This window comes from Phyllobates terribilis, unplaced genomic scaffold, assembly GCF_046119375.1.
Source record: "Phyllobates terribilis strain yellow unplaced genomic scaffold, ASM4611937v1 Scaffold_7__3_contigs__length_470593459, whole genome shotgun sequence".
NCBI classification, from domain to species: domain Eukaryota; kingdom Metazoa; phylum Chordata; class Amphibia; order Anura; family Dendrobatidae; genus Phyllobates; species Phyllobates terribilis.
In genome coordinates, this window is record NW_027362767.1 from 123,335,557 (window position 1) to 123,407,645 (window position 72,089).

At 45.3% G+C, this 72,089-nt stretch overlaps 1 long non-coding RNA gene across 1 annotated transcript; it reads left to right on the forward strand.

Annotated features, from left to right (window-relative positions):
- The first annotated feature begins 12,236 nt into the window (after positions 1–12,236).
- On the forward strand, positions 12,237–43,183 carry LOC141152927 (uncharacterized). The gene is made up of 3 exons (XR_012247201.1): positions 12,237–12,427; positions 42,529–42,575; positions 43,083–43,183. It is a non-coding gene; the product is annotated as an uncharacterized lncRNA (long non-coding RNA).
- The last annotated feature ends 28,906 nt before the right edge of the window (positions 43,184–72,089 follow it).

The following is a 72,089-nucleotide window of genomic DNA, read 5'->3' on the forward strand; positions in this document are numbered from 1 at the left end:
ATGTAATGACCGGAGGTCCGAGAGAGATCAAGTGAGTCACAAATTGAGACAGAGACAGAAATAAACAATACTTTCTTTACTAAAACAGGGATTAGACTAAAATTCAGTATTGAATGAATCAGTCTCAGGTTCTGCCTGGGACACTATCCCTACTAAATACACACAATCAGCAAAAGCTGAAATCAATGTGCCAATCTCAAGGTTTCCAGCATGTGTGAATTATTCTAGAGATCTGGAACAATTTTACCTAAACAATGTGTCAGTCTAGTGAGGGCAGTCTATGGGGACCCCCTGAGACGGCACACTGCATACAATCCTACCACTATGAACAATAATAATGCATGAAACTATATCAATTGCTCTTATACCATTATTATCAGGATATCCAGATATCTTAAAGTTATGGTACCATTAACCTCAGATGCAGTCTATCACTGGCCTGTGAATCACAGTGGCTGCAGCTAGTCCTGGAAAACTTTGGCGCCAAAACCAAAACAAAGTTCACAAAACAGCAAAAATTCCTTGTCTTGTCGGCCGATGCCGAGCCCACACGCCGGGGACTTTAGTCCTGTAGCCTCAGATTAAGGTCTGGGAAGATCTCTTCACAAAGTCTTGTCAATATCCTCTGAGTGGAAATGGCACCAGAAACCTTCTTTCCTCCCAAAGTCTCTCACTGTTATCCAGTACACCAACCGCATGCTCAGTCACAGAAATGGATTCCTCAGTCCCTTCATCACTCGACATGTGACTCCTCCAGCACAAAGTCTATAATCCACTCAGCATGGACTTCCACAAAACTCCACAGAGCCACACAGCTTCTCCAGCTCAGCACTTGTCCTTAAATAGAGATAGGGGTAAACAAAGTCCACACAGAAGAGTGTAAAGACAGCGTCTTCTTGCAGCTCCTTTTCACAGACTTCCTGTCTAGACTCACACATCAGACGCTCTTAGAATACACACAGTTTCTAGCACTGCCCCTCCTCTGAGCCCAGCCAGGCAAAAGTCACAGGGTCCTAGTGCGCTCCTGCTGTTATCACATTTCACACTCTTACATGCCACCCCACTAGAGGTTGGCGTCCTCGACACCCCTCCCCACTCAGAGTCGTCTTGTGCATAGCGTTGTGGAGGTATACCCGCCGTAGCTCGAGTAGTTCTCCTGAGACCCACCCCAACAGGCTCGGCTCCCGAGGGAGCAGAAGTCTCTTCAACGGGAGCCAATGAGGCTGCTCCCTCCTGAGGTGTGGCGCCCGGTGCCACATCATACGGATCAGGTAACTGACCTGATTCCCCGTTCTCCGAAGGACATACCACATTCTCAATACTCTCTCCACATGGGGACAGATCGGTCGCAGGGGGCAAGTAAGCAGGGGCGGAGACAGACCCACCATCAAATTCGAGAGTATTAGGAATGCCCACCCCTCGGGATACGGCCTGTGGTTCCGGGGAAACGGGGACGGCATCTTTAAACCAGCACCGTTGTAGCATGTTACGATGAAGATTACGGGATAGTCCCCCTGTCCCCACCGGTTCAACCTCGTAGACTAGAATCTCAGGGCTCAGTCGTTTTTTTACCAGGTACGGAGTCGCCTCCCACCGTTCACTCAGATTCCGAACCGTCGTTTGATTCTCACCAACACTCTATCCCCCGGGGAGAAATTCTCGGTTTGCACGGGGCGCGTGTCCCTATGGGGCACCTGACTGAGTCGATCACCCACCACCTGACACACCACCCTCAATCGCCGCCGGTGTTCCCGAACCCATTCTGATGCGGTCCGAGGGGGATTGGAGGAGGGATCTGGCATGCTCAAATCCTCAATGTCCTGCCCTGGCCTCCCGAACATCAACATGTGTGGTGAGTAGCCAGTAGTGCTGTGCACTCTATTATTGTAGGCCCACATCAATTCAGGAAGATACTCAGGCCAGCGTACCTGTTGTTTACCCTCCAACGTCCTCAACATCTGCAACAGAGTCCGATTAAAGCACTCACAAGCTCCATTACCTTGGGGATGGTAAGGTGTCGCTCTCGACTGTGCGACACCATACAGCTGGTACAGCTCCTTCATCAATGCCCCCTGAAAACATGCCCCTTGATCCGAGTGTATTCTTTGCGGACACCCAAACACCTGAATGAAATATCAACACACGGCTTCAGCCGCCGACTCCGCCGTCTGATCTCTTGTCGGCACTGCTACAGCATACTTGGTGAAGTGGTCTGTCATTACCAAGCAATAGGAATACCCAGACGTTGAGTATCCTATCAGGACATAGTCAATCATGAGCAGCTCTAAAGGAGCGGAAGTCTTAATAGATTGCGTGGGCGCCCGCTGCTCAGGGCTCTTACTGAGACCACAGACCCGACACTGCCGACACGCCTCGGTCACCATCTCCCCCAATTCAGGACAATAGAGGACTCGCTGTGGCCACTGGAGTGTCTTTTCACTCCCAAAGTGGGCCCCCTTCTCATGCGCCTCGCGAGCGACTACTGGACCCATTCCCATAGGAATTACTAGCTGGTACCGGTGCTGCAGCTCAGATGGCAGGTGCACCTTACGGTACAAGAGGGCCTGTTCCACGCACAACTTATCCCACTGTTGCAGTAGTTTCACTCCTTCCACGGACAGCTGAGCCTTTTTTAACTCTGCACGCGGCCAGAACCCTTTTTGTACCCAACTGCGCACTAGTGCAATGTCAGAGCAATCGTTCTGGTCCTTTGCCCAATCCGAGGGTGTTTTCCCCAGAACACACGGCATCCCTGACGCCACCCCACTTGAATGTACCACACTTCGGAAGATAGGTACCTGCCCCAAGTCAGGGGTTTCAGTGTCCTCCAGCTGGTCATCAACATTTTCCCCCAAGGACCCAAGGGCCACCCTTGAGAGTGCATCCGCATTTCCGTTTTCCCGCCCAGATCGAAACTTAATTTGATAGTTAAACTTAGCAAGGCGAGCGACCCACCACTGCTCCAACGCTCCCAGCTTTGCGTTTTCAAGATGAGCCAGAGGGTTATTATCAGTCATGACCAGCACCTCAGCTCCCGTTAAATACTCGGCAAAGCGTTCCGTCATCGCCCACACCAGGGCCAGTAGCTCTAGGCGAAATGAACTGTAGTTAGCTGGGTTGCCTTCAGTGTCTCTCAAAGACCTGCTGCCATAGGCGATTACTCGCTCCTGACCATCCTGCACTTGTGCTAGTACCGCCCCCAGCCCATGCAGACTGCCATCGGTATATAACAGGAAAGTGGAATCGAACCGAGCATATGCTAACAACGGAGCACTCGTTAGGGCGGCCTTCACCTCCTCAAATGCCTTTCCTTGATGGGGTCCCCATGGGATAGGGCGATTTTGGGGGCCTTGTGCCGTCCCTCTTAAGAGCTCATTCAAGGGACTCACTACTTGTGAAAACTTAAGTACAAATCGCCGATAGTACCCCGCTAAACCTAAGAAGGCCCGAACCTCTCGCAGGGTACGGGGGGGTGGCCACTCCTGCACAACCATGACCTTACTAGTCGCGGGCAGAACCCCGTCCGGAGTCACCACGTGACCTAGATACTCAATCTGACTCTGTAACAGTTGGCACTTCTTTGGTTTTAATTTTAGGCCATAACAACTGAGCCGCCGGAGAACTTGACGTAACTTCTCAAGATGGTCTTCAAATGAGGCCCCGAACACCACAATGTCATCTAGGTATATCAGGACTGATTCAAAATTCAGATCACCTAAGCAATGTTCCATCAGGCGCTGAAAAGTACCCGGGACGTTAATGAGCCCGAAGGGCATACGGTTGAATTTAAAGAGCCCCATTGGTAGGACAAACGCCGTCTTGGCTCGATCTTTTTCGGCCATTTGTACCTGCCAATAGTCACTTGCTAAATCCAACGTCGAGAAATATTTGGCCCGACCCAATGCCGACAGAGACTCTTCTATGCGAGGTAATGGATATGCTTCCCTCACCGTGTGAGCATTCAATTTGCGATAGTCCACACAAAACCGAAGGGTCCCATCCTTCTTCCGCACCAAGACCACAGGGGCCGCCCAGGGGCTCTGGCTTTCTCGGATCACTTGGTTGTCAAGCATACTGGCCACCATGCGCTTCACCTCTTGATAGAGTGTTGGGGGGATTTGACGATAACGTTCCCTAATAGGAGGAGTATCCCCTGTGGGAATCTCATGCTCAATCGTCCGGGAACAACGGAAATCCTCCGCATGTCGCGAAAAGGTCTCTTGATGTTCCCACAAGACCTTCTCCAGCTGCTCCAATTGCACGGGGGTCAGTTTCTCCCGATCCACTCCCATCTGGTCCATGATCACACGACCACTCCATTCTTCGGTAGGAGATTCGGTCTGGCCTACTTCAACCGCGAATGTCCAGGAAGACTGTTCATCTGAACGAAGCTCAAACACTGTCTTATCAGGCACCTTCCCTGCTGGCACGAACAGTTCAGCCAGAATGGTCCCAGCTGGAATTGTAACAGCCTCATCTAAAACGTTGATACATCTGACTGGCACCCGTCCATTCTTCACAATCGCCGGAGACCGGGCCACATGCGCCTTGGCGAACGAGGACTTCTCTGGGGCTGGCTCGATGAGTACTTCAAGCCCATTTTGTCTCTGCGCAGCCCCCACCGGTAACATTAAGAGTTCTTCATGCCGGGGCGCTAGCGAGATCGTGGTCCGTGATGGCACTCGGACCAGGCCCACCCGACCCCCTGGGACCGCACTCTTCATGAGATCGCAACTCAGCACTAGACGGTGTAACATTCTCTGGGTGGGTCGATGGTGGGTAACACTTGCCCAGTATCGGGGTCCCTCCCTGGCATACATCTGATGATTTAAATCTCACAGAACGTTCATTCCGAGCGTCACCTCCATCCTTCTTCTGGGAGGGTGGTCCACCAGCACTATCCCTTTCTGACCCAGCTCTTGACCAAACATTTTCTGTTGCATCCACACAATCCCCTTCACCGTCAGTTGGCCATTGTTAGCGGCTGTAAGCCTTATCACTCGGCCGTCCTCGAGAACCACGAGTTGACTGAAGTGCCTTTCGTACACCTCTAAGGGCATTATGATACATTCGGAGCCTGTGTCGACCAAGCATCTCATCTTCCGCCCTTCAAACTCTGCTTCCAGCACTGGACTGCATGCGAACAAATCTTGTTCTTCCCGTCGAGGGCTTTGGGGGGGGGGGTGGGCTGCTGCTGCTCGCCCTCTCATGGCAGCGGCTGGGAGTTTAACGCCGACGAAGGAGGCTCCGGGGCTGCAGACATCCGGCAGTACCGGGAGATGTGTCCCCGACGCCCACACCTCCAGTGGACGAGAACTTGGATCATTCGAGGGGAGTGACCTGGCAGACTGTGGAACCACCATTCCAGAGGGCGGGGCGGGTGGCCCTTCCGTAGGAGTAGGGACCGGCCCAGCTCTGAGTTTAGACACCTCCAGCTTTAACTCCTTCAGTTTCGGCACGCAGAGCCTGTACAACGTTTATCAGTCCACCCACTCCTGAAACTGGCGCCAGACCTCCCTCTAGCTGTGCACTGTCCACTGCCCCCTCGGTCACCAGAGTAGACTCCTCCTCCCTTTCCACCGCGGCCCGATAAATCTGCAAGAAAGATAATTCCGGGGTAGCACGGGACATCTCCATCAGTTTGTCTCAAAGGAGTCTATTGGCTAACCCCGTTATGAATTGATCCTGGAGCAAGCGGTCTACCTCTCGGAATGCCCCCATGGCCCCTGGGTCTAGTCGCTGCACCTCATTCAACGTTTCCTGTAAAGTGTTCGAGTACTGCATCAAAGTCTCACATTCCCTTTGGGGCCGATTGAAAAACAAGGAACGAAGCTGGGCCACACGAGCCCAGCCTCCTAAACTCCCCTCTAACAGCTCCAAGATTTTCTCTAACGTGCTCCTCTCTGACTCTGGACGTACCATCACCATACGCCTAGCGTCGCCCTCTAGTGCCTTTAATGCCAACTCTGCCCGTAATGCGGGGGCCAGATTACACATCCACAGCACACTCCGAACCCTCTCAGCCCAATCCTGCAACGGCATGTTACGCCCGTCGTATTTCGGCATGTGCTGGAGTAAAGCTCCTACCACCACATATCCTCCCACAGTCGTCGCAGCTGCCAGGGGTTCCGCTACCAGCGGGGGGGCTGCTGGTTCGGCAGAGTCATTTCTTCCCTCGCCTCCGTCCATGACAAGCACTGGATCCTGCCGACTACGCCAAAAATGTAATGACCGGAGGTCCGAGAGAGATCAAGTGAGTCACAAATTGAGACAGAGACAGAAATAAACAACACTTTCTTTACTAAAACAGGGATTAGACTAAAATTCAGTATTGAATGAATCAGTCTCAGGTTCTGCCTGGGACACTATCCCTACCAAATACACACAATCATCAAAAGCTGAAATCAATGTGCCAATCTCAAGGTTTCCAGCTTATGTGAATTATTCTAAAGATCTGGAACAATTTCACCTAAACAATGTGTCAGTCTAGTGAGGGCGGTATATGGGGACCCCCTGAGATGGCACACTGCATACAATCCTACCACTATGAACAATAATAATGCATGAAACTATATCAATTGCTCTTATACTCTTATTATCAGGATATCCAGATATCTTAAAGTTATGGTACCGTTAACCTCAGATGCAGTCTATCACAGGCCTGTGAATCAGGGTGGCTGCAGCTAGTCCCGGAAAACTTTGGCGCCAAAACAAAAACAAAGTTCACAAAACAGTAAAAATTCCTTGTCTTGTCGGCCGATGCCGAGCCCACACGCAGGGGACTTTAGTCCTGTAGCCTCAGATTAAGGTCTGGGAAGATCTCTTCACAAAGTCTTGTCAATATCCTCTCAGTGGAAATGGCACCAGAAACCTTCTTTCCTCCCGAAGTCTCTCACTGTTATCCAGTACACCAACCGCATGCTCAGTCACAGAAATGGATTCCTCAGTCCCTTCATCACTCGACACGTGATTCCTTCAGCACAAAGTCTATAATCCACTAAGCATGGACTTCCACAAAACTCCACGGAGCCACACAGCTTCCCCAGCTCAGCACTTGTCCTTAAACAGAGATAGGGGTAAACAAACTCCACACAGAAGAGTGTAACGACAGCGTCTTCTTGCAGCTCCTTTTCACAGACTTCCTGTCTAGACTCACACATCAGACACTCTTAGAATACACACAGTTTCTAGCACTGCCCCTCCTCTGAGCCAAGCTAGGCAAAAGTCACAGGGTCCTAGTGCTCTCCTGCTGTTATCACATTTCACACTCTCACAATTACATCAAATTTGGATCAGCCTGTGGTGTGTTTTTCACTTTAATTTTGGGGGTGACTCCAAATCCAGGCCTCCATTGGTTAATAAATTTGATTTCCATTGATGATTATTGTGTGATTTTGTTGTCAGCACATTCAACTTTGTACAGAACAAAGTATTGTAGCAAAATGACCAGTGCACTATCCCTGTATGGCCCTAAATCATGAGCCTTACTGATGCACAGAGATAGACATCCTAATTAGCAATGCAAGTGATGGCACTAGAGATGAGCGGTGTTCGACTCGAACTGTTCGCCAATTCGAGCTGTTTTGGGCGGTGTTCGAGCCGTTCGGCGACCACGAACTATTTGAAAAAAATTTGTCTGTTCGAGGTTATGTTCGATAACTGTTCGTGCCCCAAAATCATAACTGGATTTTTTCTCAGTAATGCTGAAAATTAATGTTAATACGCAGTTTGAGTGTACAGCGGGGCGGGGGGAGGGGCAGGGGATTGATCTCTGCAGGAATAATGAAGATCTCCATTTTTTTTTCTCTTTCCCACATTTACAGTGGGGAGGTGCAGTCTGTCAGCCTATCAGCAGCGCACACACGGAGCGAAGTGCTTTTTTTCACACAAGCAAGGGCATGTGACATTGGCAGTGTATGTCACATGTCCTTGCCCTATAAGACCCAGCCATTTTCCCCGTCGCCACCATTTTCTCACTGCTGCAGCTGCGTGTTAGACGGCACCGCTGTTGCTGTGTGCGCTATATACCTTGTTAATTTCAAGCCAATTTTTGCACAAATCTACAGATATCTTGGGAGTAGGGAAGAGTTGTGATTGCAGTCCTTTTAAGGACTAGGTTACAGCATTTCCTACAACTTTTATCAGGCAGGTCTGTGCTCTTAAATAGATAGGTTGGGAGTAAAGACTAATTGTAATTGCAGTCCTTTTCAGGACTAATTTACATCAGTTCCTATCAGTTTTTGCCAGGCAGGTCTGTGCCAGTGCTGTGCAAGTTTTTTTCACAGCATTTGGCTAAATCTAGCAAAGCTAATCCTTTTTGGCCTATTGCAGTGTGTGTTAGTCAGTGGAGTAGCCTATCTGTGTTGCAAGCTACACCACCTGTGTATAGAATACCAATTTTTTTACTGCACCTAGTGAAGTAAAACCTTTTGGGCATAGCATCATTCTATTAGTCCATCTATGCTAACCTCCACCAGGTTGCAAATTCAATACAATTTTTTTCTGCATCTAGCTCTGAAAAAATATTTGGGCTTCTAGCAGTGTGTGGGACTTGTTCTATTAGTCCATCTATACTGACCTCCATCAGGTTGCAAATTCAATTTCATTTTTTTCTGCATCTAGCTCTGAAAAAATATTTGGGCTTCTAATAAGAGATTGCCCAATGTGAAAGATAAACTGGTACGGGCTGATGTGGGGAGCGATGCAATAATTCCTAGACAGACTTTTCTCTCAACAAAAAATAAAGGAACATATCCTTGTTTGAACTGTGCCCAATGTGGTAATGTAATTAAAGGGGAATATTTTAGCCATCCTAGGACGGGTAAAAGATTTAGTATTAAGGGCTTCTTCACATGTAAGTCTACAAATGTGGTTTATCAGATAAAATGTCCGTGTGGCTTTTCATATATTGGAGAAACAATGCAGTCAGTGGGAAAACTAGTTAATAAACATAAATCCACTATCAGGTGTGGAGATACTTCGCTTCCCCTTCCATTACATTTTAAGGAAAAAGGGCATTCAGTAGCCCAATTGAAATATCAAGTGTTAGATCAAATAGATACACCTAGAAGGGGAGGTAGTATTAAAAAAATCCTTTTACGCAGAGAAGCCTTTTGGATCTATACTTTGGGAACTTTACATCCAAATGGCCTGAATCGAGAATACGATGTTAGTGGTATTATGTGATCAGGATAATAAGTAATATATGCATCCTATTTTCTTTTTAGACATCACAGATGCGATGAATTTCTGAAACATCAGCATGAGAACAAATAGGTTGCATATTATACTTGTCATTTTTTGCTGTGATAAAAACTGGAGAACGGAGATGGGAGGAGATGCAAGATAGACGGCTTCCCTATGTATTTGCAGTAATTCCGGGAGTCAAGGATGGACAATTAATTACATTGTCACCTTCAACGAGATAAATAAGATTTAGGTTAGGGGATAGAGGATGACAGAGGATGAATTTAAGAGCCTCTCTTATCTCAGATAACGATCTGTGGGAGGTGAGAATCACCTGGAATGCAGACTTTTTCTATTCCCGTATGTTTGCGATGATTCCTTTATTAGTAGTTTAATGTGTAACTATACCTCTTTGAATGGGATAGATTGAAATAATGGGATTAAAGTGATAAAGGAACAATATGGTGAATTTTTTCTTATGATGTGAATTGCGATTTATGGGAATGCGGCAATATACTGATCTATCTATTAGGCATTTATTAGTATAATATTGAGGAGAAAGCGAACAAAGGATAGATTTAGTCACTTGATGCAGGTTATTTACAAGGAATCAGTTGCATATATAAATATAATGAGCAGTATTTTTCAAACAATATTTAAAAAATCTTAAAACATTAAAAATCTTTTCTAAAAAAATTATAAAATGTTGAACATATTTAATAAAAAGAATATTGAGAAATGTAGATTAGAACATTTATGTAAATATTAAAATGTGGTATATTCATGGGTGGGAATAATTAAATGGAATCTATAATCTGCGATTTATATATTTTTGGTTAGGGATTATTTAGGTATATAAGTTCACTTGTTATTGATGTTTTGCAATTTAAGTTTTTATTATTGTTTAATTTTTGTATGTTTTTGTATAGTTTTGTTGCATATTATTTTGTCGGTCTTCTTTTTTATGTTAATGAGAATTGTGTCATTTCCGTGAATTTATTTATAAATATCTTGACTGAATGTATTTAACCACAATTGAAAAAAGCCTTGGACAGGCTGAAACGTCTTTTTTGTGAGTTGTGGAATAAACCAACTAATTATCAACACGTGAGTGCCGGGATTTTCTTTTCCTATAGACATTGTTTTCCATGTGCACCACCCTAGCTACATGGAGTGCCAACTATTTTCTTTTGATACTAATTGTAATTGCAGTCCTTTTCAGGACTAAGTTACATCAGTTCCTATCAGTTTTTTCCAGGCAGGTCTGTGCCAGTGCTGTGCAAGTTTTTTTCACAGCATTAGGCTAAATCTAGCAAAGCAAATCCTTTTTGGCCTATTGCAGAGTGTGTTAGTCAGTGGAGTAGCCTATCTGTGTTGCAAGCTACACCACCTGTGTATAGAATACCAATTTTTTTACTGCACCTAGTGAAGTAAAACCTTTTGGGCATAGCATCATTCTATTAGTCCATCTATACTGACCTCCATCAGGCTGCAAATTGAATATAATTTTTTTCTGCATCTAGCTCTGAAAAAATATTTGGGCTTCTAGCAGTGTGTGGGACTTGGTCTATTAGTCCATCTATACTGACCTCCATCAGGTTGCAAATTCAATATAATTTTTTTCTGCATCTAGCTCTGAAAAAATATTTGTTATTCAACGTATAACTCAGAATGGCAGACCATGAGATCTGTTCTGGAAAAACATTGGCCAGTTCTACAGACTGAACCATCTTTTTCCGGAGTGTTGTCTAAAAATCCACAGATGACCTCCAGGAGGAGTAAAAATTTGAGAGATATCCTGGTAAAGAGTCACTATACTCTGGCAAAGGTAAAGAGTCACTATACTCTGGCAAAATGCAGTCTGTTTAACTTAGGACCACCGAGTAATGGCTGTTACCCATGCGGCACCTGCGTGGCCTGTTGCAACATCGTAAGAACAAAGACTTTCTCAACATCTGATGGCAGTAGGGAATTTTTTATTAGACAGAGGATAACCTGCAATACGTCACAAGTGATATACTACGCCACCTGTAACTGCAACAAAATTTACATAGGCTTAACAATACGCCAACTTAAAATCAGAACCCGTGAACACGTGCTTGATATAATAGCCTCCAAGACAGAGGATTACATTGAAGAATTAAAAACTATCCCACGACACTTCAAACTGGAACATGGGAGTAACCCCAAAGGTTTAAAAGTAAGAGGTATAGAACATGTCCAGTTGGGTATTAGAGGGGGCGATATTTGAAAAATCCTGGCACAACGGGAATGTAAATGGATCTACGTTCTGGGAACTAGAGCCCCCATGGGTTTGAATGAAGCTTTCAGCTTCTCCCCTTTTCTATAATAGTTTCCCCTAGGGCCCATGTTCCACTAAAACGCTCCGCATCAACAGCACCCTTTGGTCAATTGAAACTTATGAAAATTGCCTTGGTTTTTAACAAAACCATTTTATTTCAAAAAAATATTTTTTAACCTGTTTGTCTTTTCTGAGCACATTCTCTCTTTTTATGTATATTCGGGTTCTAATCAAATTGCCCTTATTATTTTTAGGCCGAATGTCGATTCATTCTGATGATTCCACATGTTGAATATGAAAGACAGAACACTAAAGAAACTGAAATCCCATATAAAGTCTGCATGTCTTCTATCTGAAGGAACTATGTGAGTGCAGACTGGCAGACATTGTTTTGCAGAAGCCCAGTAGGTAATGTAACAATGAAGTTTACTAAAAATGTGGTTAATTTATAAGGTTTTGGGTTCTGCATGATTTATGTCATGCCGGTCTGCACATTGACATTTGAAAATGTAATAAGCAGATTGAGGAATGTTCTGTAGAGATTATCTGTGTGTTCTCCTTTAAGATCTGATTTTCTGGCACTCGGCCCCAAAACAGACTCTATAGGGTTAACCTTTGTTTACAGCGCTCTCTCTCTCCTGTTCCTGATTAGGTGCGCGTGCCTTGCACCCCCCTCCCTCTCCACAGTCCATCGCTGTCAGTATCCATGCTTGATGCAGGTGATATAATCCTGATGTCCAGATATGCCTGATTGAGGAGCGAGGGACGGTGGGGGGAGGGTAGGAGGGGCTGAATGCATGCGCCGCCTTCTGATCGGCATTGGACAGATTGAAGCACGTGATCTCTTAGCCCGACATAAAAGAGTGAGTGGCTGAGCCTGTAGCCACGCCCCCTTGAGGAAGCTAGTGCGAAATGCGCATTGGGGCCAGGGGTCACGTGGTAAGTGGGTCCTAACAGCTTTCCTGACTGGTAATAGCATGTAATACATGATTCAACACCGCAAAATGAGATATTCTTGCTTGATTCAGTGAGGTGACACTAGCTGGGGTTTGAGATTTCAGCACAGGGTAACAGTGTACTGGGTACATGAGCACTGATAGTTTGCAGCCTGCATTCATGATTGCACTCGAGGCATAGACTGAGATATGTATATAATGGTGTGCTGTTAAACTGTGACTTGTGTTTTCTCTGCCTGCTGTTTGCTACCTCCCGTGGAGAGGGGAAGATAAAGCCCTTCTGATTACTAAAAAGACTGGTGTTAAACTGTTTACTGCAATGTGATTTAACTGATGTTAATGCCACTCAGGATATACACTTGTAAACCTGCAAACCACCTCAATTGATCAGTTCATCATTTACTACGGTTCACTGTCTGTTAAATAACTGTTGTTTTTAATTGTTTGTCAGTAGTGTTGAGCGAGCACTAAAATGCTCGGGTGCTCGAAGCTCGGGCCGAGCTCGCCGTGATACTCAGGTGCTCGACCCGAGCAACGAGCCCAATGTTAGTCTATGGGAGACTCGAGCATTTTTGCGGTGGCACCCCCGGCAGTCTTTTAAAAGCCTAACAAGTGCCCAAAACGATAGTGACAGTGCTCAAATGACATGGGGACAGCATGGGGATCGCCCCAGGAATCATTTCTGACCCCCAGGTCACTGCTGTCAACAACGTGGTCAGAGGTATTAAGCCACTTTTACAGGCTCACAATAAAGCGTTCAAAAGCGAAAGTGAAACTTTTTTCCTGTGAAATATGTTAAGGAACATCCTTTCCAGGGTAAAGACTTGTGTATAAGTTAAAATAAATGACCAAAAACAAAAATACTCCTCCACACCTTCGGCTATGTTCACAAGTAGCATTTTTTATGCGTTTTTGCACTTTTGTATTGCTTTCAACTATGACAAATGCATTCACCGTGAAATGTCATTTTAACATTTTACAACCTTATCTGGCCATGTGCTGTGTGACACATGCATAAAGTGCGGAAAAGACAAGGGAACAGCATGGGGAAGACCCCTAGAAGCATCTCTGACTCCCAGGTCACTGTCTAAAAGTGTGCCCATCATAAGTGATCCTTACCGCATCAGAAGATGCAGACTTGTAACTATCCCCATGCAAGTTCTAGTCCCAGGGCAGTGTTCAATTGTACCTCCCCCATTCCTTGCAATACAAGCTCAAGTATGCAGCCTGCCACCCACCCACCCCCAGGCTGCAATACCATACTGCTTGCTTGCTTGAACTTGAAATTGGGCCTTTTAGGCATGTGGAGGCGGAATCTGGCCACCACGTCATGGCTGTGTTGGCGGCCTGGAATCCATACTCAGTCCCCAGCCGCCCGGCGGCCGGGTGTCCATACTCGGTCCCCAGCTGCCCCGCGGCTGGGTGTCCACACACGGTCCCTAGCCGCCTGGGGGCAGCCGGGTGTCCATAAACGGTCCCCAGCCGCCCCTATTTCTCCTTGGAACATCCCCCCACACACTTTTCTTAGCCCGGCCAGCTTTAGGCAGCATTGGATGAGCCCACCAGAGAACCAGACTCCTCCGGTGGTCCCTGACTTCTCCATCGGTGGAGTTGAGAGTGCCAAGGTGAGGAGCATGATGATGATAACAGAAGTTAGCATCTGCTATGTTTTCTTTTAATGCAAGTGTAAGTGTGCAGCCTGCCACCCACCCACCCCAGACTGCAATTCCATACTGCTAGCTTGCACTTGCAATGGGGCCTTTTAGTTTGGAGGAGGCCGAAGCTAGCCACTACCTCATGGCTGCTTCGGCAGCGAGGTATCCATACTCAGTCCCCAGCCGCCCATATTTGTCCTGGTGTGCCTTATACATAAGATTAAGCGCGTATACCAAAACATTACCTGTGCCCTCCCCAGTGCATTTAGTGGGAAGGAGAGCCTATTCCGCTGTAGTGTGTGCATGCCAAACCCCTGTTCATGGTACATGCGAAGATGCCTCCCACCTTGCACCTGTCATTGCAGACTTGCAACTATCCCCATTCAAGTCTTGTCCCAGGGCAGTGTTCAATTGTACCTCTCCCATTCCTTGCAATGCAAGCGCAAGTATGCAGCTTGCCACCCACCCACCCCCAGGCTGCAATACCATACTGCTTGCTTGCTTGCACTTTAAATTGGGCCTTTTAGGCATGTGGAGGCGGAATCTGGCCACCACGCCATGGCTGTGTCGGCGGCCTGGTATCCATACTCAGTCGCCAGCCGCCTGGTGGCCGGGTGTCCCCGCTTGTTCTCAGCCTCCAGGGGGTGGCCGGGTGTCCATACTCGGTCCCCAGCCACCCCTATTTGTCCCGGCAACCTTTCCCACACTTTTCTTAGCCTGGCCTGCTTTAGGGCAGCATTGGCCGAGCCCACCGGACTATCAGACTCCTCCGGTGGGCCCTGGCTTCTCCATCAGGGGAGTTGAGAGTGCCAAGGTTAGGAGCATGATGAGGATGATAGAAGTTAGCATCTGCTTTGTTTTGTTGTAATGCAAGCGCATGTATGTAGTAGCGGCTAGGCCTGAGGTGGTCAGCGTTTTGGCGCATATCCTACCTCCTCCGAGGATTGCTGGATGTTTTCCTGCTACTATCCAAGTTCTATGACTCCCGTTAAAACAAAGCTTCAGGTGATAAATGATGGATGAGGTAGTGGCAAAGGAGAAAGAGCAGGAGGAACAGGGACCATTCACATCAATATCAGGCCAGTCAACCAGATATGTCTTGTAGGATATGTTTCTGTAACAAAAGGAGCGGTTCGGCTACACAGTTATAGGGCATACAGTGAGTGCAATGCCTACCAAAAATTTCGAGCCACTCCAATGCCCCTTGGAAATGACATGGAGGTCAGAGGGCGTTAAATAAACCTTTTTTTCCATTTATAGCAACTGGGTCTCCCGTGCACTGTTGGCCTAAGCAGTGAATGGAAGGCTTTCCAAAAATTCTGAGGAACTGCAATGCCCCTTACAAGAGCCATGTGTGGCACCCCAGGGGTCTGGTCACCACAGTAATAGAGATATTACGTCGGAGAGCAAGTGGGAGGTTTCCTGGTCAGGATCCCTTAAGCATGCAACATCCTCCTGCCCCAATCCTGGGAGGGGAGAATTCTGCCCTTATAAACTGGATCTGGGGCAGGGTTGAGTGAGTCAGAGAACAGTCAGAGTCAGAGTGAGAGCAAGGGAAAGTAACAGCAAGGAGCTCTGTAGGAGCTAGGAGCTAAAGACCAGGGGCTGGAAGCTGAGCAGAGCTCGCCCTGGCAGAAGACAATAGGAACCGGACACAGGAGTCCGAAGCTGTGAGGACTTATATATCCAGCAGCAGAAACCAGCCGGCAGGGGATTTCAGGTCCTCTGGCCATAGAAGCCCGGAGGCTCAGTCACAAGCAAGGGACCAGCACCGCCGTCGTGGAGCGGAGGCTAACAGAAGGCCCCAAGTCACCAGCCATACGGGTGAGCACTACACGGTACACTCAGGGACGTGGGCTACTTCTACCCGCTTACAGCAAGGTAGCCAGGAAGAGTGCAGACAGACGGGGAGGCCTACAACTCCACCTGGCCAGGGGAACTCCTGCTTGCTCACAGACTGACCAGGCCTCTTATGCTAGCCAGTACTCCCGGGAGGGTCTACCTTATAATCATCAGTAAAGACCCTGAACGGCACTGCAAAGACTCTGAGTCATTCCAGCTGCGCTCGAGCACCATCACCCCCATCATCCACACTCACTGCCCTGAGGCTATACTCCTCCCGAGGGGAGTTATCCCATTCTATGCTGCGCACACAACACCAGCCTCAGCGGTCTGCCTCGCAGCGGTGGTACTTCCTGACCGCAATACACGGGTGGCGCAGTCGGACAATTAACCTCAAAACCTAAGAAAGACTGCCACTGGTTTGACCAGCCTGAGCCACGGGACCGGGTCACCGCCACGGAGACTACAGACCCCAGAGACCCGGCACCGGGTATCCCACACATGTGTACACACGGCCCAGGGGGCGCGTCACATGCAGTACAGCATATTACAAACATAAGTCCCATTATTGGGGAGTGGGTGTCCCATAGTATTTGCTTATGCTTTCCCAGCAAAAGCTGCCAAATATTAGGACGGAGCAACTTGCAATGCCCCTTACAAGAGCCATGCAGTACAGCATATTACAAACATAAGTCCCATTATTGGGGAGTGGGTGTCCCATAGTAGTTGCTTATGCTTTCCCAGCAAAAGGTGCCAAAAATTAGGATGGAGCAACTGGCAATGCCCCTTACAAGAGCCATGCAGTACAGCATATTACAAACATAAGTCCCATTATTGGGGAGTGGGTGTCCCATAGTATTTGATTATGCTTTCCCAGCAAAAGCTGCCAAAAATTAGGACGGAGCATCTTGCAATGCCCCTTACAAGAGCCATGCAGTACAGCATATTACAAACATAAGTCCCATTATTGGGGAGTGGGTGTCCCATAGTATTTGCTTATGCTTTCCAAGCAAAAGCTGCCAAAAATTAGGACGGAGCAACTTGCAATGCCCCTTACAAGAGCCATGCAGTACAGCATATTACAAACATAAGTCCCATTATTGGGGAGTGGGTGCCCCATATTATTTGCTTATGCTTTCCCAGCAAAAGCTGCCAAAAATTAGGACGGAGCAACTTGCAATGCCCCTTACAAGATCCATGCAGTACAGCATATTACAAACCTAAGTCCCATTATTGGGGAGTGGGTGTCCCATAGTATTTGCTTATGCTTTCCCAGCAAAAGCTGCCAAAAATTAGGATGGAGCAACTTGCAATGCCCCTTACAAGAGCCATGCAGTACAGCATATTACAAACATAAGTCCCATTATTGGGGAGTGGGTGTCCCATAGTATTTGCTTATGCTTTCCAAGCAAAAGCTGCCAAAAATTATGACGGAGCAACTTGCAATGCCCCTTACAAGAGCCATGCAGTACAGCATATTACAAGCATAAGTCCCATTATTGGGGAGTGGGTGCCCCATATTATTTGCTTATGCTTTCCCAGCAAAAGCTGCCAAAAATTAGGATGGAGCAACTTGCAATGCCCCTTACAAGAGCCATGCAGTACAGCATATTACAAACCTAAGTCCCATTATTGGGGAGTGGGTGTCCCATAGTATTTGCTTATGCTTTCCCAGCAAAAGCTGCCAAAAATTAGGACTTAGCAACTTGCAATGCCCCTTACAAGAGCCATGCAGTACAGCATATTACAAACATAAGTCCCATTATTGGGGAGTGGGTGTCCCATAGTATTTGCTTATGCTTTCCCAGCAAAAGCTGCCAAAAATTAGGACGGAGCAACTTGCAATGCCCCTTACAAGAGCCATGCAGTACAGCATATTACAAACATAAGTCCCATTATTGGGGAGTGGGTGTCCCATAGTATTTGCTTATGCCTTGCAAGCAAAAGCTGCCAAAAATATGGACGGAGGAACTTGCAATGCTGGCACCCTGGTGGTATAGTGGTGGTGGAGGCTGAGGATAAGGAGAAGAGGATTAAACAGCCGAAACGAGGAAGCGTATACCCATGTGTGGGTGTGAAGCGGTGCATGTGAATACACCTCCCGAAATAACACAGTGGATTTGACGTTATGTTACTCTGCTGTCATTTGGTGGTGATGAGAAGTCTGGCCCAATCGAGCCCTTGTTCATTTTGATAAGGGTCAGCTTGTTAGCATTGTCAGTTGACAGGCGAGTGCGCTTATCAGTTATAATTCCCCCAGCGGCACTAAAAACACGCTCCGATAACACGCTAGCGGCAGCGCAGGCCAGGACCTCCAAGGCGTACAGAGCGAGTTCATTCCAAGTGTCCAGCTTGGATACCCAATAATTAAAAGGCACAGAGGAATCACGGAGGTTGCTGGTACGATTGGCAAGGTATTCCCTCACCATATTTTGAAACTTTCCACTCCTTGTGAGAGTAACCCAGCGCCTCAGGGCCTGTAAGCTGGGCGGGTGTCAGAAAACTGTCCCAGAACGTTGACAGTGTTCCCCTGCCTCTGCTGGATTGGAGTTGCATCTCTCTCGCCTATACGCCTTGGTTGGGCAATGAACTGTGACCTCTGCCGCTAGCGTGTTCAGATGGGAATTTTTTTAAGAGTTCTGCAGCAAGGGCCTTCTGGTATTGCCCCATTTTTGTAGACCTCTCCACCTCAGGAATAAGAGAGTGAAAGTTCTCCTTGTAGCGGGGGTCTACACGTGTCACCAACCAGTAATGACTGTCACCCAACATTTTGACAACGCGAGGGTCACGGTTAAGGCAGCGTAACATAAAGTCAGCCATGCGTGCCAGACTGGTAACGGGCAAGATTTCCGTGTCCTCACCAAGATGACGACTGACCATGCTCTCCTCCCCCTCTTCCTCCTCCCCCCTGTCCTCTGGCCACCCACGCTGAACCGACGGTATGACACTTGTACAGGTACTACCGTCTACAACGCATGATAGCAGCTCCTGTTCTTCCTCCTCCTCCTCCTCCTCTCCCTCATTGTCCCCCAATGCACGTTGGGACGAGATGAGGCTGGGCTGTGTGTAATCGCCCGCTACGGCTTCTTGATCCATCTCATCATACTCTGGCTGCAATGCCTCCTCTTTAATTTTCTGCAGAGAGCGTTGCAAAAGACAGACAAGTGGGATGCTGACACTAATGATGGCGTCATCGCCACTCACCATCTTTGTGGCCTCCTCAAAGTTTGTCAGGATGGTACATATGTCAAACATCCAGGTCCACTCCTGAGGTCTTATGTGTGGAGTCTGACCTGAATATCGACGGCCTTGTTGCAGCTGGTACTCCACAACTGCTCTCTTCTGCTCACAAATCCTTTGCAACATGTGGAGGGTAGAGTTCCAATGTGTGGGGACATCACACACCAGTCGGTGTACCGGAAGCTGCAAACGCTGCTGCAAGAAAGCAAGGGCAGCGGAAGCTGTAGCCGACTTGCGAAAATGAGCTGACAGGCGGCGTACTTTCACGAGCAGATCTGGCAACTCGGGGTACGATTTAAGAAACCGCTGAACCACGAGGTTAAGCACATGAGCCAGGCATGGTACATGTGTGATCTCACCTCGCCTCAGAGCCGCCACCAGGTTACGGCCATTGTCACACACGACCATGCCGGGATGTAGGTTCAGCGGTCTCAGCCACAGATCTGACTGCTCTTTCACAGCTGTCCACAACTCACAAGCAGTGTGAGGTTTATCACCTAAGCTTATGAGTTTCAGCACAGCCTGTTGTCGCTTGGTGGAGGCAGTACTGCAATGCTTTCAGCTTGTAACTGATGTGGTGATATCTGAGATGGAGGCTGAACATGAGGAGGAGGAGGAGGAGGAGGAGGATGAGCAGGAGCTGTACACTGTGGGGGCAACTTTGACTGACATAGGGCCCGCAATCCTCGGTGTGGGGACGATGTGTTCCGTCCCAAGGTCCGACTGGGTCCCGGCTTCCACTATGTTTACCCAGTGTGCCATCAGAGAGATGTACCATCCCTGGCCACAAGCACTTGTCCACGTGTCCGTTGTCAGGTGGACTCTCCCAGTAACTGCGTTGTTGAGGGCACGGCAGATGCTTTGGGACACGTGCTTGTGTAGTGCGGGGATGGCACACCGGGCAAAATAGTGTCGGCTGGGGACCGAGTACCGAGGGACGGCCACCGCCATAAGATTGCGGAAGGATTCCGTCTCCACCAGCCTAAAAGGCAGCATTTCCAATGCAAGCAGTCGTGAAATGTGCGAATTTAGGACTGTGGCCTTTGGGGCGTTAGCTGCGAATTTCCGCTTTCGTTCAGATGTCTGGTATATGGACAATTGAACGCTGCGGTGGGACGTGGACGTGGACGTTGATGCTGTTTCTTGAGAAACTGCCATAACAAGTGAAGACTGAGAGGAGGGGGCATCTTTACATGCAGTATGGACAGGGGATTTCACACAACAGGGGGTTCTTTTGCACGCACAACAGTGGAAGAAGCAGTGGTGACACCCGCTGACACTGGTCGTGGACCCTGGGTTTCGCCCCACAAAGTAGGGTGCTTTGCTGCCATGTGCCTGATCATGCTGGTGGTGGTCAGGCTGGTAGTTTTGTCACCCCTGCTGATGCTGGCATGGCATGTGGAACATATGGCCTTTTTGGGGTTATCAGCAGAGTCTTTAAAAAAATTCCAGACCCTGGAAGACCTACCGCTTGTACTGGCAACGTCCCTCGTGTTGGTGTTACGGGGAACGGTTGCCTGCCTTCTGTCTGCGGCCACCACACTGCTTCTTCCTGCCTGTTGGGGTACTCTGCCTCCCTCCCCCTGTGTGCTGCTGGCCTCACTCTGCATGTCCCCCTTCCACGTTGGGTCAGTTACTAGATCATCCACCACCTCCTCCTCTTCCACTTGCGCACCACGATCCTCCTCCTCACTTCCTGGCAATTGTGTCTCGTCATCGTCCACCTCTTGTGACAGATTGCCAACGTCGACTTCCTGTGGCCGTGGCTGTTCAAATATTTGGGCATCGCAACATGGGATCTCCTCTTCCACCACTTCAAGCGTATCAGGCGAGGGGCCCAAATATGGAAATGGACCAGTGAACAGCTCTTCAGAGTGTCCAAGTGTGGGATCACTTGCTGTCTGACGACACTCGGCATGGTGGGAGGAAGGAGCATCAGGGTGAGGAGGAGTATGCGGTCGAGACTCAAGGCTACTAAGAGTTGACCGTGTGGAAGACAGACCGGAGGTGGTGGTGCCCAGGTAACTGGAAGTATTATCTGCTATCCAATTAATAACCTGTTCACACTGATCAGTTCTCAATACCAGTGTTGTTCTGTGCTTCCCTAGTAATTCGGTCAAGAAGTGGGAGCGAGAAGATGTGGCTGTTGGTTGTGGCACATTTTCTCCTTGGCCACGGCCCCGTGCTCTGCACGAACCATCACCAGAACGTCCACTTCCACGTCCCTTGCCACGCGCCTTGCCCATTGTAAATGAAGTAAAATAGCTTACACTTGCACTATCAATAGAAAAAGGGTAATAAAGACTAGATTAGAACCGTGGAAGAGGAAAACCACAGTTATTGTTTACTGGGGTATACCACACTTTTTTAAATAGAGATATTTGCGGCTGAATAGTGAGCGACACACTCAAACTGCTTTTTATTTAGATACCAAAGGCCCAAAACTGGATAGTACAGCGATTTGACCCGTGGAACTGCGAAACCACACTGGGATGTCGGGCCTACACAAGACTATTTTCAACAGATATATTTTTGTGTCACAACAGTCAGGAGACACTACTGTTTTTCTTTACGGAAAAAACTACGAAAAGCTGAATAATAGAGATTTTTTACCGTGGGATGGCAAAACAACAGTTATTGTTTACTGGGGTATACCACACTTTTTTAAATAGAGATATTTGCGGCTGAACAGTGAGCGACACACTCAAACTGCTTTTTTTTTGGATACCAAAGGCCCAAAACTGGATAGTACAGCGATTTGACCCGTGGAACTTCGAAACCACACTGGGATGTCGGGCCTACACAAGACTATTTTCAACAGATATATTTTGTGTCACAACAGTCAGGAGACACTACTGTTTTTCTTTACGGAAAAAACTACCAAAACCTGAATAATAGAGATTTTTTACCGTGGGATGGCAAAACCACAGTTATTGTTTACTGGGGTATACCACACTTTTTTAAATAGAGATATTTGCGGCTGAACAGTGAGCGACACACTCAAACTGCTTTTTTTTTAGATACCAAAGGCCCAAAACTGGATAGTACAGCGATTTGACCCGTGGAACTTCGAAACCACACTGGGATGTCGGGCCTACACAAGACTATTTTCAACAGATATATTTTTGTGTCACGACAGTCAGGAGACACTACTGTTTTTCTTTACGGAAAAAACTACCCAAACCTGAATAATAGAGATTTTTTACCGCGGGATGGCAAAACCACAGTTATTGTTTACTGGGGTATACCACACTTTTTTAAATAGAGATATTTGCGGCTGAACAGTGAGCGACACACTCAAACTGCTTTTTTTTTTAGATACCAAAGGCCCAAAACTGGATAGTACAGCGATTTGACCCGTGGAACTGCGAAACCACACTGGGATGTCGGGCCTACACAAGACTATTTTCAACAGATATATTTTTGTGTCACAACAGTCAGGAGACACTACTGATTTTCTTTACGGAAAAAACTACCAAAACCTGAATAATAGAGATTTTTTACCGCGGGATGGCAAAACCACAGTTATTGTTTACTGGGGTATACCACACTTTTTTAAATAGAGATATTTGCGGCCGAACAGTGAGCGACACACTCAAACTGTTTTTTTTTTTAGATACAAATGGCCCAAAATGGATAATACAGAGTTTTGAACCGTGGAAGTGCAAAACAACACTTCTGTTTCTCTAGCCTACACCAGACTATTTTCAACAGTTATATTTGTGTCTGAAAAATCAGAGACACGCTTTTTTTTTTGGGGGGGACACCAAAAGGTTAATAAGATGGGTATTTGTACAGTGTGAAGGAGGAAAAAAAAGGAGGATTTAGATGAAAAAAAGGATTTTTCCTGGCCCCCGACACCTGGTGCTAAGTCCAGCAATTTCAGCAACAGGAGCACACAGGACTGTAATGCAGCGTTTGCTGGTATAACCACTGTGTCTCCTATACAGCCTACCTGCCTGGTATCTGGGATGGATATTTGTCCTGAAAAGGGCTGTTTGTTTGTTCTGGCAGCCTTTACAGACCCTACACTAACTATTTCGCAGTTTATATCTCTCCCTAAATCAGCAGCACTGTCCCTACACTGTCTAATCCGGAGCGACTGTGTCCAAGATGGCGGCGCCCCATTTTAAATACTCGAGGTGACGCTGTGCGGCCAGCCAATCACTGTAATGCCCACAACCAACATGGATGCAGCATTACAGTGACTGGCTGTCAATCCCTGCATGTTCATTGGCTCTGTAAAGAGCGCCAAACATGCAGGGCGGAGACCCGAGCTCCCGCCCGAGTAACCCGGAAATGCTCGGTGCTCGCCGAACATCCCGAGTAGCGTGATGCTCGGGCAAATACCGAGCAGTGTCGAGCATGTTCGCTCAACACTATTTGTCAGCATATATGTAAAATAAATGGATTTATACTTTTTCACAAAAATTGCTGCATGTGTAATTACTCTGTTTTTCTAAGTAAAATGTTTAATAATGGAGTTAGCATGATTTATATCAAAGTCTGGTTCTTTTTGTGGTATAGTGTGTGGGACTTGGTCTATTAGTCCATCTATACTAACCTCCACCAGGTTGCAAATTAAAAATAATTTTTATCTGCATCTAGCTCTGAAAAAATATTTGGGCTTCTAGCTGTGTGTGGGACTTGTTCTATTAGTCCATCAATACTGACCTCCACCAGGTTGCAAATTAAAAATAATTTTTATCTGCATCTAGCTCTGAAAAAATATTTGGCCTTCTAGCAGTGTGTGGGACTTGGTCTATTAGTCCATCTATACTAACCTCCACAAGGTTGCAAATTAAAAATATTTTTTTTCTGCATCTAGCTCTGAAAAAATATTTGGGCTTCTAGCAGTGTGTGGGACTTGGTCTATTAGTCCATCTATACTAACCTCCACCAGGTTGCAAATTAAAAATAATTTTTATCTGCATCTACCTCTGAAAAAATATTTGGGCTTCTAGCAGTGTGTGGGACTTGTTCTATTAGTCCATCTATACTAACCTCCATCAGGTTGCAAATTCAATATAATTTTTTTCTGCATCTAGCTGTGAAAAAATATTTGGGCTTCTAGCAGTGTGTGGGACTTGGTCTATTAGTCCATCTATACGGACCTCCATCAGGCTGCAAATTCAATATAATTTTTTTCTTCATGTAGCTCTGAAAAAATATTTGGGCTTCTAGCAGTGTGGGGGACTTGTTCTAATAGTCCATCTATACTAACCTCCACCAGTTTGCAAATTAAAAATAATTTTTATCTGCATCTAGCTTTGAAAAAATATTTGGGCTTCTAGCAGTGTGTGGGACTTGGTCTATTAGTCCATCTATACTGACCTCCATCAGGTTGCAAATTCAATATAATTTTTTTCTGCATCTAGCTCTGAAAAAATATTTGGGCTTCTAGCAGTGTGTGGGATTTGGTCTATTAGTCCCATCTATACTAACTTCCATTAGGTTGCAGATTCAATATAATTTTTTTCTGCATCTAGCTCTGGAAAAATATTTGGGCATCTAGCAGTGTGTGGGACTTGGTCTATTAGTCCATCTATACTAACCTCCACCAGGTTGCAAATTAAAAATACTTTTTTTCTGCATCTACCTCTGAAAAAATATTTGGGCTTCTAACAGTGTGTGGGACTTGTTCTATTAGTCCATCTATGCTGACCTCCATCAGGTTGCAAATTCAATATAATTTTTTTCTGCATCTAGCTCTGAAAAAATATTTGGGCTTCTAGCAGTGTGTGGGACTTGTTCTATTAGTCGATCTATACTAACCTCCATCAGGTTGCAAATTCAATATAATTTTTTTCTGCATCTAGCTCTGAAAAAAATATTTGGGCTTCTAGCAGTGTGTGGGACTTGGTCTATTAGTCCATCTATACTAACTTCCATCTGGTTGCTAATTCAATATAATTTTTTTCTGCATCTAGCTCTGAAAAAATATTTGGGCTTCTAGCAGTGTGTGGGACTTGGTCTATTAGTCCATCTATACTAACCTCCACCAGGTTGCAAATTCAAAATCATTTTTATCTGCACCTAGCTCTGAAAAAATATTTGGGCTACTAGCAGTGTGTGGGACTTGGTCTATTAGTCCATCAATACTGACCTCCATCAGGTTGCAAATTGAATATAATTTTTTTCTGCATCTAGCTCTGAAAAAATATTTGGGCTTCTAGCAGTGTGTGGGACTTGGTCTATTAGTCCATCTATACTGACCTCCATCAGGTTGCAAATTGAATATAATTTATTTCTGCATCTAGCTCTGAAAAAATATTTGGGCTTCTAGCAGTGTGTTGGACTTGGTCTATTAGTCCATCTATACTAACCTCCACAAGGTTGCAAATTAAAAATAATTTTTATCTGCATCTAGCTCTGAAAAAATATTTGGGCTTCTAGCAGTGTGTGAGACTTGGTCTATTAGTCCATCTATACTAACCTCCACCAGGTTGCAAATTAAAAATAATTTTTATCTGCATCTAGCTCTGAAAAAATATTTGGGCTTCTAGCAGTGTGTGGGACTTGGTCTATTAGTCCATCTATACTGACCTTCCTCAGGTTGCAAATTCAATATAATTTTTTTCTGCATCTAGCTCTGAAAAAATATTTTGACTTGTAGCAGTGTGTGGTACTCATTGTATTAGGCCATCTATACCAAGCTCCACCAGCTTTGAAATTAATAATAATTTTTAGCTCCATCTAGCCCTGAAAATAATTTTTCTTCCCAATAGTGGTAGCAATAGAAATATGGGGTGCGCGCCTGGCTAACCAAAATATACGCTTCATAACAAAAAACACCAGCCTAGCGCATTGCATTAATAAGATGGCATCATCGTCTCTCCCAGTGCTAGGCCTACTACGCCGGCAAGCATTCCTATGCCTCAAAGACAATGTATGGGTCCGCGCTAGCCACTATGCTGAGGGGTGTAAAGCTGCTGCTAACGCTTTATAACAATTCAATTGGCAGATTTTCACACAGCTCTTCCCCAACGCCCACCCATCGGGCAACAGTTGCCCACCCTCCCTATGGGATCTAGTGGCGAATAGTTGATGCCATTAATCAGAGCGTCAGTTGCCCCGTTGACGTGGCAAGCATACGGTAAGGCATGGGGAGAGTGGACACGACTAGTAGCAGGCAGAAGGGTTGACCAATGTGAACAAGCCAGATCACAAGTCACCATAGAATTTCTCCACCAGCTAATGATGAGGGGCATATCAGGGGCGTCAGCGCAGCGGTGTCTGACCGGAGTAGCATTTCACTTCCAACTACTGAATTGGGGAGATGTGACAAAGATTCATCATCAGACAATCCATATAAGGGTGGAAAAGGGGTCAGCCAAGTCAGGAGTGTAGACGTCCAGTCCCGTGTCACTAAAACTGATTTCTCACATCATATCCCTAACACCATTAACATGATACTCACAATTTGAAGCAACACAACTGTCTACTGCATTTGTGATCGCCTTCTTCGGGGCGCTATGCATAAGCGAATTAGTCCCTCAATCCAAAATTACCACCAGTGGAGGCTTATTACACCAGGACATAGTCAAAGCCAATAATGCAATACGTCTACGCATACGCCAATCGAAAAAGGTTCCAGCGGGCAGGGGCACTTGGGTACTTCTACAACCCACAAACGGTACACTGAGTCGGGTAACAATAGTAAAAACATATATAACCATCAGATCACAAAGTAATTTCTTCCTATCACACATTGATGGAATGCCATTATCAAGATACCAGTTCCAAGCTATATTTAATAAATGCATAACATCGGCAGGGAACCACCCCAAAGATTACGGGACACACTCATTCCGCATAGGCGCGGCCACGGAAGCAGCAAGAGCAGGACTGTCAGAAACGGAAGTTCAGAGGATAGGGAGATGGCGATCCACGTGTTTGGCGAGATACATAAGACCGGACTTGTTATCCTAACGTGGTTTGTTTCTTTTACAGGTGACGCTAAGCCAACAGTGTGGGTGATAGGCCACTCGTATATATATTTGGCAGAAAAAAGGGCGAAAGTCCGCCCAGGCGGGAGGAAATTAGAGTTTCATAACACATATTTAAACTGGAAAGGTATTAGAGGCCTGCTATGGCCACAGGTACTAATGGAGGTAATCAAGGTAGGGAGAGAGGCAAGAGGTCTGGTCATCTTAGTTATACTGGCCGGGGGAAACAACCTAGGTCATCACAAGAGCGCATATCTAATGGCCATAATGAAAGTAGACACAGAGCGCTTCAGAGAATTTTTCACAAAACTAGCTATAGTATGGTCAGAGATTGTGCCGATAGCGGTATGGCAAGGTGCGCGAGACATCACGGCCATCGAACGGACAAGGCGGGTAATAAATATTCGGATGGCAAAATTTAGAAGAGACAGAGGCGGTGTAGTCATACGACACCGACAACTGGAAGGAGATAAAGCAGGCCTCATACTGCCCGACCGTGTTCACTTAATGGATATTGGACTGGACATATTCCTGTCAGGACTCCAGGACGGAGTGGAACAAGCGTTAAGAGTGATGGGTGGGGGTCAGAGTCCTGCATATGAATACGCAGGATCCTCCGTGGCCTGGAAATAGAAAGGACATGTTGGAGAGTTACACTTGTTGGCCAACTTGCCGGAGTGGAGACCCAGGGCATGCTGCAACAAGCTGAATTATTTCAGAAATAAAACGCCTTTCTAATGGAATGAGTATAAAGAGTTAATAAAGCTGTGACCGATCCTCACCCATCCAGTTGTAAGAGTTGCATTATTGTATTGTCAAGGAAAGGGGGGCGGTAGGGGGGCTGAGCGTCTGGGTTTGGTTGGGGGTCCCCACAGTCTGCCTAGGCTAGATGCATTTAAAAATTCTTATTAGATACACAGGCGGTGCAGCTTGCTTCGTAGCTGGGCTACTATGCACAAAGTATTGCCTAGGCTAGATGCAGTTAAAAATTTTACTCTGACTAGCAGACACTGAAGCTTTGGAGCAGATCTCTGAGTAAACAGCTCTTCACACTCAACCATCTGTGTTACCCCAAGCCATAGTGTATGTAGTTTCTTACAGTTAAAAGGGGGGGGGAGCGACCCAACCCACCTGGAATTAACGATGCCAACGTCACGTAAGACACAGCAAGGGGACTCCAAAAAGAGTCTCCATTTTTTCCCAAAATTGTGGCACAGACACCACTTAACCCTAGAATGCATACCTGGGGCCTCGCAGGCCCGCCCTGTTAATTGTTTTCTATTTTCTGCAAGATTACTTTAGCTAGAACTTTGAAACTCTAGGTATTCTTCATGTATATAGTTGTTTGTCATTTGACTTTGAGTTATTCCATATTATTTTCACACGGGCCTAAAAGGTCCCAGGTATGTGAAAGTGTAGATTTTTATGGTCATGCGTTCTAGGGTTAAGTGGCATCAATTGCCCCACAGTTGCTTAAAACGGTTGGTGAGGTGATTTTACGAATTCCTCAAGCTTTTAGTCTCCCCAGGATGACACAGGGCTAGAAAAGTCCTTGCGAATCCATGATTTGTTCATCTTTATGAACGTGAGTCTGTCTACATTATCAGTGGAGAGCCGCGTGCGCTTATCTGTCAGCACACCACCAGCAGCGCTGAACACACGTTCAGAGAGAACTTGTTATGTTCGGCTACCAGAGCTAAGGAAAGAGAGGAGATCTGTCCCTACGATAGAACTCAGCTGAATCCCTACGATGTAACAGGGAACCTGATCCTGCGATCAGACCTGCTAAAGTCCTAAGCTAGTCTGTACGGAGACCTATAGATGTGGGGAAGGAATCCCTACAAGTACTAAGGACTGGGAGGAATATAGGACACCTCCTAACAGAAATAGTAGCAGACAGACGAACAAACAAAATATATTGAACATAGAGGTCCGTAGACCAAGCAAACTAACAGAGTTAGATACAGAGCACAGGCTAGCTAGAAAGTAGTTATACAATGAAGTCCAGCAAAGCCAGAAGGGCGGAGCAGGATTAAATAGGCCAACAAGGTCATGTGACCAGCAAAGGAAAAAAAACCTAAGAGCAAGGTTCTAACAGTACCCCCCCTTCTAAGAGGATCCTCCGGATCCCCTAGGACCAGGCTTATCAGGAAATCTCCTGTGAAACGCTCTGATAAGTCTGGACGCGGAAACATCATCCGACCTCACCCAAGAGTTATCCTCGGGTCCGAAACCTTTCCAGGCCACAAGATACTGCAAACTACCTCTATACCGTCTAGAGTTAAGGATGCGAGAAATTTCATATTCCCCGTCCTCCACCACCGGAGGAACAGAGGCAGAGGCGTCACAATCCGATACAACAGCTTTTTTCAACAGAGAGACATGAAATACCGGATTAATTCTCCAGGAGGTAGGAACCTCCAACCTAACAGCAGATTGGTTGACAACCTGAAGCAACTTAAAGGGCCCTACAAACTTGAGACCCAATTTCTTAGAAGGAATCCTCAACCGCAGATTCCTAGAGGACAACCAAACCATGTCACCAACAGCGAACAAAACCTCCTGTCGTTTCCTATCAAAGTAGTCTTTAGATTTTCTGTTGGCCTCCTGAAGATTACCACGCACATCCGTCCAAACTCTCTCCAAATCTCCGGAAAAATTCTCCTCCTCAGGCACGGCAGATCCCAACTTGGAGAACGACCCAAACGACGGATGTCTCCCAGAACAACAAAAAAAAGGCGAACAACCAGCAGAAGAAGATGTATGATTGTTCAGAGCAAATTCAGCAAGTGGCAGAAACTCAGACCACCCCTCTTGATTGTCTGCCACAAAACAACGCAAGAACTGCTCAACATCCTGGTTTTTCCTTTCTGTCTGGCCATTAGATTCAGGATGATATCCGGACGAGAACGACAAATGAACTCCCAACCTGTCACAAAAGGCACGCCAAAAACGAGCCACGAACTGAGGACCCCTATCAGAAACAATGTCAGTAGGAACGCCATGAAGTCTGACAATTTCCTTGACAAAGGCCTTAGCGAGAGTTTTAGCGCAGGGCAGTTTGATGAAGGGAACCAAGTGACACATCTTGCTAAAACGGTCCACGACCACCCAGATGACAGTAAAACCCTCAGAGGGGGGAAGGTCAGTTATAAAGTCCATAGCCAAATGTGTCCAAGGAGCACTGGGAACCTTCAAAGGACAAAGCAACCCCGCAGCAGGAGTATGTGAGGACTTAGATCTAGCACATATAGTACATTGACGCACCCACTTAATGACTTCCTTCTGCCATCCAGGCCACCAAAAACTGCGACCCACCAGTCTCTTGGTCTCAGAGATTCCGGGATGACCTGCCAACCGAGATTCGTGACACTCAACAAACAAATCTCTCCTAAAGGTCCCAGGCACAAACAACCTCCCATGAGGAGTGTTAGATGGGGCATTCTCCTGTGCTTTAAGAATCTCATCTTCCAAAACGGAGTCCAAAGCAGCTATCACAACACCTTCTTGTAAAATGTTCTCCTCTTTCTCAGCACCGACTATGGGAGAAAAACTGCGAGACAAGGCATCCGCCTTAACATTCTTAGTACCAGGGATGTAAGTAACGGAGAAATTAAACCGCGAGAAAAACAGTGCCCACCTAGCCTGACGGGCATTCAGGCGCTTGGCAGCATCAAGATATATCAGATTTTTATGATCCGTAAGAACCTGAACGGGAAATTCCGCACCTTCCAAGAAGTGGCGCCAGTGTTCAAATGCGAGTTTAATAGCCAATAATTCCCGATTACCAATATCGTAATTCAGTTCAGTCTCCGAAAATTTTTTTGAAAAAAAGGCACAGGGATGTAATCCATCCCCGTTATCCTGAGACAATACTGCGCCAACCCCCACAGAGGAAGCATCAACCTCAACCAAAAACGGCTTAGTCACATCAGGCTGCATAAGGATGGGAGCAGAGGTGAACCTCTCCTTGAGATACACAAAAGCTTCAATGGCCTCAGAAGACCACTGAACCGCATCAGCACCTTTCCTGGTGAGATCGGTCAGAGGTTTGACAATACTAGAAAAATTTTTTATGAATTTTCTGTAATAATTGACGAAACCTAAAAACCTCTGTATCGATTTCAAACCAATAGGCCTAGGCCATTCCTGTACAGCTTGAACTTTAACCGGGTCCATCTCAAAACCTTCGCTGGAGATAATGTAACCCAAAAAACTAATTCTCTTTACAGCGAACTCACATTTCTCCAGCTTAGCAAAAAGCGAATTGTCCATTAATAACTGTAATACCTCACGTACGCTCCGCCAATGAGACTCCAGATCCGGCGAATAAATCAAAATGTCATCCAAATACACAACCACATTTTTGCCGATCAAAGGTCTAAGGATGTCATTAATAAGATTCTGAAAAAATGCAGGAGCATTAGTAAGACCAAAAGGCATAACCAGATTCTCAAAATGACCCACAGGAGTGTTAAAAGCAGTCTTCCATTCGTCACCCTCCTTCATGCGCAACAGATTGTATGCCCCCTTAAGGTCAATTTTAGAGAACCACTTGGCCCCCATTAACTGGTTAAATAAATCAGGAATCAATGGCAGTGGGTAAGGATTGCGTACAATAATTTTGTTAATCTCACGAAAATCCAGACAAGGACGTAAACCGCCGTCCTTTTTTTTTACAAAAAAAAATCCAACCGCCACAGGAGACTTAGAGGGCCTAATGTGACCGGCGGCCAAACTTGTCTGTATGTATTCCTCCAAAGCCTTTCTCTCAGGAATAGTAAGGTTAAATAAACGACTTTTAGGAAGAGTCGCTCCAGGGACAAATTCAATAGAACAATCATAGTCTCTATGGGGAGGCAAAACCTGCGATTCCTTCTCAGAAAAAACTCTCCAAAAATCCTGAATAGGAACAGGCAATTCTCCCCTATCCAAAGCTGCAATACGCCCGTTACAACACTTGTCATAACATTTATGGCTCCAGGATTTAATTTCACTGGTAGACCAATCCAGTACAGGATTGTGAAATTTTAACCAGGGCAATCCCAATATTACTGGAGAAGGCAAGTTATTCAAAACTACCAAATCCAATTTCTCATGGTGAACACCATTAATAGTGAAAGGAAATTCACAGACCTTGAGAGTAATATTCTTCAAAGGGGAACCATCCACAGAAACCACAGCAATGGGGGATGATAAAGGTTCGGGTTTTAAATTGAGTCTTTCCAAGAATCCCCCATCAATAACATTCAGAGTAGACCCACAATCAACAAACACCCGAAATTCCATTAATTTTTCCTGAGCAATCGTGGAAGCAGCTAAAAATACACCCTTGGAATTTAAACAGGCAATACGGGCATGACTGACCATTTTTTTTTTTCTTTCTTCATACGAAGCTCACAGTCTTTAATCAAATGACCAGATTTTCCGCAATAGAAACACAAGCCTTCAGAAAATCTACGATCTTTTTCTTGAGAGCGAGGTGCCACCGATCCAATCTCCATCGGTTCACCACTGTTAGTACACACATTCTCATAACCAGAAACTGACATAGCAGAGGATTTGCTCTCATTAACCCTTGCACGCAGTCTCCTATCCACCCGTATAGCTAATTGCATAGCCTGTTGCAAATCTTCAGGTGTAGGATAAGCAATTAGCAGGTCTTTAACCCTTTCATTGAGCCCAGCAAGAAATAGACTTTTCAGAGCAGAATCGTTCCACCCTGTTTGAGTAGACCAACGACGGAAATGAGTACAATATTTTTCCACATTACCTGATCCCTGTTTCAAACGTCTCAACTCAGTCTCAGCTGATGCGACACGGTCAGGATCATCATATAATAGTCCCAAAGCAGAAAAAAAACTATCCACTGATCTGAAGCATGTATCACTAGGTTGCAAAGAAAAGGCCCACTCCTGAGGCTCTTTGCGCAAAAGTGACATTATGAACCCTATGCACTGGGATTCATCCCCAGAGGACTTGGGTCTCAAACGAAAATACAATAAGCAAGCATTTTTAAATGAAAAAAATTCTCGGTGTTCACCAAAAAATAAATCCGGCAAACATACCTTAGGCTCCAAGAAATGTGCTCCAGGACAGTTACTCACGTGCTGACGGAGCTCGGCCACTTCCAGAGAGAGTCCCTGCAGGTGTTTAGCCAAATCCTGAACCGACACCATGATGGAACAGAAAAATCTTTCCTTAGAGAATTTGCGGGCTGGACTTGTTGTTATGTTCTGCTACCAGAGCTAAGGAAAGAGAGGAGATCTGTCCCTACGATAGAACTCAGCTGAATCCCTACGATGTAACAGGGAACCTGATCCTGCGATCAGACCTGCTAAAGTCCTAAGCTAGTCTGTACGGAGACCTATAGATGTGGGGAAGGAATCCCTACAAGTACTAAGGACTGTGAGGAATATAGGACACCTCCTAACAGAAATAGTAGCAGACAGACGAACAAACAAAATATTTAGAACATAGAGGTCCGTAGACCAAGCAAACTAACAGAGTTAGATACAGAGCACAGGCTAGCTAGAAAGTAGTTATACAATGAAGTCCAGCAAAGCCAGAAGGGCGGAGCAGGATTAAATAGGCCAACAAGGTCATGTGACCAGCAAAGGAAAAAAAACCTAAGAGCAAGGTTCTAACAGAACTCTGGCTGCGGGGCAAGACAAGGTCTCCAAGGCGTGAGTGGCGAGCTCCGGCCATTTTTCCAGATTGGAATCCCAAAATGAGCAAGGGTCCAGTGACACAGTCATGGCTTCAATGTTTACTTGGAGATACTCCTGTACCATCCTCTCTAGGCGTTGACTATGTGTTAGACTTCTTGTCTCCTGTGGCTTTGCAAAGGATGGTCTAAAAAGTGGTGAAACGATTCCACAAAATTGCTGTTACCAGCAGATACTGTGTTACTGTTACGGTTTGAGTGATGAAGATATGACAGTGCCATGGTTGGCAAGTTTGAACTGTGAGATTCACTACGTGGACCACTGGTGTTTTGTGGAAAAGCACATGTAAGATTCTGCAACAGCGTCTGCAGATACTCCTGCATGTGTAAATCCCTTTTTATGGCAGGAATTATTTCGGCAAATTTACTTTTGTACCGGGGATCTAAGAGTGTGGCAACCCAGTAGTCAGGATTACTTCGAATTCTCACAATCCGAGGGTCATGTTGCAGGTAGTGCAGCAAGAAGGCACTCATGTGTCTTGTGCATCTAGGAGGACCAAGTCCTTGTTGTGTTGGTAGCGAAGTAAGAATCAAGCTTCCTTCCTCTGCCCTTTCCCCCCAACCTCGCACAAGAGAAATGTGATCAAGGTCTCCCTCATCTGATGAGTCTTCCATGCCCATCGCCAGTTCGTCCTCCACTTCTTCCTCGGCTCCTTCACCTTCCTCAACAGTTTGGCTGCTACCATGCGCCCTGGTTAATCCCTCTTCCCCACCCTCCCATGCCTGCCGCCTTGGTGCTGCCGACCGTCTGGACCTTGGAGATGTTATCCCTTCCGCATACGACTCCTCTACTTCCTCCACCTCCTCTTGTCCCACCATCTGACTCTGAATTCTGTTTAATGTGTGCTCCAGCATGTAAATCACCGGAATAGTCATGCTGATAATGGCATCGTCGTCAGCACTAAACATCTTCGTCACCATTTCAAAACTGTGCAGAAGGGTGTGTGGCGCCCCTGAGGGTTCAGTCGCCACAGAGTTACTGCATCTCACCCAGAGGTGTGGTATCTCACCCTCAGGTAAGGAAGGCGTATGGCTCGGGACCCTAACACCTGCATCCAACACATACCCGCAGTGGGGGTAGGGCGAGATTACTCCTAAGGGAGAGCACAGTCCCAGGTCCCTAGCTGGCGGAAGGATCCTATGTAGTGGGTGCTTAGGGGAGCACAAGACAGGGAGAGTATAAATAGGAAGCCATCTTAGAAAGAACAAACCAGTCAGAGGAGGAAAAGTGACAGGAGCAGAGGCTCTGCATGAGCTCTGCTCTGGAGGCGTGCCTAGCCTGGGAGGCCCAGGACTGAAGGAGAGAAGAGAGGAGTGGGAGTAGGAAGGCTCCAGGAACGGAAGGGACCCTAGGGGTATGGGCTGTGCAGAAGGCCACCCGTACTCCCGCTGCTACCAGGAGGTAGAGGGGTCAGGCCAGATAAGGGGAACGGGTCCCTCAACTAGCGGAGAAACAGCAAGGCTCAACTAGAAATCGGAGGCTGCAGCATTTCATGTACTGCAGGCCAAAGTCCACACCAGTCTCACTAAAAAGGTAGCCACATAGGACCCAGGGGACGGAACACATGTCGCCCGCCAAGGCCCGAGGATACCGGATAGAAGTGTCACTGGGTGTGAGGTGCAGGGAGAAGGCCAGAGAAAGGACACACAGAAGGGGGTCCTGCTAAGTACTCCAGAGCTATCTGGGGGTGGACTGAGCCCCTCACTGAGTACGCACAGCACGACGGGGGAGATTGCTCTGGTACCTGTAATCTGGACTGCAACAACTGTGAATAAAGATCTTGGGACTGCATCACACGGACTCTGTGTTCATTACTGAATCCCTGCACTACAACCATCATCATCCACCCACACTGCCCTGAAGCTACACTCTTCCTGTGGGGAGTAATAATACCATTGCTGCAAAACCACCAGCTTCAGAGGACTGTTCCGCAGCGGCGGCCCCTTTTGCCGCACTCCAGAGGTGGCGTAGTCGGACATTATAAAACCCATATATACAAATTACCCTTGGATTGACTGCCTTGGGTCACGGACCGGGTCACCGCCACAGTGACTACAACCCCCAGCGTCTACCGGCCCGTCTCCGGGTACCCCACGGCCCAGGGGGCGCGTCAACTTCATAGGTCCCTGATCTGAGACCACTCCTGCAGCGTGATTTGCCCCACCTCTGGATCTCGTTGGCCCAGGCTATACTTCAGAACGTATTGCACCAGGGCTTGTCAGTGCTGCCACAGTCGCTGCAACATGTGCAGAGTTGAATTCCACCGTGTCGGCACATCGGATTTCAACCGGTGAACTGGGAGGCCCAAAGACTTCTGTAGAGATGTAAGTCGTTGAGCTGCGGGATGCGAATGGCGGAAGTGAGCACACAGCGACCGTGCCGTCTGCAGAAGGCCATCTAGTCCGGGATAGTGAGCTAAAAATTGATGGACAACCCGGATCAACACGTGAGCCATACAAGGCACATGTGTGACATTGCCCCGGCGAAGGGCCGCACCCAGGTTTGCAGCATTGTCGCACACGGCCTTCCCTGGTTGCAGGTCCAGTGGAGACAACCATTCATGAAACTGGGTCTCCAGAGCTGACCACAACTCCTCAGCTGTGTGACTCACATTTCCCAGACATTTCAAAGTAAAAACCGCCTGATGACGTTGAGCCCTGCTGCCAGCATAGTAAGGAGGTGTGCAGGATCCCTTCTGCGCAGTTAGATAGCTTGTGGCATGACCAGACAGGCTTTGGTTGCAGGTGGAGGACCGAGAGGAGGTTGAGGAGGCAGAAGCAGTGGAGGAACTTCTAGATAAAGAGGATTGACCCACAACTCGTGGGGACGGCAAGACTTGGACAGCAGCCCCTTGTCCTGCTGTCACCATAGTTACCCAGTGCCCAGTCAGCGACATGTAACGCCCCTGTCCATGCCTACTCATCCAAGTGTCTGTGGTGAAATGCACCCTGTCTCACACAGAGTTTCTCAAAGAAGCGGTGATGTTGTGTGCGACATGCTGGTGGAGCGCAGGCACACCTTTCTTTGAGAAGTAGTGCCGACTGGGCATCTGGTACTGGGGCACTGCGACGGACATAAGGTCTCGAAAATCCTCTGTGTCCACCAGGCGGAAAGGCAGCATTTCTGTAGCCAAGAGATTGCTGATGGTGAAATTCAACCTCTTAGCTTTCTCATGGCTAGGAGGAAATGGTCTTTTACTTGTCCACATCTGAGGGACCGAGGGCTGGCTGTTGTGCTTAGACGGGGTTGAGAAGGGTGTCCCCGGCAAACTGCCGGTCTGTGAGGAAGATGCAGGCGGACATGTTAGGCTATGTGCCCACGTTGCATTTATGAAGCAGAAAATTTCTGCTGCATAAATGCAAGTCCTCTCCCGGAAAAACGCATGCGGAATTCCGCACGCGTTTATCGCGCGTTTTTCGCGCGTTTATCACGCGTTTTCCACATGCGGAATTGCCTTGCGTTTTTTATGCATTGAACAAAGGCAATTCTGCTTGCGGAAACGCAAAATTAAATGACATGCTGCGGATTTTTGAACGCAGCATAAACGCTGCGGAAAAATCCGCAGCATGTGCATAGAACTTGCGGAATCCCATTGGGGACCATGGGGTGCGTGTTACCAAGCGTTTTTCAAGCGTTTACGCTGCGGAAATTCCGCATCAAAAACGCTTGAAAAATGCTACGTGGGCACACATCCTAAAGTTGCCTTGATCCAAAGGTGGTGCTCTCGATGTCGGAGAGCGCTCAACACTAGCAGGTGTTTCCACTTCCCAATGAACTGACGACCTGCCAATCACACTGGCTGTTGTGGTAAAGAGGTGGCAGGTCTGCGTCCAAAAGCATGTGTGACTGTTGTCCCCCCAGTCACAGAGGATGGAGAGGCTGCGGATGCACAAGATGGGGCAGACAGTGGTTGGCCCAGCCCGCTAGGCCGCATTGTAGCACAGTGAGCTTCCGACTGCAACTTATGCTTCATATCCATGTGACGGTACATGCATGAAGTACTCAAACTATGAATTTTTTGGCCTCTACTTAGCTTTTGGTGACAAATATTACAGATAACACGAGTTGGATCATCCTTATCGATCTGAAAAAATGCCCAGGCTATGCAAGGCTTAGAGCCCATGCGACCTGAAGAGCCACCACGACTTGTGGTCAGAGGCAGAGTTGTGGTTGAGGATGCAGTTGTTGACGTGCTTCCAGTACTCCGTCTCTGTCCAGGAAGGCGCAACCTAACCTCATCGTCAATAGCATCTGTGACACCCCGCTGCGCTTGGTATCACAGATCCTAAAAGAGTGCATTGATGGAATCCTCCACAAGAGGCCCCCATAAACATTCACACATCTCCACCTTCCACCTCAGACCAGCAGTGGGAGCCCGTTAGGGATATAAATAGGGAAGGTGGAGCTAGGCAGTTCAGTTCCTCTGAAGAGTTCCTGCAGTAGAGAAGCCTAAGAGAGGTCAGTCTGCAGTGGAGCTCAGTCTAGTCTGGAGAAATCAGTTAATAGTTCAGCAGTGGAGCACGAGGCTCCTGCTAGCTAGATTCAGGGAGCCCAGATAGAGCTTAAGATGTGTCGGCGCCATAAGATTGGTGAAGCGCGGCAAGCTGCCTTTAGTGTGTATAGCCTAGTGAGGGCCTGAGTAGGCCGAAGGCGAGTGGCGAGTTAGTACATAAGGTGCAGAGGAGCTTAACCAGCTCACCCCGAAGCATTTACCGGACACCGGATCCGAGCTTACCGGAATCTCTATGACCCAGTAAGGCATAACCGGAATCCCTGGAGAACTACAAGTCACAGGATCGCTAAGGTGCTGATACTTAACAGAGCCAGGAGACACTTAGGCCCCGCATACTGGGAGAGTGAACTCCAAGAGAAGGCCCTACCACAAGGTCATCCAGCGCAGGACAGAGACAAAGTTAGGCCAAGCTCCAGGCAGGTCAGAAACTTACTACACAAAGGCAAGAAACAGGAGGCCCTACACCCGCTCATTGGGGAGGATCCTGATATGCACCCTTCACCCTACAGTGCTCCGGGATGTGCCTGAATTTCCACCAGTAAAAGGTACTGAAGTGACTACCATGTCCGTTCCCGTTCTTGCTCTGACCCAGCTGGGTCTTGCCTGTCCTGCATTCCCCCTGCATACGCTGCCCTGAGTCCCAGCTCCACCTGTGGGGAGCTATACCATCGAGCTGCCTTAGCACAAGCCTCAGTGGACTGCTGCAGCGCTGGTGCTTCTCACCAGATACCACAAGTGGCGTCACGAACTCTTATAAAATTAACAATTATCCACCCTTTTAAAGAGTGACCCCAGGGTATGGGCCAGGGAGCCGACCACCGCGACATCCCCAAGGCCAGGCAAAGGCCTGGGTACAGAGTCATCCCCATCCCCTGGGCTAGTCACATCCTCCTCCACCTCGTCTGCTGACCTCATCGACTGGCTGACTGTGGGTTGACAGTAAGTCGGATCTCCAACCTCGCCATCATCACCCTGTGTGTTCTCACACCCGTCGTCCTCAGAGCCAACCTCTTCCTGCCCTGACCGAAAAGTCAAGTTGTCGCTCCAATCAGGTATTTGAGTCTCATGCTCATCTTCCTCGTTGTCTCCACCAACAGGAGTTACAGTTTGGGAACGAGGGTCTACATTATGCTCAGAACCTTCTTCATCTGGTCCTGGATCCGACTTATAAAGATTCTGGGCATCAGTGCAGATCATTTCTTCGTCTGGATTAACAGAAGCTCTGGAGCAGACCTCCGTTTCCCAGGCTATAGTATGAGTAAACAGCTGTGCAGACTCAACCATCTGTGTTACCCCATACTCAGATGGGCAGCTGGAGACTTGGGAGCTGTGAGGAAGCAAGTGCGATTGGGGTGACACCTCTGAGGACTGGAGTATTTGTGATGTTGAAGTTGAGGTGGAGGAGAGCCCACTTGAAGGAGCACTTGATATCCCTTGAAGCACCTGCTGTTTTTGTGCCTCATCTGGAATTTGTAGCGATTGGCGTGGCCATAAGAAATGGATCTTATCACATTGTCCACGAAAAGAAGTCGACATCTTAGTTTGGCTGGAAGATGGTCTTTCTTCTGCAGATGTTACTCCCCCCCACCGCGGGGGGGCTCGACCCACTAGCGGACAGGCACCAGTATTGGGAGAGGGGGGGCTGGCCGTCAGGGTCCACCGCGGCTCTGGCACAAACCCGGCGACACGGAGGTGGCACGGGCAGGAACGGACTGGCCGTGTCGGCTTCGCTCTTCTTTGCTTTTAGAAGGGCATGGCATGCCTATATCTGTGTCTCCCCCTCCTTTTACTCCTCCACCTCTTTTCTTTTCGCATGACTATATGTACTTGTCACTTTTCCATGTGTTAGTTGTGTCTTCTGAGCAGTTTGTCAGCTTTTGGACACCTTTGAAGGTGTTTTCTATGTGTTTCTATGTGTTTTTGTTTGCCTGCCATTGGTTTTAACGGTGTTTGAAGGTGTTCGACGAACAGTTCGACGAACAGTTCGGCGAACACACTGGTGTTCGACGAACCAAACCAAACTCGAACACTACCGGGGTGGCTCAACACTAGATGGCACCCCTACTCCTCCTTGTCTTGCCCTGAGAACCTCTATTACAACCCTAGATAGGTGTTTTACCCTTAGAGCACAGATTCTACTACAAGAAACACAGACATAATAGACTATAAGACACAAAAAAGCAGTAGTCTTCTTATGTGGTAATAGATATAGATACATCATATGGTTCCAAGTAAAAGACATAAATTGATAGTGTCCAAATATGTACACTTCCGCAAAAAATAGATAAATAATCAGCCACACAAGTATGAGAGTATATTCCTGTAACAGCATATTCCAAACAAAATAACTCGATAAACTGTATGAAATGGAAACATTTGTATAAATGCCCTCTGTTCAGATGCTCTGGTTTTAGACTCATATGCAGAATTTGCAGGTGGTTATCACTATATGGCGTAGACTAAACTGAATTGTAAAACAAATTGGAGAAATTAATGTACTTCCCTTTAATAGGTGTCCATAATTGTGGCTCCGACGTGTTTCCCCTCCAGGATAAGGTTCAACAGGAGGCCGGAAAGATTTACCAACATAACTCCATAACATACTTTATGCCTGTGTATCCCTCAAAGCAGGTAGACCGCACACCTCCATGTGGCCAGCTAAGTCATCACCATGTGATCGCGGCATCTGATGGCCGTGTCATGGACCATGTGTCCACGGCGTCCATAAGCACATGTAAAACACAAACGCCCACAACCGAACATGCGTCATCTTGAAGGCATCCACGTCCCGATGGAGATAGTGCTATCGGGGATGCGCGGTGGCAGCAATCAACACATCCAGCGTCCCAGCGGCCATCGCACATTTGTGGCACTAGTGATGAGTACTCTTGGCTTTCAGGTCCCAGGGGCTTTTGCACCTGCATAGTGCTAGCAATGGATAATACACCAGGGGCACCGCAGAAAAAAAATATACAGTATATATATTCAGTTTCTAAGCACAGTAGGATATGGGAATAAAACTGGTGAATACACATTCCAGATGCTAAACTCCTTACTATGACAGATTTAATAGAAAGGAATGCTCCAGCTCAGCCCCAAAATGGTATAGATATTTTAACTGCCATCCCATGTGGATTTTACTGACTTTTTGCAATGATGGCGTGAGCTCACCCTCCTTAGAGAAGCCATCATTGTTACTCGAAGAATTCTGTCCCTGTTTGAACTCTCACGTGGCATAGACAACAGAATTGTCCTTTCCTGCAATGTGTACTCCACTGTCAGCAGCAATTATGGCCAGGGACAATACATGTCTTTCATAACCCAGTGGGTCAATGTTTTGAATGGCAATAATGCAGTACCATAAGGAGGACAGATGGCGAGTGGCGACACCTCCAGGGTTAGGCAATAATTCTGGTTCCAATCCCAGGAAGAGCTTATGTAACTTCTTGTCTTCTTACCCACCCTACTGAAAGGACATCTCCCTATTCCCAAAAACAACAGGGCAGAATGTTGTATAGATGTCCCTCTGGATGGCTCATTGTCAACTACAAATGGGGAAATTAGTAGACAACAATGCCAGAAATATCATGCCTTCATGGTTTTTGGCCAATCTAACACATGTTCCATGCATGACGCAAATCCTCAATTTGATTGTGCAACATTTTTTAGACAAATATTCCTGCTTGAACAAAGTGGTAGCCATAGCCAGGACAGTGTGTGGACACGTTAACTCACTTTCATGGTGAAAAATGGACTCCACAATTTGCAGCAACTGAGCGGTGTGACTAAGATTTGCTCAATTTCCGACATTGCAAAATAATGGAAGTTAATGCTGCATGTCTTCTTCATTCTTTTTGTTTTCTTCTTCTTATGTGCTTTCCGCATTCTTTCCATCCTCCTTTGCTTTTTTTGTCCTTGACATTTTTTTCTCATTTCTGGAAGAATGTTAAGCAGTTTGTTAATAAATGATGAAGTTAATGCTGAGTATTCGCAGTTTCTTCGCTCTCCAGCCAGTTAGTCCCTGACTCGCCGTCTGACCTCCGGCTGCTTTGATAGTTTACATTTGAATTATATTTTTTTGCTTTGTCCTTAATAATTTATTTCTTGAATGTCTGAATATTTTTTCATGAAATTGATTTTTCTTTCACTCATTCTAGCTCAGTTATGGATGAATTGATCTCATCTCCCGGACATTGAAGTTTTGGTAGGCGAATATTTTTCAGCTTAAATAGAATTTCTAAGTGAAATATATTTATAGATTTATACAGAACATTATCTACATTTAAGTATAAATGTTGCTCTGAGATGAAGCCCATATAGCACCCAAATTGTGTTTTGAAATTCATGATCCAATCTTAAAACTACTCAGTGTAGAGAATTTTGGTTGAAAATGATCTAATGATTAATATATTTTTATATTTTATTTGCTGAAGCTGATTGATAATTTTGATAATTTGGCTGAAAAATAAGCATCATCGATGTACCCTTCCATAGTTATTAATCAAACATCATGTTGAAATAGTCAAGGGTGTAGCTGGGGGGAGGGATAACTGAGGCATTTACCTTATGTACAGAGTATCAGAGGGTGTGAAAAAATACACTTTGCCTAGGGTGTCTAGATACTGAGTTATTGCAGTACACTGAACCGTTTTCCATGAGTGAAGAAAAGACTAGATAATGAGCCATAATAGGCAAAATCAATTTTTTCCAGTCCTCGTTGACTTTCCACCTGGAATATCCCTGTACTCTACATGTAAGGGGGGAAGGGAAGTAGGAGCCAATACATGCATCATTGAATAGCACCAAGATGAGGTAAGCAGATTTTTTTAAATTCAAATTGTCTGACTTTGTCAAATTTTACCCAAAAAATGTGATCTGTGGAAAATAAATTTGTGTGAATCTCAATACTGAAAAGCTTGTAATTATACAGAAAATAAAAGTGGGGAGTTAGAAAGACAGGACCAAAAGAGCTTAAACTTTGCAGGAGAAAGAGAGAGAACCCCACTGACCATAAGAGCTTACACTCTACAGGAGAAAGGATCCTGCTGACCATAAGAGCTTACTCTCTACAGGAGAGAGAAATTACCCTACTGACCATAAGAGCTTACTCTCTACAGGAGAGAGAAATTACCCTACTGACCATAAGAGCTTACACTCTACAGGAGAGAGAATGGACCCTACAGACCATAAGAGCTTACACTCTGCAGGAGACAGAGGACCCTGCTGACCGTAAGAGCTTACACTCTACAGGAGAGAGAGGACACCGCTAACCTTAAGAGCGTACACTCTACGGGAGCGAGAGGAACCTGCTGACCATAAGAGATTACTCTTTATAGGCGGAAGACAGTGGATCTTGCTGACCATAAGATTTTACACTGTACAGGAGAGAGAAAGCAAGAGAGGGAGAGATAGGATATTGGTGACCATAAGAGCTTACACTCTACAGAAGAGACAGAGAGGACCCTGCTGACCATAAGAGCTTACACTCTACAGGAGAGATAGGACCTTGCTGACTATAAGAGCTTACACTCTACAGGAGAGAGAGGACCCTGCTGACCATAACAGCTTAAACACTACAGAAGAGAGAGAGCGAGGACCCTGATGACCATAAGAGCTTACACTCTATAGAAGAGAGAGGACCCAGCTGACTATAAGAGCTTAAACACTACAGAAGAGAGAGAGGATCCTGCTGACCATAAGAGCTTACACTCTACAGGAGAGAGAGAGGACCCTGCTGACAATAAGAGCTTAAACACTACAGAAGAGAGAGAACAAGGACCCTGCTGACCATAAGAGCTTACACTCTATAGAAGAGAGAGGACCCAGCTGACTCTAAGAGTTTATACTCTACAGAAGAGAGAGGACCCAGCGGACTATAAGAGCTTAAACACTACAGAAGAGAGAGAGGATCCTGCTGACCATAAGAGCTTAAACTCTACAGGAGAGAGAGAGAACTCCGCTGACCATTAGAGCTTAAACTCTACAGGACAGAGAGAGGACACCACTGACCATAAGAGCTTACACTCTATAGAAGAGAGAGAGGACCCCGCTGACCATAAGAACTTACACTCTACAGAAGAGAGAGAGGATCCTGCTGACCATAAGAGCTTAAACTCTACAGGAGAGAGAGAGGACCCCGCTGACCAAAAGAGCTTAAACTCTACAGGAGAGATAGAGGACACCGCTGACCATAAGAGTTTACACTCTATAGAAGAGAGAGAGGACCCTGCTGACCATAAGAACTTACACTCTACAGAAGAGAGAGAGGAGATCCAGCTGACCATAAGAGCTCACACTCTACAGGAGAGAGAGAGACGGACAGAGAGGATTCCACTGGCTATAAATTCTTACACTTTCAGGCTAGAGAAAGAGGACCCTGCTGACCATAAGAGATTAGACTCTACATAAGAGAGAGACTTACCAAGTTACTCTGGAGATGGAAAACAACTCTGCTATACAAACTGTGCTCCACTGAGTATCGATGATCTGTGATAGCCCCAGTACAGTACAAGGTATGATAATCCGCTAGATGTCATAGCTGCAGGCAGGGTTGGACTGGCCCACCAGAGAACCGGAGAATCCTCCAGTGGGCCCTGGCTTCTCCTTCAGGAGAGTTCATAGTGCAAACCTTGCGGCTGCTATGGGGCTCTTGAGTGGGGGAGAAAGGTGGGCCCTCAGAATCTAATCCTCTGGTGGGCCCAATGTTCTTCAGTCTGACACTGGCTGCAGGGCATTATGTGGAGACCTGCACTGCAAAACAAAAAAACATCAACCTGCTCTCAGTTGCTTCAACAGTATGGGAAACCACAAATTGAATCTTAAAATGGTCACATTTGTGCGAAACTGTGAATTTCAGGAAGTTCGACTCAAACTTGATCCTCCTCAGATCAGTAGTTTGCACAGCTTTGAAGTCCGCCTCTTACGCTTCGACAAACTTTTTTGCACAAGTCTCTTTGGGTATTAATTTCTTGAAATGCATCTCTTATGTAGTTTTCCAAATCACTGACACTTTTTGGTTTTCGACTATAAACTTTGTCCTTGAGTACTCCCCAAAAGAAAAAATCCATTGGGTTCAAGTCTGGTGAACGTGCCGGCCAATCAAGTGGGCCTCTTCGGCCAATCCATTTATTAGGAAATGTTTCATCAAGATACTCGCGGACTACTCTTGAATAATGTGGAGGGGCCCCATCTTGTTGGAAATAAAGGTCATTTGAATTAGGCTGTTGCTGTAACTGGGGAACAACTTGATTCATTAGAATTTTGAGATACTTATCTCCTGTGACTGTTCCATCAAAAAATATTGGTCCAAAAACACCAAAACTTGAAATACCATCCCAAACATTGACACCAGACTCATTTAGTTGTTGCTCTAATGTTAAATGCATGTTCTCATTATACCAGTAAATACAATTATGTCTGTTAATATGGCCGGATAATTTGAAAGAAGCTTCATCACTCCACATAATGTTATCTAAAATTACTGGATTTTCTTCACTTTCGTTAAGCATAATCTCACTAAATTGCAGCCGCCTGTCTGGATCATCCTCCAACAAACCATGAATTAGACGTGGACGATCAGCTTTCCTCCCAATAGATTTCAGGATTCGCATGATAGAAGCTCGTGAAATTCCCAATTCCAAAGAGGCTCTTCTGGTGGACTTTTTTGGACTCTGAACAAATGTTTCAGCAACAAGTTGTTTATTATCTTCTGTACAGACTGTTTTGGGTTGACCAGTTTTTGGAGCATTAAGGATTGAGCCAGTGGCATTTAATTTGTCACGAATGCGGTAAATGGTTTGTCTCTTTGGGGCTTGAGTACCAAATGTTTCAACCCAATTTGCTCTAATGGTTTCAGCATTTTGAGATTTCCAATACTCTGTTAAAATCCATTTTCTTTGATTTGTATTTAAATTATTTGCCATTATGTGTTATCCAAATTATCTGAAAAGAAAACAGATTTGGGGGAGATCTATCTGTGAAAACTAGATCTGTGAAACTGGCTCAGTTGCCCTTAGCAACCAATCAGATTCCACCTTTCATTTTCCAAAGAGTCTGTGAGGAATGAAAAGTGGAATCTGATTGGTTGCTAAGGGCAACTGAGCCAGTTTCACTTTACACCATGTTTGATAAATCTCCCCCTTCATAACCGTCTTACACTTTCTGTCCACCTACTTTTGGAGCACTCTGTATATATATTTAAATGTAATGCATTTGTAAAAGAAAAGATTGATGCATAGGAGAGACTTATTGGGTGGGGAGATCATAGTTGGATATCCATATATTTTTTAAAAAAAGTATAGTGTTAGATACAGAAAAAAATGTTAAAAATATTGATGTATCAGAAGTTGTTTTATAACAATATATACCTACAGTGGGTACGGAAAGTATTCAGACCCCTTTAAATTTTTTACTCTATGTTTCATTGCAGCCATTCGGTAAATTCTAAAAAGTTCTTTTTTTTTTTCATTAAAGTACACTCTGCACCCCATCTTGACTGAAAAAAAAAATGTATACATTTTTGCAATTTTGTTAAAAAAGAAAAACTGAAATATCACATGGTCATAATTATTCAGACCCTTTGCTCAGAACTCATATTTAAGTCACATGCTGTCCATTTCCTTGTGATCCTCCTTGAGATGGTTCTACTCCTTTATTGGAGTCCAGCTGTGGTTAATTAAACTGATAGGAACCTTGGGCAGTTGCTTTGAGCTCATGATTCTCATTTGGTCTGACATGCACTGTGAGCTGTGAGGTCTTACAGTATATAGACAGGTGTGTGCCTTTCCAAACCAAGTCCTAAGAGCACAGTGGCCTCCATAATCCTTAAATGGAAGAAGTTTGGGACCACCAGAAGTCTTCCTAGACCTGGTCATCCAGCCAAACTGAGCAATCGTGGGAGAAGAGCCTTTGTGAGAGAGGTAAAGAAGAACCCCAAGATCACTGTGGCTGAGCTCCAGAGATGCAGTAGGGAGATGGGAGAAAGTTACATAAAGTCAACTACCACTGCAGCTCTCAACCAGTCTGTCCTTTATGGCAAAGTGGCCCGACAGAAGCCTTTCCTCAGTGCAAGATATATGAAAGCCCGCATATAGTTTGCTTAAAAACACATGAAGAACTCCCAGACTATGAGAAATAAGATTCTCTGGTCTGATGAGACTAAGATAGAACTTTTTGGTGATAATTCTAAGCGGTATATGTGGAGAAAACTAGGCACTGCACGTCAACTGTACAACCAACAGAAGATTAGACCCCTAAAATATAACTTTTATTCGAATATGCTAAAAAGGACTCAGTAGTCACCATAACAACACACCACTTGCCCGGCATGTGAATTCAAAGCATGGGGGTGACGTTGAATGTATCTCATTTAGAGCTTTGGAGGTTGTGGAACAATCTATCAGGAGGGGAGATTGGAATAAGAGAATTCTCCAGCGGGAAGCCCGTTGGATTTTTTGGATGGAGTCGATGGCCCCAGGGGGTCTTAATGAGCAGTTGAGCTTCTCGAGTTTCATTTAATCCAGAGTAGGATATTAGGGGGCAAGAAGAAATCAGCTTTGGTGACAATCGCCCGTGAGGGCTATCACTTGTTCACACCCACTATTACGATGGGAATTTTTTTATTTTTATCCCTATCTTAACAATAAACAAATATTTAAGGGCAGATGAGTTAGAATGTGTGAATAACACTGAGACTTACCTACAATAGAAATGGGATTTTTTCCTGCCTTCCATTATTTTTCAATGGAGACACAATAATAAATTTACTGTATCCCTTTTATAGATTTGTGCTTTCCACAGTGGTGAATCTAATATACCATACCCTTAGTTTGACTATATGTGTACCTTTTGTTAACCATCTATGAGTTTATGATTATTTGAGGTGGTTATCTGCAGATTGGTACTGCAAAACGATTATGGGCACCTTCTGGTGCTACTGCCAGAACCATTTATGTATGTGCTTTCATGCTGTGTGTTCCACTGACTCTGGTATGTGTTCCAGCGACCTCACTTCCGGTTTACATCACTAGGGGGCGGAACTTCCGGTTTGCGTTCCACGCAGCATGGCGTGCGTTCCAGTGACATCATTTCCGGTATGTGCTACTGACGGAGACAGGGGCTCACATTTCCAGACTGTGGGTGTGTGCTTTATGTACACTACTCACGTGGTGAGAGCTTAATGGCGTGCGCTGGACTGCCAGGGTGAGTGACATGGTGGAAAAAGGGGGCGTCTAATCACAGGTACAATTAGTGAACATTGGGAGATGAGTGTGGGTGTCTATATATGTGGGAGATGTTCCCATTTCTTCATATGCAGCACTGACTGAGCGTCTGGAGAGAAGGATTGATTGCCTCTCCAGTTCCCCTGATGAACCATGGAGAGTACCAGGGAGAAACGCGTTGGGACGAGATATGAGGGATCATCAATGATAAGTGTTGCTCCCTGTCTATTTATATGATATCAGACTGTCTTTGCATTTGGGACATGATATAAGGGACTATCTATGATAAGTGCTAAGTCCCTGTATTTTCTGAGATAGGATATTAGGAATCACTAATGATTTGTGTTATTTCTTTGATATCTATGAGATGTGACATAATGCATTACCAATGATAAATGCTATTCCTTACTAAATGATATTGAGATTGTTATAATGCATTTAGAATTGGTCATTTGTTTTGCTTGTATGTGTTACAGTCTCTATCACATTCTGGCTCTGACAATTTAGAACGACATAGAGCAGGATGCACATGTGATACCGGTCTGTGGGCATTACTTCTGGGGATTAGTCTCATATATAACAGAACCTGCTTTATTAGCTTTGGTTATTTAGTATATGCTGGTTTATGTATGAATGTAATAAACCAGCTATCTTGAGACAAATTTTACCTTCTAAAAAATTCCCAGGGCTATTATTATTGTCGCAATATATAGACTTGGGTCTCCTTAAATGCATATCTATGATGAATTGTCGGCTTCTTAATCTGTACGTTCACTTTTCTCTATCTTTTATTCACGATTGTGGTTTTTTAAATATAAAGATAGACATTTACCAGGGATATTAGGGACACCGACGTTGAGCGGGGGCACCACGGAGCAAAAATTAGGGTGCCAACCTCCGCTGTCAGGAAGGGAGAGAATTTAGGGACAAAATAGGGACAGATAGAGCCTGTAATCCTTCCTGACTGATGTGTGACTTATCCCTGTTCCCTGGCATTTTGTCTTGCTTTTGTGTTTGTTGTTATGGTGACTACTGAGTCCTTTTTAGCATATTCGAATAAAAGTTATATTTTAGGGGTCTAATCTTCTGTTGGTTGTCTAGTTTTGCAATTGGGCCCCGCTTATACATTCCTTGTTCAGGTGTTTAACTGCTCGTCAACTGCCCAATGCAATCCCCACAGTGAAACATGGTGGTGGCAGCATCATGCTATGGGGGTGTTTTTCAGCTGCAGGGACAGGGATGACTGGTTGCAATTGAAGGAAACATGAATGCGGCCAACTACAGAGATATCATGGATGAAAACCTCTTCCAGAGTGCTCTGTGTTACGGGTACGGGTGGTGGAACCTCTGTGCTTCGGTGCAAGGAGGGGCCAGAGGGGCGTAACTAAGTGCCTACTCTGACCGACCCAAGTCACACGGCTGCTTAGTCGACTCCATGAACCAGGGAGGGACAGGGCAGGTTAACCAGGTGCCACTTTGGAACCGACCTTGTGTGAGAGCAGGCGACTCCCACGGGTCAGATAACAGGAGCTGACCGTTACAGCGGATGAGCACGGCAGGAAGGCAGATGGGTGGTCCAGGTAGATAAGCAGGCAGGTATGGCTGGTAGCCAGACAGGGGCTCTGGGTAGGCAAGCAAGTGGGTATGGCGGATAGCTAGACAGGTGCTCCAGGTAGGCAGGATGGCGGGCACGGCAGGTAACTGGCAGGTGCTCCAGGTAGACAGTCTGGCGGACACGGCTGGTTACTTGGCATGTGCTCCGGGTAGGCAGGCTTGCGGGCATGGCTGTTAGACAGACTGGCGGGCTGGACTGACAAACAGACTGGCAAGCAGGACTGACAGGCAGCGGGACCTGAGGGCTGAGGAAAGTGTTAGCACACAAACAACAACCTTGCACAGGCACCTCCATTTTGGAGGAGGTGCCTTATAAAGGGGAAGTCCTCCGGCCATTGGCCAGGGACTCTTTAGGACAGCGCGCGCGGCCCCTTTAACAGGGAGGGAGCGTGCTCCCTAAGGACAGTGCCCGGGAAACTGCGCGCAGTGCGCTCCACAGCAGCAGCAGGGGAGCAGGAAGACGCCAGACTGGGACCGCGACGGTGAGGGGAACGGCGTCTCTGCCCGGCAGGAGGCAGGGACGCCGATGCTACACTCTGAACCTCAGACTTGGCCGAAGGTTCACCTTCCAACAAGACAATGACCCTAAGCACACAGCTAAAATAACAAAAGAGTGGCTTCAGAACAACTCTGTGACCATTCTTGACTTGCCCAGCCAGAGCCCTGACCTAAACCCAATTGAGCATCTCTGGAGAGACCTGAAAATGGCCGTCCACCAACGTTCACCATCCAACCTGATGGAACTGGAGAGGATCTGCGAGGAAGAATGGCAGAGGATCCCCAAATCCAGGTGTGAAAAACTTGCTGCATCATTCCCAAGAAGACTCATGGCTGTACGAGCTCAAAAGGGGGCTTCTCCTCAATACTGAGCAAAGGGTCTGAATACTTATGACCATGTGATATTTCAGTTTTTCTTTTTTAATAAATTAGCAAAAATGTCTACATTTCTGTTTTTTTCAGTCAAGATGGGGTGCAGAGTGTACTTTAATGAGGAAAAAAATGAACTTTTTAGAATTTACCAAATGGCTGCAATGAAACAAAGAGTGAAAAATTTAAAGGGGTCTGAATACTTTCTGTACCCACTGTATAGTAAAATATAAGAGTTTCATGTTACTGATAAAGCATTAATAGATACACAGGCAGAGACCCTGATTCCATGAGTCACTTTTTATGTGTCATTTAGTTTACTGGATGCAGCAGGTGTGATACAATCAAAATTATTCTCTTCTGATGTAGCAGAGCTTGGATTGCTGAGTTATGCATAACCACGCCCACATCACGCTTTCTGTGTACACTGTATATTGACAGAAAGCTGCTAATCAGTGGTTGGTGCTGGGCTGGACTAGGAGGCAAGATACTCAAAGTGATTATCTCCTGCTGATAAAACACTGATTTAATTGAAACAATAACACACAGCCCAGTAAGTGACACGTCACTGGAATCTGGATTTCTGACCCTACATGATACTGCTATCAGATTACATAGCAAAAACCTGCTCACGGGTTCCCTTTAAGAAAAGAGGCAACATAATTGAGAACTCTAACAACACACTAATAATACAGGCTTATTGGTTCATTAGAGAGCATTAGACATCACTGACAATACAGGCAATATATTTGTTAGAAAACAGTAGAGATGTCATTGAGAATGCACCATTCACTAAAAATTAACTGTAAGGCTATGTTCACACATCATGTTTTTTTCAGTGTTTTTTTATGCAGTTTTTTAATCAAATTTTCAGCTGCCTTTTGCAGTACCAGCAAAGTCTATGAGAAATCAGAATTCTCTGTTCACACATCATGGATTTTTTTTGTTCAGGATTTTTTGCCTTGCATGGTTTTTTTTGGAAAAAAGAGCATGTCACTTTTTTCAGCGTTTTTTCAGTCTTTTTTTTCACCCATAGGAAGTAATGGGTGGTGAAAAGAAGGCTGAAAAAATGCATCAAAAATGCATCAAAATTTGTATCAGCGTTTTTTCCAGCATTTTTGATGCCAAAATAGAATGGGGTTCTTTATTTTCCCACAGAACTTTATGTACATGCATAAAAAGAGACAGAAGGACAGTGAAAAAAAAACACTGAAAAAACGCACCAAAAATGCATCAAAAAAAGCACCAAAACTGCAAGAAAAATCCTGAACAAAATGCCCTTGAAGATCAGGTTTTGCTGTAGAAAATTGATGCCAAAAAAGCTACGTTGTGTTAAAATAGCCTAACTGAACTTAGAATTCAGCCTAATTACTCACAAGAGAACAGCAGTAAAATCACTTAGAGTGCAGCCTAATCACTGACTAGAGAGTAGTGAGGACATCACTTATGGTTAACTAGTCTAGCCATTCATTAGACAGCAGGGGTAACATCACTAAGAATGCACTCTTTCAATTCAAAAGAGAGAAAAGCTGACACCACTCAGAATAGAGTCTATATATTCATTGACTAGAGAGCAGTGATGACATCACTGAGAATGCAGCCTTTCCAATCAATAGACAGCAGTAGTGACATCATTGAAAAAAAAAACGACTTTCAATTCAATAAAAAGCAGTGGGGACATCGCTAAGAATAGAACTTTATCATTTCACCAGAAATCATCAAGGAGAATACAGCTAATCCAGTCATTAGAGAAAAGCAGTGACATCAATAAGACTGCAAACTATTAATTAACTATAGAGCAGTACAATAGTGACATCACTGAAAAAAAAGAGCCCATTTATTCACTAGAGAGAAGTGGTAGAAGTGGTGAAATCAGTGAGAATGCAGCCTATACACTCACTATTGAGCAGAGGGGAGAATGCAGCCTTTCCATTTGCTTACGAGCAGAGGTGAGATCACTGAAAATGCAGCCTTTCACTAGAGAGCAGGGTTAACTCAATGAGACTGCAGTCCATACATTCGCTAGAGAGCAGAGTTGACATGGCTGAGAATGCAGCCTATTCATTCACTAGAGAGCAAAGATGAGATCACTGAGAATGCAGCCTATCCCTTCACTAGAGAGGAGCAGTGACATCACTGAGAATGCCCCCTATTCATTCATTAGAGAGCAGAGGTAAGACCACTAAGAATGCAGCATATCCATTCACTAGAGAGGAGGGATACAAAACTGAGAATGCCGCCTATCCATTCACTAGAGAGCAGGGTTACATCACTGAGAATGTAACCTATCCACTCACTAGAGAGCTGGATTATATCAATGAGGCTGCAGTCCATTCATTCATTAGAGAGCAGAGTTAACATGGCTGAGAATGCAGCCTATTGACTCACTAGGGAGCAGAGATGAGATCACTGAAAATGCCGCCTATCCATTCACTAGAGAGCAGAGGTGAGATCACTGAGAATGCAGCCTATTCATTCAATAAAGAGCAGTGACATCACTGAGAATGCAACCTATCCATTCACTAGAGAGCAGAGGTGAGATCAATGAGAATGCAGCCAATTCATTCACTAGAGAGCAGGGATACAAAATTGAGAATGCCGCCGATCCATTCACAAGAGAGCAGGGTTACATCACTGAGAATGCACCCTATCCACTCACTAGAGAGCAGATGTAAGATCACTGGGTATGCAGCCATTCCACTCACTAGAGAGCAGGCTTACATCACTGAGAATGCAGCCTATCCATACACTAGAGAGCATGGTTACATCACTGAGAATGCCGCCTATCGATTCACTAGAGAGCAGGGTTACATCACTGAGAATGCAGCCTATCCATTCACTAGAGTCCAGATGTAAGATCACTGGGTATGCAGCCTATCTACTCACTAGAGAGCAGGGTTACGTCACTGAGAATGCAGCCTATTCAGTCACTAGAGAGCATAGTTACATCACTGAGAATGCAGCTTATCCATTTACTAGAGAGCAGGGTTCCTTCACTGAGTATGCAGCCTATATATTCACTAGAGAGCAGGGTTACATCATTGAGAATGCAGCCTATCTATTCATTAGAGAGCAAATGTAAGATCACTGGGTATGCAGCCTATCCACTCACTAGACAGCAGGGTTACGTCACTGAGAATGCTGCCTATCCATTCAATAGAAAGCAGGGTTACATCACTGAGAATGCAGCCTATCCATTCACTAGAGAGCAGGGTTACATCATTGAGAATGCAGCCTATCCATTCACTAGAGAGCAGATGTAAGATCACTGGGTATGCAGCCTATCCACTCACTAGAGAGCAGGGTTACGTCACTGAGAATGCAGCCTATCCATTCACTAGAGAGTTGGGTTATTTCACTGAGAGTGCAGCCTACCATTCTCTGAAGAGCAGGGTTACCTCACTGAAATTCCAGCTGATCCATTCACTAGAGAGCAGGGTTACTAAATTGAGAATGCCACCTATCCATTAACTAGAGAGCAGAGTTACAAAACTGAGAATGCCCCCTATCCATTCACTAGAGAGCAGGGTTACATCATTGAGAATGCAGCCTGTCCATTCACTGGAGAGCAGATGTAAGATCACTGAGTATGCAGCCTATCCACTCACTAGAGAGCAGGGTTATATCACTGAGAATGCAGCCCATCCATTCACTAGAGAGCAGGGTTACATCACTGAGAATGCTGCCTATCCATTCACTAGAGAGCTGGGTTACATCACTAAGAATGCAGCCTATCCATTCACTAGAGAGCATGGTTACATGCCTGAGAATGCAGCCTATCCATTCACTAGAGAGCAGATGTAAGATCACTGAGTATGCAGCCTATATATTCACTAGAGAGCAGGGTTACATCACTGAGAATGCAGCCTATCCATTCACTAGAGAGCAGGGTTACATGACTGAGAATGCAGCCTATCCATTCACTAGAGAGCAGATGTAAGAGCACTGGGTATGCAGCCTATCCACCCACTAGAGTCATTGTTACGTCACTGAGAATGCAGCCTATTAATTCACTAGAGAGCATGGTTACATCACCGAGAATGCAGCCTATCCATTCACTAGAGAGCAGGGTTACATCACTGAGAATGCCACAAATTCATTCACTAGAGAGCAGGGTTACATCACTGAGAATGTAGCCTATCCATTCACTAGAGAGCATGGTTACATCACTGAGAATGCAGCCTATCCATTCACTTGAGAGCAGATGTAAGATCACTGGGTATGCAGCCTATCCACTCACTAGAGAGCAGGGTTATGTCACTGAGAATGCAGCCTATCCATTCACTAGAGAGTAGGGTTACATCACTGAGAATGCAGCCTATCCATTCACTAGAGAGCAAGGTTACATCCCTGAGAATGCAGCCTATCGATTCACTAGAGAGCAGATGTAAGATCACTGAGTATGCAGCCTATCCATTCACTAGAGAGAAGGGTTACATCACTGAGAATGCAGCCTATCCATTCACTAGAGAGCAGATGTAAGATCACTGAGTAGGCAGCCTATCCATTCACTAGAGAGCAGATGTAAGATCACTGAGTATGCAGCCTATCCACTCACTAGAGAGCATGGTTCCATCACTGAGAAATCAGCCTATCCATACATCAAAGAGCATGGTTCCATCAATGAGAATGCTGCCTATCCATTCACTAGAGAGCAGGGTTACATCACTGAGAATGCTGCCTATCCATTCACTAGAGAGCAGGGTTACATCACTAAGAATGCAGCCTATCCATTCTCTAGAGAGCAGGGTTACATGCCTGAGAATGCAGCCTATCCATTCACTAGAGAGCAGATGTAAGATCACTGAGTATGCAGCCTATACATTCACTAGAGAGCAGGGTTACATCACTGAGAATGCAGCCTATCCATTCACTAGAGAGCAGGGTTACATCACTGAGAATGCAGCCTATCCATTCACTAGAGAGCAGATGTAAGAGCACTGGGTATGCAGCCTATCCACCCACTAGAGTCAGGGTTACGTCACTGAGAATGCAGCCTACCAATTCACTAGAGAGCATGGTTACATCACTGAGTATGCAGCCTATACATTCACTAGAGAGCAGGGTTACATCACTGAGAATGCAGCCTATCCATTCACTAGAGAGCAGGGTTACATCACTGAGAATGTAGCCTATCCATTCACTAGAGAGCAGGGTTACATCACTAAGAATGCAGCCTATCCATTCACTTGAGAGCAGATGTAAGATCACTGGGTATTCAGCCTATCCACTAACTAGAGAGCAGGGTTATGTCACTGAGAATGCAGCCTATCCATTCACTAGAGAGCATGGTTCCATCACTGAGAATGCAGCCTATCCTTTCACTAGAGAGCAAGGTTACAACCCTGAGAAAGCAGCCAATCCATTCACTAGAGAGCAGATGTAAGATCACTGAATATTCAGCCTATCCATTCCCTAGAGAGAAGGGTTACATCACTGAGAATGCAGCCTATCCATTCACTAGAGAGCAGATGTAAGATCACTGAGTATGCAGCCTATCCATTCACTAGAGAGCAGATGTAAGATCACTGAGTATGCAGCCTATCCACTAACTAGAGAGCATGGTTCCATCACTGAGAATGCAGCCTATCCATTCATCAAAGAGCATGGTTCCATCACTGAGAATGCTGCCTATCCATTCACTAGAGAGCAGGGTTACATCACTGAGAATGCAGCCTATCCATTCACTACAGAACAAGGTTATATGCCTGAGAATGCAGCCTATCCATTCACTAGAGAGCAGATGTAAGATCACTGAGTATGCAGCCTATCCATTCCCTAGAGAGAAGGGTTACATCACTGAGAATGCAGCCTATCCATTCACTTGAGAGCAGATGTAAGATCACTGAGTATGCAGCCTATCCACTCACTAGAGAGCATGGTTCCCTCACTGAGAATGCAGCCTATCCATTCATCAAAGAGCATGGTTCCATCACTGAGAATGCAGCCTATCCATTCACTCGAAAGCAGATGTAAGATCACTGAGTATGCAGCCTATACATTCATTAGAGAGAAGGGTTACATCACTAAGAATGCAGCATATCCATTCCCTAGAGAGCAGGGTTACATCACTGAGATTTCAGCCTATTCACTCACTAGAGAGCAGAGGTGAGATCACTAAAAATGCAGCCTATCCATTCATTAGCGAGCAGATGTAAGATCACTGAGTATGCAGCCTATCCATTCCCTAGAGAGCATGGTTCCCTCACTGAGAATGCAGCCTATCCATTCACTAGAAAGCAGATGTAAGATCACTGAGTATGCAGCCTATCCACTCACTAGAGAGCATGGTTCCATCACTGAGAATGCAGCATATCCATTCATAAAAGAGCATGGTTCCATCACTGAGAATGCTGCCTATCCATTCTCTAGAGAGCAGGGTTACATCACTGAGAATGCAGCCTATCCACTCACTAGAGAGCATGGTTCCATCACTGAGAATGCAGCATATCCATTCATAAAAGAGCATGGTTCCATCACTGAGAATGCTGCCTATCCATTCTCTAGAGAGCAGGGTTACATCACTGAGAATGCAGCCTATCCATTCACTAGAGAGCATGGTTACATGCCTGAGAATGCAGCCTATCCATTCACTAGAGAGCAGATGTAAGATCACTGAGTATGCAGCCTATCCATTCCCTAGAGAGAAGGGTTACATCACTGAGAATGCAGCCTATCCATTCACTAGAAAGCAGATGTAAGATCACTGAGTATGCAGCCTATACATTCATTAGAGAGAAGGGTTACATCACTAAGAATGCAGCATATCCATTCCCTAGAGAGCAGGGTTACATCACTGAGATTTCAGCCTATTCACTCACTAGAGAGCGGAGGTGAGATCACTAAAAATGCAGCCTATCCATTCATTAGCGAGCAGATGTAAGATCACTGAGTATGCAGCCTATCCATTACCTAGAGAGAAGGGTTACAGCACTGAGAATGCAGCCTATCCATTCACTAGAGAGCAGATGTAAGATCACTGAGTATGCAGCCTATCCACTCACTAGAGAGCATGGTTCCATCACTGAGAATGCAGCATATCCATTCATAAAAGAGCATGGTTCCATCACTGAGAATGCTGCCTATCCATTCTCTAGAGAGCAGGGTTACATCACTGAGAATGCAGCCTATCCACTCACTAGAGAGCATGGTTCCATCACTGAGAATGCAGCATATCCATTCATAAAAGAGCATGGTTCCATCACTGAGAATGCTGCCTATCCATTCTCTAGAGAGCAGGGTTACATCACTGAGAATGCAGCCTATCCATTCACTAGAGAGCATGGTTACATGCCTGAGAATGCAGCCTATCCATTCACTAGAGAGCAGATGTAAGATCACTGAGTATGCAGCCTATCCATTCCCTAGAGAGAAGGGTTACATCACTGAGAATGCAGCCTATCCATTCACTAGAAAGCAGATGTAAGATCACTGAGTATGCAGCCTATACATTCATTAGAGAGAAGGGTTACATCACTAAGAATGCAGCATATCCATTCCCTAGAGAGCAGGGTTACATCACTGAGATTTCAGCCTATTCACTCACTAGAGAGCGGAGGTGAGATCACTAAAAATGCAGCCTATCCATTCATTAGCGAGCAGATGTAAGATCACTGAGTATGCAGCCTATCCATTACCTAGAGAGAAGGGTTACAGCACTGAGAATGCAGCCTATCCATTCACTAGAGAGCAGATGTAAGATCACTGAGTATGCAGCCTATCCACTCACTAGAGAGCATGGTTCCATCACTGAGAATGCAGCATATCCATTCATAAAAGAGCATGGTTCCATCACTGAGAATGCTGCCTATCCATTCTCTAGAGAGCAGGGTTACATCACTGAAAATGCAGCCTATCCACTCACTAGAGAGCATGGTTCCATCACTGAGAATGCAGCATATCCATTCATAAAAGAGCATGGTTCCATCACTGAGAATGCTGCCTATCCATTCTCTAGAGAGCAGGGTTACATCACTGAGAATGCAGCCTATCCATTCACTAGAGAGCATGGTTACATGCCTGAGAATGCAGCCTATCCATTCACTAGAGAGCAGATGTAAGATCACTGAGTATGCAGCCTATCCATTCCCTAGAGAGAAGGGTTACATCACTGAGAATGCAGCCTATCCATTCACTAGAGAGCAGATGTAAGATCACTGAGTATGCAGCCTATCCACTCACTAGAGAGCATGGTTCCCTTACTGAGAATGCAGCCTATCCATTCATCAAAGAGCATGGTTCCATCACTGAGAATGCAGCCTATCCATTCACTAGAAAGCAGATGTAAGATCACTGAGTATGCAGCCTATACATTCATTAGAGAGAAGGGTTACATCACTAAGAATGCAGCATATCCATTCCCTAGAGAGCAGGGTTACATCACTGAGATTTCAGCCTATTCACTCACTAGAGAGCGGAGGTGAGATCACTAAAAATGCAGCCTATCCATTCATTAGCGAGTAGATGTAAGATCACTGAGTATGCAGCCTATCCATTACCTAGAGAGAAGGGTTACAGCACTGAGAATGCAGCCTATCCATTCACTAGAGAGCAGATGTAAGATCACTGAGTATGCAGCCTATCCACTCACTAGAGAGCATGGTTCCATCACTGAGAATGCAGCATATCCATTCATAAAAGAGCATGGTTCCATCACTGAGAATGCTGCCTATCCATTCTCTAGAGAGCAGGGTTACATCACTGAGAATGCAGCCTATCCATTCACTAGAGAGCATGGTTACATGCCTAAGAATGCAGCCTATCCATTCACTAGAGAGCAGATGTAAGATCTCTGAGTATGCAGCCTATCCATTCCCTAGAGAGAAGGGTTACATCACTGAGAATGCAGCCTATCCATTCCCTAGAGAGCAGGGTTACATCACTGAGAATGCAGCCTATCCATTCACTAGAGAGCAGATGTAAGATCACTGAGTATGCAGCCTATCCATTCCCTAGAGAGAAGGGTTACATCACTGAGAATGCAGCCTATCCATTCCCTAGAGAGCAGATGTAAGATCACTGATTATGCAGCCTATCCATTCACTAGAGAGCAGATGTAAGATCACTGATTATGCAGCCTATCCATTCACTAGAGAGCAGATGTAAGATCACTGATTATGCAGCCTATCCATTCACTAGAGAGCAGATGTAAGATCACTGATTATGCAGCCTATCCATTCACTAGAGAGCAGATGTAAGATCACTGATTATGCAGCCTATCCATTCACTAGAGAGCAGATGTAAGATCACTGATTATGCAGCCTATCCATTCACTAGAGAGCAGATGTAAGATCACTGAGTATGCAGCCTATCCATTCCTTTCACATATCTTTCCTCATTTAGGCTGTCTGCATGTTTGATTCAAGATAATGAAAGTGTCAATATTGTATTTAAAATAAGATTGATTCCCTTTATCAGTGGTCAATGGTCTATCTGTTTTTATACAAATAGCCTCGACCTGGAATTTTTAAACTGGGGTGATTATTTTTTTCATTTTTATTTTATAGACAAAGTATTCATCTATCCATTTATCTATCATAGTACAAAAGACATCCACAGAAAAGTCTAAGTAAATTTTGCCTTCATTTGTCAGTAATTCCCTCTCCGAATATCGGGAGCACAGGAATGAAGCTCCCTCACTGAAAGCAGTGTGGTTCTTGCAGAGGTTTTTAGCTGCGATGTTTATTAGCTCCTATTTCAGTCAGTGACATTTTTATTGTTGAACCTAAAGTTTTTATGACCTCCTTCAAATCGTATTTATGGCAGCGAGGGACTGGCCTACGTTGCCTTTGTGATGATAGACATAGCACCAAGGAAGCAGCAGGGATGAGCTGAGCTCCGCCGCATCATGGCGAGGATACCGAGTGCCTTGTAGCGCCACAGTTTGGGTCGTGGAATAAACTGATAGCAAATACCTGACATCTCAGAAAGTTGGACAGCTGATGGCTGCACTTGTCCTTCAGCTCGGGGAGAGAGATTATATTTAATAGGGTATGACAGACATTTTAAGACCCTCTTTAGCCCCTTTCTGTTGCAAATAACTTTCATTGATTTTTCATCAACATAGCCATGTGAGAACTTGTTCTTCACAGGACGAGTAGTAGATTTCAGTGACACCGTTCACTTTACCATGTAATGTATGAAAAATGGGGAAAAAGTCATTGTGGTGAAATGGTGACTAAACACAATTCCACAATAAAATGTCTTGGAACCATTATTGTACAGGACAATATGATTACTTTGAAACAAATAGATAGATATGTCATAGAGAAAAAATAAAACCCATAAGATATCTCCAGAGAGGGGTCATATCACCCTCATATTGAACATATGGGATTAATTATAGCTGGGGAATAGAAAAACTAACTATACACGTGAGGGAGCTTGCACTTCATCTTCCATTGAAGTATGGGTTTCCTGCAGAGACCAGGTAATTGCAACAATATATCTACTCTGGGAGCTATACACCAAAGCTGTTTTTTTTTAATCAGAGGCAAAGAAGTACAGTGGCTTCTTCTGTTCAAAGGATTTTTCTCAGACATTTTATAAGCAGTGGTCAGTGATGAATTTTGAGGTTTGCCTCGATCTGATATTTATGGGAGATATATTTTCAGTGTCACAAGAGAGGTACGTACAAAGGGCAATCATTCACATCACAATAAGGCCAGCAGAACCACTAAAACTTAATATTGGTCAGAGGTATGGAGCTATCCATGCCATGTTTCATCTTCACAGACAGGTAAAATCGCAATGAGAAACATGATGACAATATCTACTGCCTGGGACCTCCAGGGGCAAAGATATCCTGAAAGTTATGGATGTCATAAAATTCTAACAGACCTAGCACATCCCATAACCAGCCCTCATATGAGCTTACCAAGAGAAGGTATGTGGGTGTAACCTTGATCTAATAAAAATGAGAGTTTGGGTGTCTATCTGTTCATTCTGGAAGACATAATTTGCTAGTAGTTGGGTCCATTTTCCCAATTGGAGTGCTTTCCTTCATAAAGTTAAGAGCCATTCCATATACATTTTTATTACCCCTTGCATATATAATGTGTTATTACTTATCTTCTTATGTGTCTGGATATCATTATGTGCAATACTTCTCTATGTAAGTGCCAAACTTGTCACACTTGTTTGTGTTAATCATCACTCACTTTTCATTAGTACCATAATAAATTGCTTGGTTTTTAACTGATTAAATAAATGTTAATATGTTTTATACGCATTATAATTGTACTGATTCATTATTGGGTTATAACTCCCTGTTGTTCCTTATTGTTGTTCATACCTAGTTTGGGAGGACCCCTCTAGTTACTATGGTCCCTACATATTTAGATACTTCCAGCTTATTCTTTATAATCTTCACAGCATTGCCAGCCACTTTCTACTAAGTAGAGAATCCAAGAGAATTGGGCCATTTAAGCAACTGACACTTTAACCATACTCTGACCAGAGTTTGATCAGAGTGTCAACACTCTGATCAAACTCTGGTCAGAATATGGTAAAAGTGGCATTTGCTTTATCGATATAGTGTGATCTGATTCTCTCAGATGAGAGTATTGGAGCACACTGTCAGGAGAAGATGGAGAATAAAATTTCTTTGACTGTACACAGATGTCATCCGAGTGCGGTCTGATGATCTTCACACACTCATTGACTTGCATGGCTGAGAGCGATCTGAATATCGGATGAAACTCGGATATCCAGTGATTTTGTTCTCAGACAGACTCTGTCCAAGGAATAAATCGGACATATGCATGGCCCCACTGAAAAACATTGGTCCAAGTGATATCCGATGTTTTGTCAGATCACACTTGGGCCAATACTACGATTGTCTGCATGTATTTTTTATATGTTTATAAAAAATATGTCTCACCTGGTGAGGTGGCTCATCGAACCCTCTGATCCAGATGAGCAATTCTCCCACAGCAGGGACAGGAAAGACAATTTGGAACAGAACAATGGTAGCTGATGTAGCAGGGGTAGAACAATAGCAACTGGTGCAGTAGAGCTGGAATGACAGCAGCTTATGTAGCAAAGATGGAACATTGGCAACTGTTAGGCTATGTTCCCACATGTCCTGTTTTTTTTCATTCAGAAATCTGCAGCAAAACTGATCTTTGGCAGGAAATCAGCTGCGATAAATCTGCAGGTTTTGCTGCATTTTTAATGCATTTTTGATGCGTTTTTTCAGCGTTTTTTTCACTGTCTCTTTTTATGTATGCACAAAGTTCTGTGAAAAAAAAGAACCACATTATATTTTGCCATCAAAAACGCTGAAGAAACACTGAAAAAACTCAGGTGAGTTTTTTCAGAGTTTTTTCACCACCCATTGCTTCCTATTGGTGAAAAAAACGCTGAAAGAAGTGACATACTCTATTTTCCAAGAAGACAACCAAGGCACAAAATATACAGCAAAAAAAAACATAAGATGTGGGAACAGAGAATTCTGGTTTCTCATAGACTTTGCTGGTACTGCAAAACGCAGCTGAAAATTTGCATAAAAATCTGCAGCAAAATACGCTGTAAAACACAACGTGTGTGAACATAGCCTTAGAGTTGTTACAAAGATGCAGCAGAGATAGAACCATGATGTAGCAGAGCTAACATAGCGTTGTAGTAGAGTGAAACTATGATGTAACGGAATTGGAACCATAATGTAACAGAATTGGAACCATAATGTAACAAAGTGGCCTGAGTGGATGATGTTATTGGAGCTGTAGTGGCCTGAAGTGCAGAAGAACAAAAAACACCGGCAAAAGGAGACAGGAACGCAGCCAGGACGGATGGATAAAAAATTTATATCTGTCGATATTTTCTGAAAATTTTAACTTTTTATTTTACTGCCAATGAAGCTGTTGAAGGGCTTCTTTTTCGTGGGAAGAAGAAAGCTGTAGATCTTATTGGCACTATTTTGGGACACGTAAGACTTTTTGAACTGTGTTAATTTATTAGAAACGTTGACTTTATAAGTTATACAATTTTATACTTTGATAGATGGTAGTTTTATGTCATGTTCCTACATGCGAAGATGTTGTTTTTCCCGGGGATTTTCCTGCAGATGTTTGCACTAGAGATGTAACAATCGATTCTGAGGAATACTGACCATCAGCCCGGTCAGTAATCCGTGACCGCCCTACAAAACTCTTCACCCTCCTGGCATTTTCGACTTTTCTCTGGATAATCCAGGCTAGCTTGACGTCATTATTGTGGTATAACACATACATGACATCGCACCAGCCCAGATAATCAAAAGAAAAGCTGGAAATGCTGAGTGGTTTGGACATTCACGTGTCTCCTTTTCAGTGGTTACTGAGTTCTGTGAATCAGTTCTAGTGATGAGCGAATATGTTCGAGATTCGATCTCCAAACTTAAGTTCGACATGAATGTGTCACATTCGGATTCGTGATCGGAATCGTGAGCAAAATTTGTTAAATTCGGGAAAATCGGTAGCGTTCCGTGGTTACGTGATTGTGGGCAGACTGCAGCATTTTTTACTGTTTTGCTAGCATAATGCTAGTGTGTGATGAGTGAGGAGATGTGGCAGATGAGTGGGGGGGGGGCAGGTGATAGCTCAGAACCGGTCAGATCAGTGGCGCTCTTTTTTTCCTGTAGGCGGTAACTTTAAGTCAGAAAAGCGCGGCTAGCCAATCAGAGCGCAGGAAGCATCCACTGTGTCCTAGACACAAGGGCTTCTGCAATTGGCTGCTGAAATCACATGTCCTCCCTATATAAAAAGCGGCCATGTTCCCTCAGCGCCATTTTATGCATGTCACTGAAGGAGATAGATGCTGCTCAGTGTGCTCTGTCCTGTGTAATGAGAGATATTAGTTAGATAGATGGGCGCTTCTGTGGAAGTCACATAGTGTAGAGAAGTCCTCTGCTGTGTACTTGTTCAATCGACCTTGCAGCCCTTTTTTTTCTGTTTTTGTGCAATTACTGAGATTCTGACAGAAAGAGCAGGGCCTATGGAATAGAACCGTGCTGTGCACCAGTAGTACTGTCTGTTCTCCATGCAGGGGTATGCCTTCAATCTAGTTTTGCACTTGCTAATGTGATAAAGCAAGCAAGCAAGCAAGCCCTTGTAGGCCACTTTTTATTTTTGTTGGGTTGAAATTCAGCTATCTGCAAAGCTTGTCAGTGCAGAGCACAAAATACTTGGTTTTTTAATTTGCTAATGCGATAGTGCAAACTGCATTAGCCCAGATTGTCATTTTTTGGTGGGTGAACTTCAACTTTATGCACAGTAAAACAAATATTTTTTTCTGTTGCTAGCCACAGTCCACCAACGATTTTTTTGTGTGGCAAACGTGATACAGTCTGCTAAAAGCCACCTACTATCTTAGTGGCGGTGAACCTCAGCTGTTTTCAAAGTAAAAAAAAATGATTTTTTGTCTTGCTAGGCAGAGTCCACAAAAGATTTTTTTGTGTGGCAAACGTCATACACTCTGCTATACTTCAGCTAATACGTTAGTGGCAGTGAACTTCAGGTGTTTTCAGAGTTTAAAAAGTAGATTTTTTCTGTTGTTAGCCGCAGTCCACAAACGATTTTTTGGTGTCACAAACGTGATACACTTTGCTAAAAGTCACATACTATTTTAGAGGCGATGAAATTCAGCTGTATGCAGAGCTTATGCAGAGTAAATAAATTTTTTACTGTGACTAACTTGATACAGCAGGCTAGATCTGAGTTTGAAATATCTTCGAGCATATATTCTATGTTATACAGGCCTCATCCACAGTCAAAAAATACTTTCTTTGATTCCTAACATTATACAGCAAGGGATATCTCAGTTTGGATTAGTTTGGAGAATATCTCATATGCTATACATGCCTCATCCACAGTAAAAAATATTTTCTTCTGTTACTAATGTGATACAGTATTACTAATATGATACAGTAGGGGACATCTCAGTTGGAAATTGTTCGTAGAATATCTCCTATGTTATACATGCCTCATCCTCACTAAAAAAATACTTTCTTCTGTTACTAACGTCATACACTAGGGGACATCTCCGGGTGCCAATGGAGGGTGGTTCACGGCGATCGAGGGGGGTTGGCGATACCAGAAAAACTGGTAGTGAAAGTATTAGTGAAGGCAAGGAACAAATGGAAGAGGTGATAGGCGAGCAACAGTCAGAACATGAAAAGTATAATCATCCCCTCTCTGTTCGTGTTTGGCGTGTGGAGACAGAGGAAACAAGCATCAGAATTACCCAGCCACCAACACAGCATGGGCTTGAACCTCAGAAAAGAGGCCAACATATGAGTGCATTCTTGCTGAACAATCTGCAACATGATCCCCGTATAGTTATGATTCAAAATAGTGCTGATGACTGAGTTGCCAATCTGGTAGATCCACATTATAAGAGTAAATTTTGCCAGATCCTTCCCGCTCTGGAAAGGGACCTGCGAATGCTAGAGTATTGAAACACGCTTTTAGACAACCTTAAGAAAGGTTTTCCCCAAGCCAGCAGTGAGTCACACAGAGTTTGTCACAGCTCTACACTTCCAACCTCTGGCACATCAATTCGTCAATGCCAAAATATTAGCAGCAGCAGTAGTGCAAGTGGCAGAAGCAATTTCTGTGAGTTCTTTCACGCATTTTTTAGACCAGATCGTGCACCTGCATAACAGAGTACAAGTCGGACACGTGGTGAATGACTGGAGAGGATTGTGCACTCCTGATTGAGTGTCCATCTGCTGGGTTGGCTGTAGTGGAAGAGGTTTTGGTTCCTAATTCTACAATTTCTACTATAGTAAAATTAATGCCACTTTGCTGGTGTCTGTCACTAATTTTTGGAAATGTTGAGAATTCTGATTGGGTCTCCATATATTGGGTTTGCCTGTAGTGGAAGAGGTTTCTATCTTCATTAAACTACTTCTACTCTGGTAAAATTGATGCCACTTTGCTGGTGTCTGCCACTAATTTTTGGAAATGTTGAGAATCCTGATTGGGTCTCCATATATTGGGTTTGCCTGTAGTGGAAGAGGTTTCTATCTTCATTAAATTACTTCTACTCTGGTAAAATTGATGCCACTTTGCTGGTGTCTGCCACTAATTTTTGGAAATGTTAGGAATCCTGATTGGGTCTACATTTATTGGGTTTGACTGTAGTGGAAGAGGTTTCTGTCTCCATTAAACTACTTCTACTCTAGTTAAATTGATGCCACTTTGTTGGTGTTCGGCCCTAATTTAGGGAATTGTTAACACTTCTGGTTAGGTCTCCATCTCCCGGGTTGGTCAAACTGGAAGAGGTTTTGGTCTCCATCTATTTGTATAGTTATACTGTAGTGAAATTAATTATTTGGTGTAGATATTGATCTCCACAAAGGAGTACACAAACATGATTAACTCAAAATTGGTTTTCAATAAACAACCATCAGCTGCCCATCAAATGCATCTGCTGCTTCTTGCTCCTTCTCTGTTACTGTGCCAAGTATTGTCACGCAGGTCTCCAACCGCAAAACCTATGGTTATATACTTTCTCCAGTCAGGCTGAGTGAGAGCCCGTCAGATGTAACAGAAGCTGACATTCCTGCTGTGTTTGTTTCACTGAGCAAATCCATGTTTCTCAATCAACCGTAACATAATCCGCCTGCACCTCATGTGGAGAATCCTGATTGTGTCTCCATCTATTGGGTGGCTTTAGTAGAAGCAGTGTCAGTCCCCATTATACTACTTAAACTCTAGTGAAATTGTTGCCACTTGGCTGGTGTCTGCCACTAATTTTTGGAAATGTGGGGAATCCTGATTGGGTCTCCATCTATTGGGTTTGGCTGTAGTGGAAGAGTTGTCAGTCCCCATTATACTAGTTCTACTCTAGTGAAATTAATTCTTTGGTGCAGATATTTTTGTCACAGGGGTACACAAGATATAATCAAAATTGGTTTTCTTAGTACCGTGGTATATAAAGCAGGCTATATTTAATCTTTTAATTTTTCGGTGCTGATATTGTTCTCCATACATTAGTAACGAGAGAGCGCTAAAAGTGCTCAACTTAGTGGTTCAGCGGTTTCTCAAAACCTTCCCAGATCTGCCAGAGCAGCTTGTGAAAGTACAACGTGTGTGTCCACTTCAGAAAGTCAGCTATAGCTTCCACCAACCTGGCAGTGTTTCAGCAGCATTTGCAGCTTCCAGCTCACCAACTGTTGTGCGATGTCACCACATGTTGGAAAGCAGATGTTGGGAATAATTTGTGAGCAGCAGAGGGCAGTTGTTGAGTACCAGCTTCAACATGCCCATCGGTATTCAGGTCATAAAAACTGATGAGTGGGCATGAATGTCTGACATCTGTGCCGTCCCCCAAAACTTTGAGGACTCCACCAAGACGGTGAACGGCGATGACGCCATAATTAGCATCACCATCCCGCTTCTCTGTCTACTGAAATGCTCGGTGATCACAGTTAAAAAGGAGGCATTGCAGGCGGAGCAAGGAACTATGCAGCCCAGCCTCATCTCATCTCAATGCGGATTGGGTGATAATGAGAGGGAGGAGGATGAGGAGGAGAACATAGACAGTCGTCCTCTTGGAGAGGACAGGGAAGTATTGGCTGTCTTGGAAGTCTTGATACCCCTCTTTCAGTCTGTGGGAAAGCTGTATGAGTTTCGCTTAATGACCTTCAGTGGCCTAAACCGTGGCTTTGCTTATGTACATTATATCTGAAAACGCATTGCAGATCAGGCCATTGTTCAACACTGTAGTGATTAAATTCAAGGCGTAAAGAAAGATCTTTGTCTGTGACTAAGCATGACCGAGAAGTGTGAGCTGATGTTGGATGGGCTGCCATTGCTTATGCAACAAGCTGCATTAGAGGACTTCCTGGGAGAAATAACAGCCTAAGTAGATACGGTTTCCCTCTATGCCAGTTCTTTTACCGAGCTAAAGAATATGGCTGTTTTGAAATACATCTCTCACAGAGAAGCAGTGTCACACTGAAGAACATTGGGTCCACCAGAGGATTTGATTCTGAGGGACCACATTTCTTCCCCACTAAAGAGCCCCATAGCAGCTGCAAGGTTTGCGCTTTGAAGGAGAAGCCAGGGCCCACCAGAGAATTCTCCGGTTCTCTGGTGGGCCCGTCCAACCGTGCCGAGAAGCATCCCTGGCTAAGAAAAATGTGTGGGAAGGTTCCCGGACACTCTATGGCTGCTTTTTTACTATGGACTGGCTTCAGTAATCCATAAGATTGCAATCTATAAGATCCCTTCACTGGCTCCCAATTGCCCAGCGTACCCAGTTAAAACTATTAACACTGAAGTACAAAGCCATCCATAACCTTTCTTCTCCGTATATCTCTGAACTAATCTCCCGATATATTCCCTTACATAATCTGCAGTCCTCCCAAGACCTCCATCTTTCCACACTTATTTGTTCCTCACCCAGTCACCTCCAATACTTCTACCAAATATCCCCCATCCACTGGAATTCTACGCCTCTACACATCTGATTAGCCACCACATTCGGATCCTTCAGACACAACCTGAAAACCCATCTCTTTAAGACAGCCTACAGCCTGCCATTGCCTCGTTGCCACCTCACCTCAACACCACCAGAGCTAATGTAACTCCACGACCTATTGTCTCCTTCCCCACCATCCTGTAGAATGTAAGGCCGCAAGTGCAGGGTCTGTAAGACTTAAGATGCAATATGGCACCTAGGCAAAGGCCAGTTATGTTCTCCCTCTGATATCTAACAATAGAAAACAGATCATGCTGGAGAAACTTGCATCTACTGCCACTCAGTGTCTTCAGCTCCTTTGTGAGAAACTATTGTTTGCTCAACCAGTCTAAAGAATAAAATTCCTGAGGTATGGAAATTGTGGATAGCTTTGCTTCTGGTACTGGGTGGTAATACCAAACCGTGGCACGCCATTCACTGGATATTCCTGGCTGGTTGGAGACAAGCTCATTCCCACAGACAAGTACCAGCAAACTAAGGAGATGATGGCCTCTGTCATCATGAAGGAGTTTGCTTGTTGTCTAGTAGTCTGGCTTTCATACTAAAGATCCTGCTCATTTTTATAGTTTTACGTGAGCACGCAGAGACCGTGGTTTCTGCAGCAGGGCATCCAGGCCAGGATAGTGGGGGAGAAATTGCTGCACCATCAGATTGAGGATGCAAGCCATGCAAGACACGTGTCTGAGGTTGCCCTGGCATTGGGCCGCCACCGGGGTTGCACCGTTATTGCACATGGCCTTCCCTTGCTCGAGGTTCAGTGGAGACAGCCATTGCTCAAACTCGGACTGGAGAGCTGTCCACAACTCTTCAGCTGTATGACTGCAATCTCCAAGGCATAATAATGTTAAGACTGCCTGATTGCGGTGAGACCTGGCTGCGCAGTACGGAGGTGAGGGGGATACTCTCTGCACTGTTGGAACATGTGTCTCAGTAAGGCAGAGGTTGAGGGTGTAGGTGGAGGCCCTAGCGGAGGTGGAGGATGCAGAAGCACTGGAGGAAGTGCTAGATACAGAGGATTGTCCCGCAAGCCTTGGGGATTCCAGCACTTGCTGTTTAGTGACACCTTGGTGTCTAGTGGCTTAGTGCAACATCCCCTGGTGTGTAGTGGTTTAGTTCTCCAACCCTAGCTGTTTAGTAGGTTAGTTTTCCAACACCTGTTGTCTTATTAGTTTAGTTCTCCAAACCCTGTTTTCTATTAGTTTAGTTCTCCATGTTCTGGTGTGTACTTGTTTCATTCTCCAACCTTAGCTGTTTAGTAGTTTATTTCTCCAATCCCTGTTGTCTTATTAGTTTAGTTCTCCAACCACTGCTTTGTATTAGTTTAGTTCTCCATGTTCTGGTTTGTATTTGTTTCATTCTCCAACCTTAGCTGTTTAGTAGTTTAGTTCTCCAAGCCCTGTTGTATATTAGTTTAGTCCTCCATGTTCTGGTGTGTATTTATTTCATTCTCCAGCCCATCCATGCCCAACCCCAGGGGTAAACATCTGGTGATGAGGGTTTGGATTCTTCATGGACCCTACTTCTTCCGGGCCCGGATCAACTGAAAAAAATTTGGGGCATCGCTACACATGCTTTCCCCCTCTTGAGTCTGTGAAGCTTTGGATAAAACTTTGGATGCCCCGGAAAAGAATGTGTGAACAGCTCTGCAGACTGCCCATCTGTGCTTCCCCATAGTCAGTTGGCTGGTTGGAGCGTTGTGACATGGGTGAAAACAAGGGTAATTGGGGTGCCACCTCGGAGGACTGTACTGTGTGTGATGTTAATGTGGAGGAATATGAGCAGAGGCGACTTGATGTGTGGCACCCCAGGGGTCTGGTTGCCACAGTAATAGAGATATTATGTCTGAGAGCAAGTGGGAGGTTTCTCTGGTCAGGAGCCCTAAGCATGCAACACTGCCCGCCCAGACCTGGGAGGGGAGGAATCTTCCCTTATAAACTGGGTCTGGGGCGGGATTAGGTTAGTCAGAGCCTGGAAAGGGAAAGTGACAACAGGAGCTCTGTAGGAGCAGGAGCGAGTGCCAGAGGCTGGAAGCTAGAGAGCTCGCCTTGGCTGAAGACACTAATACCGGACACGGAGTCCGAGGCTGTGGGGACATCCAGGTCCAGCAGCAGAATCCAACCGGCAGGGGATTCCATGTCCTCTGGTCTTAGAAACCCGAAGGCACGGTCACAAGCAAGGGACCAGCACCGCCATCGTGAAGCGAAGGCTAACAGAAGGCCCCAAGTCACCGGCCATACGGGTGAGCACCACACGGTATACTCAGGGACGTGGGCTACTTCTACCCGCATAGAGCAAGGTAGCCAGGAAAGAGTGCAGATAGTCGGGGAGGCCTACAACTCCACCTGGCCAGGGGAGATCCTGCTTGCTCACAGACTGACCAGGCCCCTACTGCTAACCAGTACTCCCGGGAGGGTCTGCTTTATACCATCAGTAAAGACCCTGAACTGCACCACACGTCTCTGTGATTCCTTGCCGCACCAGCACCATTACTACTGGGACGCTCACACCATCATTCCCATCATCCACATTAGCTGCCCTGAGGCAATACT